Here is a 72,089-nt window from a genome sequence, read left to right on the forward strand (position 1 = left end):
GGACCGAGTTTGACCTAACTCGTTACCCAATTCGTTCAAACTTTAATGTGTTGAGTTCGTCGTCCAACCCACAATTTCATTGTCAAAACCTATCAGTTCATTAACGGGTTGGGTTGTGTTGGATTCGCGGGTTGTGTTTCAAATAAAAAAAATATTTTTCATGATTCTATTTATTGGCTTAAAAAAAATGTAACACAACTCAATACAATCATACTCATTTATAAGACTCAAATTCAATGAAACACATCATATAATACATAGTAAAATTCATCAACATGACATAATACTTTATAATAGTATAAAATTCAACATGACACATTATTTCTATATAATACATAAGTTGAAAATGATATAAAGGAAAATAAGAAACAACATTTAATCTTAAAATTGCGTAAACTTATTGGTCTAATAGTATTATTGATAAAGAATAAATTTTAAAACTCAAACCCCATACCCAAACCAAAACTATACGGGTTGTTATGGTTGGGTTGAATATACCCATAAATGAATGAGTTTGGATAATTTATGAATTATATTAATTTGGGTCAGCGGATTCATGGGTCGACCCGCACCCATGAATACCCTTCACTCATAATCATGTTCCTCTACCTTCTCTTTTTACTGTTTTAAGTCAATTTTTTAATTATTTTAAAAACCTTATCATCATTATTTTGATAGAACAAGAAATTATTCAAGAAAATCCAAATCTCTAAATAATTTTGATAATATATTCTCAGACTCTCTCAGTTTTATAAAATTTCAAAAATAAATATTTTTTTAATATATTAATATAATATTTATTATTATTTTATTATTATATTTTTATTATTAATTTTTACTCTATTTAACTATTGAACTAACTATAATTAATAAAAACATTTTAATAAATAATATTAATTTTATTATTAAAATTAATACATTTAATATTTTTTTAAAATATGTATATAAGTAAAATAAGACCTTTATTATGATTGAAAGGAGTATATTTTAAAGAGTTATTTTGATAAAAACTAAATTTACTTTCACAATTTTATTTTATTCTTTACAATTTGAAATACTAAATTTTAAACTCTTAGAAGTTTCAATTTTGATAAATAAAATAGTTGTGTTTACTCACTTGAGAAAGATTAAATAATATATCTATAAAACATTCCAATTGATAATTTTACCAGTATTTTATGAGTCCAAAATCGAATTTGAGATTTTTCACTTCTATACAACTTTGATTTGAAAGAATTAATATAGAGACAATTAAGGAAGAGAGCAGAAGAAGAGAGACGCAACGCTTCTCTTGATTTATATATTTCAACTTCGAGAAATAAAACACTAGTTTATTCAATTAAAGAAGATTAAAGAATTTTTTTCGTTAGCACGTGTCAATAAATAGGTACATTAGCACTTGATATTCTCTACTTATCCACATGCAATAGAGGGGCTTGTAGTGTGTTAGTTTTGTAAGTTATGGTGTCCAAGAAAATGGACCCCTAGTTGGGACTTGGGAGGGAGGAAAACGACTTGTCTTGATTGCATTACAATTGAATTGAAATAAAGTAAGAATTTTATTCAAAATTCTGTCCATTAGATTGATTACCATGATTGAAAATGCAACACTCATTGAGTGGCCAGAACCAAATTGGTCCCAAAGCTTGTACTCCTCCATTCAAAGGGCTGATTTCGTGGACCCTAAATCTGCCATAGGTCCAGGCCCTTTGTTCTCTAGGAATGCAGTTGTCTTATCACTTTCATCATAATTCTTGAGAGTGAAAGATTGGAAAGAATGGATTAAAGTGACAATAAAAGCATGAAATGCTTCATTTGATCATACCCAAAGCTTGATCTCAATGGGCCAACACCACCACAACTTGCTTACACCTTCCCAATATTTTTGTTGGATAATTAATTGTTCAAACTTTATACAATGTTATTTCTTTTTATCTCTTCTTTATCTTACTGCATTTTGTGTGTGTTTTCTGTGTAAATTTTTATTGATAAAACATATTATGAGATATTTCATTGACACACTTGATGGATTTATGGTACTTCAAATGGAAGATTTTGTATTAATGGAGTATTTTGACTCTGATTTTTCTAAGTGAAAATTAGATCGAAAAAGTATTAGTGGCATGTATCACTTACTTGATAACTCACACTATTGGTAGATATTGCGCGCAAATTATTTAGATCTAAATAATTACTATGTCTAAAAATAGAACCATTCTATAATAGTTAATCTAAAAATACTAATGTTTTTGTAATGGTTAAGGGTGTAAATAGAACATTGACCTATCTATTAATTAAAAATAAATTTAATTATAATTATTTTGAGTTTTGATCAATCTTGATTTTTATATGTATTGAGTTTTTATCATAATATTTCTTTTAATTATTGAGTTTTTTAATAATATTTTATTTATTTTTATTAATATTTATGAAAAAAAGTTGAAAATTTTAAAATTTGGGGCCCTCTAATATTTGGGGCCCTGTGCTGCAGCACATGCTGCACTTGCACAGGGTCGGCCCTGCCAATGATACAAATTTTGCAACATACTCAGGGATGGTCATGTTACCTTGATATAACTTAAGAATGAAGTCTCTTTCTCTGCGCTAGCACTCTTAGAAAAGTATTTGTCTAGGAACTTCTTTCTGAAAGACACCCAGGTCGGTTCCTCGTTATTGTTTTCCATTGTTCCCTTAACACCCTTCCACCAATACTCGGCCTCTTCAAGAAAGTGGAATACTCCACCTTAGTCTCACCACTGCAGTGAAAAAATTCAAATATCTTCTCAATTTCTTGTAGCCAAAAGTCCGCCTTATCAGGGTCGTGATCTCCCTCAAATATTGTGTCAGATCGGGATCCAAATTTTACTTCCCACTTCTTGGGAGCACTGCACGAAGCTCAGGGTACTAAGTTAAGATTGAGTTCTCCTTATCATCCACAAACTGAAGGAAAAACAGAGAGGACAATTCAAACTCTAGAAGATTTATTGAGGGCTTGTGTTTTGGATGACCGTAGAAGTTGGGATAACCTGTTGTCACTCATTGAATTCATATATAATAACACCTACCATGTAAGTATCATAATGGCACCATATGAGGCGTTGTATGAGAGGAAATGTCAGACCCCATTATGTTGGTATCAAGATGGAGAAAGTGCGATTGTGGGACCAAAATTAGTTCAACAAACTACAGAAAAGGTCATATTAATCCAAGAAAGAATGAGAACATCCCAAAATAGACAAAAGAGTTATGTAGATCAACGGAGGGGGCCATTGGAGTTTCACGAAGGTGACCATGTTTTCTTGCGAGTAACACCTATTACTGGTGTGGGGAGGATTGAAATCCAAGAAGCTTACCCCTGAGTTTATTAGACCATGCCAAATTCTTCGGCGTGAGTCCTATAGCCTACCAGATTGTACTACCACCAAATTTGACCAACTTGCATAGTGTCTTCCATGTGTCCCAATTGAGGAAATATATGGTCGATCGTTTGCATATTATAGCACCTGATGATGTTCAGCATAAAGAAAACCTGTCCTTTGAAGTTTATCCAACAAGCATCGAGGATAAGAGTGTAAAGTATTTGAGAGGAAATGAGATCTCACTAGTTAAGATAAATTGGAACAAGACGAATGGAGATACAACATGGTGGCGAAAGGATCGGATGGGAAAGATTTATCCTAACTTGTTTTTAACTTACTAATTTTGAGGATGAAACTATTTTAAGTGGATAGGATTGTAACACCTTATATTTTCTAATGTGATAAAATGCCAATTTATATTGTTAATTTGTCAAATACGTTTGCCTCACTTTTTGCATGTAACATTAGAAAAATTATTATATTCTATAAGAGATTAATTACTATGCACTGTCAGTGTAAAAAGTTTTACACTGTCAATTCATCACCATCATCCGTCTGCATTACTTTATGGATTTTTAAAATAAAAATTAAATTTATTTTAATACCCAACGGTTATGATTAACTGACGGTGTACAATCCCTTTACACTGTCAATGTATTTCAATTAAATCCATTCTATAATAGTTAATCTAAAAATATAATGTTTTTGTAATGGCTAAGGGTGTAAATAGAACATTGACCTATGTTGACCTACAATTAATTTTGATAGATTAAAATAGTAAGAGAAAGTAAAAAAAATTGAACACTTTGTTAAGTCTCATGCAATTCTTAATAAAATTAGTATAATGGCTTAGATGATAAATTATTATTATTTTGAGTTCATGAGATCAACCCCCACTATTAGCATTTTTAACACGAAAATATGATTTAACTTCTTATTAAAAATTCAAAATCGTGACTCTCTATCCATGAATCGTGATTTCCTCTCCCCATATCCATCCTTCATAATAAATTCAATAATTTTAAAAATAAATGGATAGGACAATCAGAATAAATTCCATAATTTCAAAATAAGTTGTAGGCTAACACAATTAAATATACAGGCCAACATAATTATTTTGTTTAAATTTTTATAATTAATTTTGATTTTATCCCATTACATTCAAATAAAATTATTTATATTTTAATATTGACCATTATTTTGATTTATTAATTGATAGAACACGGCTTTCTATTTTGATACTTTAATAATAAAAAAAAAAAAATTTTAATTCCTGATCTTTTATTTTGATTTTTTTAAATAATAAACGTGATACTTAAAACAATTTTGTTCGTGATTTGATTATGGAAATAATGAATATTGATATGCTTTAATAATAAAAATATTGTTATAATTCGTAAGTTTCTATTTCATTGTTATTATTTATTTAATAATACTAATAATAGTCATGAATTGAAAACTATTTTGAAAATTAATGATATTATTATGCAAATAAGGAAACTACATATATATATATATATATATATATATATATATATATATATATATATATATATATTATATATATATATATATATATATATATATATATATATATATATATATATATATATATATATTGATGAATTTTCAAAATATATATATTTGATGAAGTTAATTGTATTGAAAGTTGTATGATTTTTGAGATAATGGAGGTATAATTGTATGTAATGTGTGATTGCCTAAGTGGTGGGTTTGTGGGTTTGTATTATTTTGTTCATCATAACATATTTATGTGTGGTGTATCAGTGGTGGAATATTTTCTCCATTGATATAAGATGGATTCTGGTTGACCAAAATATGTTGATCATATAATATTAGAGCATGTATGTAGTGTTTACACTTTTGAAATGTGATGTACCAATTTGTAAAAATAAAAATGGTTGTTCTTGGTTGGTGAGAATATATGAGGGAAAGAAGAGAAAATGGTTGTGTGTTTCCACTGTGCACTCCTGTTTTTCTTTTTTTCTTTCTTTCTTCTTTTACTTTTTCTTTTCACTCAGAGAGAACATGGATCCAAGTGCACCGTTGATGTATCCTCTATTGTTCCATCAGCCAAGTTAATATATACGGTGGTAATAGGATTTTGAATCAATTTTGAAAGTCCCAAAATACCCTTAATATGGATTATTAGTGTAGAAATGAATTTTATAAAAAACTAAATCAAATAAAATTAAACTAATTTAAATAATCGAAACTGAATCAAAATGAAAATATAAAAAATTCTATTTATTTATTTTGAATATTTTGACAAAAGAATAAAAATAAGATGTCTCAAAATGAATAAAAATTAGGCACAAAAGTGTTCGAAAAATTAAAGTGAATGTGCTAAAATGATCAACGTGAAATAAACTTCTCGAAAACATACATGTTTTTTTCAAATTTTGAAATGAAAAACGTCCGGTTAAAACGCTCAGGCGGATCAAAAAGTCACCAAAAAATTAGGCAAAAAATAAATCCAGCATTACCAGATTAGACTACGCGAAACATAGATTAATAAAACCGATGTCTGCAAGCTTGATTTTAAAAATTTGTGTCCGCTGATTTGACGCATATTTGATAATCGATTCAACCAGATTGCCTGTAGATAAGCTTTATGTAATATGAAACGCATGCTATAATGTGTAGATGCTGCAAAAGTCAACATGATTGTATTGATTAATTGAATGAGGGGGAAAATTGGGGTATGACAGGATTCAAACCCTTTCACTCCAGGTACATTTCACTATTATTGTAAATTATGACTGTAGTGAAATGTCTTTTAGTAAATATAAAAAAAACACCGAAAAAAGAGTTATTACCATGGTTAACAGGAAGACAATTGTAATATAGTGTTACAAAATGTCTATTTTGTAGTAGTGCACCCATAATGCCTTCTTGCATTTGATAGATAGTGAAGAGTATCAGAAACCTAATCCTAAGAGGTATACTCCTTAGAAGATATCAACTTGTCCAACACCAACACTAGTCTTTTGGCCAAAACTTTGGTGACCAACTTATCTAAGGATCCAACCAGAGATATAGGTCGAAAGTCTCCCAAGGAACATGGGTTCTTAAAATTAGGAATAAGGGTCACAAAAAAGAAGCAAAGCTATGAGGTAAAGATGCAAAACAATGAAACTCATCAAACATGATCCTCACATCATCCCTCAGCACGCTTCATAACCTTTTGAAAAAAGAAAAGTTAAATCCATCAAAATGTGAGTTATTATTCATGTCACACTAGGACACCATCTCATTCAACTCCTCAAGAAGGAAGGGAGACGTCAATGCCAAATTATCCTCCATAGATAAGGTCCGAAAAGTCACCATGTTAAGCCTAGGCCTACCATCAATCATTTCTTTAAACCGACCAGAGAAATAACTGACCACCTCTCGTCGATTCTTGGCCATTCCCTTAATCCGGACATCCCCAACCTTATGGGCTAAAATCAAATTTCTTATGCTCCTACATTTAATCAAAGCATGAAAAAAAACCTGAACTAGAATCTCCTTCATTTGAGCCACTTAGTCTTAGCTCTTTGGCAAAGTTGAGAGTCCTTCGTCCTAAATAAAGTCCAGATATCAATAATAAAACTTTAGATCTAGTGCCCACTTCCTCAACATAATCCATTACCTATAAATTTTATTTTATGGAGGCAATTACTATTTATGTTAATATTATAGTGTATTAAAATGTATAAATATAGATGAATTATTATAAAACTGACGTGATATGAGTGATAAGTCGCACAGTCACAAATTTGAGGTTGATCAAAATACTAAGTATATGCTAATGTGGTTACAAAGTATTTTCAGATTTTAATGTGAGATCATATCACAATTTTATCCCTTAAAAGAAGTGTCTCATTTAATTGAGAAGTGTGAGTATTATGTGCACAAATAGTCAAATAATAATAAATTCGGTAGGTATAATGTTTTGACTAATGAGATTAATGTTTTTCTATAAATAATTTTAAAAAAAATCAACTATTTACTTATATTCATTGTAGTAATTAATTTTTTTATAGAATCATATTTAATTTTCAATTTATTCGTTTGAGAAAAAAATCAAAGTTAAATAGTCTAGTGACTTTCACTTTTTTAAAGATGAACAAGCGATATGTCGCGAGTTCGAACTCACGCCTTTATATTTGATGTCTCTGCATAGCTATCAATTGAACAACTTAAAGAGACTATATCGATTAATTTTAATTTCAACGAGAATATTAATCCAAACATGCAAAATAGGAGTCTTTAATTTCCTCTGAAGCACCGGTACAAATATTTTGAAGAAGTACCAGTATCAGGTACTTGGTCGGTATTGGTACATGTATTGTACATGTATTGTACGTACCGTACCAGTACCCTGCTTTTTTATTTAAGATTTTGGTACTCCAATGGTACGACCGCATTACTGTAGCGGTACTTAAACATTATTCTATTTTTTAATTGGGCCTAATCCGATCTACAATATAGGTAATTTTAGGATTTTAATTTTTTTTAATATAAATATAAACCTATAGTTGTGACAATATAAAAAATTATCAATGACTGTGACAATATAAATATAAATACAAATGGTTGGACAGATGCCCAAAGAAGACCATTGATTAACTTTATGGCAATTTCGAGTTCTGGACCAATAAGGCTATTGATGGGACAAGAGAGTACAAAGATAAACATTATATTGCTACTCTAATTTCGCATGCAATTGAAAAGGTTGGAGCAGAAAATATTGTTTAAATCATTACTGATAATGCCCCTGTTTGCAAGGCTGCTGGTTCAATTGTCGAAGGAACATATCCTCATATATTTTGGACACCATGTGTAGTGCACACGTTGAATCTAGCTCTAAAAAGTATATGTGCACCAAAAAATACATTAAGTAACAAAGTTGTTTATCTTTAGTGTAAATGGATGTCTGCTATTGCTGAAGATGGTTTTTATATTAAATTTTTTATTATGAATCATTCCATGAGATTTGCTATGTTCAAATAATTTGTGCATTTGATGTTTCTTTCTATTTCTGAAATAAGATTTGCTTCAGTTATTGTTATGCTTAAGAGGTTGAAAACCATTAAGAAGGGTCTCTTAACTTTGGTAATTAGTGAGCAATGATCTGAATATAGAGAAGATGATGTTCAAAAGGCAGTCTTTCTGAAAGAAATAATTTTAAATGATCAATGGTGGGATAAAGTTGATTATATTCTAAGATTTGCAGAGCCTATTTATGACATGCTTCGTTCTTGTGATACCGACGAGTCAAACCTTCATTTGGTTTATGAGAAGTGAGATTCTATGATTGAGAAAGTCAAATTAGCAATATATAATCAAGAGGTAAAGGAGTTGAGTCAGAATTCCTCCTTTTATGATGTGGTGTATAATACCCTAATTGCTAGATGGACTAAAAGTCACACACCTCTTCATTGCTTGACTCATTACCTTAATCCAAGATAAATTTCAAATATTTTCTTTCATTTTTCTTTTAAACTTCAGTTTCCTTACCTCACACTTATAATTTTTTTATGTAATAGATACTATTGCAGACAATGGCTTGATCAATCTCCAAATCGAGTTATTCCACATAGAGACAATGAGATTTGCACAAGAAGAAAAAATGCATAAGGAGTTATTTTGTAGATGAATATGAAAGGCTAGAGGCAACTACTGAATTTGTTAAGTTCTCAAGTGGTGAAGATGAACTCAGTCAATTTGATTCATTACAAGATAGGTGGAACTTGACACCAAAGAAATGGTGGATCACTTATGGATCAACAGTCCCTAAACTTCAATCCATCGCATTGAAACTCCTTTCACAACCATGTTATTCTTCTTGTGTTGAGAAAAATTGGAGCACATATTCATGCAGACTACTATTCTATCAAATAAATTTGAGCCTTTATCCAATTCTTTGCACTCTTATTTGTTTATATTCAACAAATATTTGGCATGTTTTAATTGATAAATATCATTGTTTTAAATAAATAAAATTTTCATAAATTATTTTTAAACAAAGTGAACATTCACAATGACAAAAAGGATACTTGGGATGTCTTCAGTGCTCTCCCAAGGATGGTATGATCTCCAAAAGGGTAAGACAGTTGTTCATATTCCCAGCATACTTGTATCCTCTTCATTTCTTTCAAGTTATCTCCTCCGCGAGTGCATAAGAAGTTTATGCATCACCAAATCCCTGGGGAGTTTGGGAGTCTGGTCCTAATCTTTTAGCTCCCCAGTAGGGCTGGATTTAGCATTTGTGTTATCAATTATATGGTTATCATCCCTTGCGTGGATTGACCTAAAATTCCTTATAGGTTGATAAATTTAATATGCTTAATCTTTTTGAAGAAGTTGGTATTACCTCACTTCAAGTTAGAAATCTCTCCTCTAGAGTAAGCAGAGAATCTCCAACATAAGCGGAGTTACCATCAAGTTTGGTTTGTAGCTTCTCCCCTGTGGACTTGTCTACTTTGATCTCCAGCAGATTTGATCCTTGACCATCCTCAGCAGGGTTGATCCTACTTTTACTCCTCAGTTTGGTCACCAGCAGGTAGTCCTTGGTTCAGTCATCAACAGTGTTTCCCTAGTGGAATTGTCTGAGCAAAGCCCGTTTGTTGTTTCCTCCTGAACAGAGTGGTTGATGAAGACATTTATCTTTCCATCCCCAGCGGAGTAGTGTTCCCTTCTCCTCGACAGATATGATTTCTCCGGCAGTGCAAGGAATTTGTAGGTTTTGGAACTTTTGATTGGTGGTTATTCCCCACAGAGCTTCATTTATCTCTTTGATAACTTCCCTAGTAGAGTTGATTCTACAGCGGATCTTACCCATGAGTAGGTTCCCCAGCCAAGACTTTGCCTAATTTCAGAGTGGCGTGGGAACTTCTGAGGAAGACGTGTTGATTCCTTCCCAGTGGAGTGATTGGTCTCCTTTCCCTGCAGAGATTTTTGTTTCCTGGCAAGCATGACAATGGTTCCCAAAGCTCCCATTCATCAAATATGCCTCCCAAGTATCTCAAATCATCATTTTGATCAAAGCAAACCAAAGGACTTGAGGATTGTTTCCCAAGGAAACCCTAATCTATATATTCATCAACTATGCCTTGCTCATGAAGCAACCTCAACCCATGATCAAATACAATCAATGGAAGTTATTAAATTCATTATTTCATGCATATTTGAACTTATGTGAGTGTCCTCAATCATCAATTCATCAAGATATGAGGTTTGGACTTGAGAAGTTGATCAGTCAATTTATCTAACTATTTTGAAGTACACTGAGACCTAACTTTTGATGTGTTTGTCAAATGGAGATGACCCCAAGAGAAAAAATGTTCTTAAAAACCATATGAACAACTTTCATGTTAATCAAAAATTTATTTTAAGCTTGGAAGGTCATCATCCATTTCAAGACATTATAGGTCATTTTGACTGAAACCCTAATTTTGGGTCAACTTCTCAAGAACATAACTCATTCATTTTTCATGATTTTGAGGTGGGATAAAATGAATTGGAAAGTTTAAGATGTCTACTTCAATTGTTATGTTGAACAAAGTTTCAAAATCCTAAAAGAAATACATGTGATAATGAAAAACATTATAGGTCACTTTGGACCAAAAGCATTGAAATATGAAAAAGTCCAACTTCAAGTGCCCATAACTCCTTCATAAAAAATCCAAATGATGTAAAAGTTAAGTCCAAATTGATTGTCTTGAAACGATCTACAACTTTGATGTTGAAGGTTTTGTCATTTGGAGCTTGCATCATTGAAACAGAAGGGCTTGAAGTTTGTCCATTTTTGAAATTTTCACATATACATGTTTTGCACCCTACACTTCATGATCAATTTTCACCAATTTCCAAATTTCAAATGAAGATTTGGTCAACATAACAATTGATCCTCATGCCAAAATCTTTCCAACCATTACCCATAAGGCTATCTTTCATTTTTGGAAATGCCATTTTCGAAGGGATCAACATATTGGTAAAATTTTGGAAACTCATTAAAAATGCATTGCATGAGCTCAGCACACATAATCTGCACGTCCATCTTGATTTCATTTAGCATCAACTTGCAATTCCAAGTGGAATTGGGCCCTCCATGCGCCTGTACAGGCCCATTCATGGAGGCCCTTTCCATCCATGCACATGCTTTTGATCATGCACTCAGCCATCTCTTGCTATAAATAAGTGCTTCAGGCTTCTCATTTACACAACCTAAGGGCGCCTTACATGCTGCACGAATCATTCCTCAACCATACTCAAAGGAACTCACCTTTTCTTTTAAATTTTTCAGATCTAAATTTCAATTTCCTTGATTGATTTTTAGATCTACAGTTCCTAAGCCTTGTTCACCTTGATCCATAGAACACACTGCAAGCTTAAGCATCAAGAGATCATGCTCTCAAGTTCTTCATTTCAGAGGTTTACTTCAGAATTTGTTTTCTTCGAATCTCTTTGTATATAGCATATTTCTTGTTGTTGTTGGGTTGTCTGAAGTCCTCTCCATAGAGGCAATCATTTTGTGCTTTTAATTATTGAAATCCAACAAGTTTCAGTTGAACACCACAAAATTCAAGCTCTAATTCCTCTTTCTATGGAAGCCTAGAGTAGAATTGGTTGGCACTGGGGTGATGTACATCACCCCAACTTTCATTTGATACCAGGATTGTGGCATTTGGTGGAGTTTTATTCTCTACAATTTTTGACCGGCGCCGGAAGTTGGCCGGAGAAGACGGTGGTGCACACCACCATCTGGTCTCCAGATTAAATCATGGCCGTGCATTTTATTTTCCAGATTAGATCTGAGCCACTCAATGTTATAAACTAATTAATGGCAAGGTGTGATTGCATTGACTCCAGTGTTTGGTAGGCGCGCATGTGTGATCCGTGTGATTCGCCAGCTCATTTAATGAGCTTCATCCAACGCTCCACGTTTATTTTCCAGATTAGATCTGAGCCACTCAATGTTATAAACTAATTAATGGCAAGGTGTGATTGCATTGACTCCAGTGTTTGGTAGGCGCGCATGTGTGATCCGTGTGATTCGCCAGCTCATTTAATGAGCTTCATCCAACGCTCCACGTTTTTTGCCATTTTTATTTTCTGATTTCATTTTCTTTTATTTCTTTAATTCCATTTCATTTTCAAAAAATCATATTTCCTTCATTATTGGTCCAAAAAATATGAGACCAATTGCATTTTTCTCCTCTTAAATTCTAGTTTCTAAAAATGATTTTTAATATTTTTTATTGTATCATTTGATATTTTTTGTGAATTTTCTCTATTCTGGTTATTTTTAATTCATTTTAAATAGTTTTTGATATTCAAAAAATACAAAAATATTTTTCCAACCTATTTGAATTATGATAGATCTATGAAAAATATTCTCATCAATTTATTAATTGATTTGAGATTTATTTGAGATTTTAATTCAATTAGGTTATTTTTATACATTTTAATTGATTAAAAATAGTTTCTGACTTCTAAAAATGCTGAAATTTTTTGTCAAACTTAGTTTGACCTTGTTGAACTTAGGATAAGTCACTTGGACTTTTCAAAGTTGATTTGAAGTGAATTTGAAGTTTGACCTTTCTTTATTATTTTAATTCAAGTATTATTTTACTTTTGAAAAATACCAAAAATATTTTATTTGTTTCTTGACTTTTAATCTTCATCTTGCTTCTGTTTACTCTTGTTTGACCTTGATCTCATATATCTTTGGTCAATGCTTGTGGATTACTTCATTTCATTTCCATTAATGCACTTTATTCATCATCATCATCATCATCATCTTCTTCTTCTTCTTCTTCTTTTTTGATCAATGAGTTAAAGATTGGTGGTTAGCCTTGATGTATGGGAGGTTTAACCTTCCTTGATTCAAATCTAATTCATCTTGATCATGTATCAAGTGAATGGCTTTGCATTAAGGATAGGTTGCTTCCTAATCAAGCAAAAAACCTAAATCAATACAAGATCATTTCTCATCTTCTTTTGGCATGGCAAGTTGTAGGAGTTTGATACACTAATCAAGATCTTTAAATTGTGTTGTTGCCTACATTATTATTGACCGACCTCAGATAGTTGTGACTTCTACATAAGTCCAATTACGATTGCTTAACATAGCTCTAAATTGCCTTATGGCACACTAATACTAACCATTAACCATTAACCATTAACATTTAATTCTTGCACTTTACATTTATGCAATTTACTATTCTTGCACTATTATTCATTTGCTTTTACCCTTTGCTCATTTGAGCACATGTTTATGTTAATGCAATTTGCCTTTTGCTCACTTGAGCACATAATTGTGTATATATTATTGTGCTTGTGCTTTTGTTATGATTGTTGTGGACCAAATGCAAAATGGACAAAAAAGACTTAGATTCTAGGATATTCCCTATGCAAAAATGGAGTAAAAAGGCCTTAATGTTGAAGATGAATTAGAAGGACCAAATCTCTAAACTCACTCTTGTCCATTCTTGATTTGCTTCATGGAACCTTTTGATGTGTGTTCTTTTGTGCTAGGGGATTCCTATTTGAGCCAAATTGAAGAACCTTTGTCATGTGCTTCTAAAGTGAAAGATACAAGAGCCATTGGAAGATTCCTAAGAGCTTTGTTTGCTTGATTGATTGCTTGAGTATACACTTATTTGCTTGCTTATTCCAAAGGACGTGAGCTACTTGGATCATCAATATGATCTCAAGAGAGGAACTCCATTTGTGGTTCTACTTCTTCTCCTTCATCTCTTGTATGATTAGGACTTTAGCCATTCTTCTTCTTCCCTCCACTCTAACCCAAGCCAAAACTTTTATGCAAACATTAACACTTATTTTCCAACATTAGAAACCTAAGCATTATGCTTTTGATTTTCAAATTTTCTTTTCATAACACTTATTTTGAATTGAATCCTTAAGTCAACTTTGACCATATTTTGTAAATACTTTTCATTGGTAAATATAACTCATTCAAATGTTTTTGTGGTTTCAATAGCCACTTTCTTATCAAAACTTTTCATAACCTTTAACTATTAGGTTTGAGTTATCCTTGAGGTAGATGTAATACTCACCTATATCCTTAGTGATGGACAACGAGTCTTCCATGCTTATTATAGGGTTAACCCCTCACTAGCATGTTGAAGCTATCCTCACATGGTGGATTTGTGGTTTTAGGTTGAGTTTTCTCCCTTGGATTACAAAAGACCTTAAGGATTTTGGACCAATCAATTCACCAACTTGTTTTGAGATTTTTACCCCGAACTACGAGGTTTTGATCCTAATCTTTTTTAGGATGGTACATAGGCAGTGGGTTTATCCATTCAAACACAAAATTGTAAATAACTTGTATATTCTCTTCTCATCTCCCCAATCATGTTTGCATAAATAAATTTTCACAAAAATACCAACCTTGCAACAAATGTGAAAAGGGCTCCCTAGGAGTACCTAGGATGTTTTGGGTGCTTAAAACCTTCCCATTGCATAACCAACCCCCTTACCCAGATCTCTGACTTTTATATTAGTTTTTGATTCGATAAAACTTCTCGGTTTTTGTTCGCTTTCTAACCTTTCCTTTGGATAAATAGAAGTGCGGTTGCGACTCGACTTGTATGGTTTACTTTTGATTTAGTCAATAAATCTAAAGGTAACGAATACCCCGCTACACGGGCGCCATGGACTTGTGGCGGGCGCCACAAGAGGAAAAGTTTTCCCTCCCAATTTCAAACTGAAGGGCATCCTTATCATTTCCATTATTTTACTTTCCTATAAATACAAACTTGTTTTCATTTGTTTAAGCATCCAAATTTAGAGTAGATGCAAACTTAGAGCAAACTTAGTTTCACTTAGGCATATATTCAGTATTTTAAAGTGGTAATCGCTTCGCATTGGGGTGTTACCACAATTGTGTAATCAAGCATGTGATTGAGTCTGTAATCGAGTTTAGAGCACTTTGAAAGGAAGTTAATCCTGCCACCATTTTCATTTCCGCTTCGCATTTTATTCAACCCTCCGATTGGAGCAGGTTTTTATTGCCTTACCTTTATCTATTTATTTCCCGCACTGTCTTTACTTTATTTATTTGCCGCATTGTCTTTACTTTATTTATTTCCCGCACTGTCTTTACTTTATTTATTTCTCGCACTGTCTTTACTTTATTTATTTCTCGCACTCGCTTTACTTTATTTATTTCTCGCACTCACTTTACTTTATTTATTTCTCGCACTCGCTTTACTTTATTTATTTATTGCACTCGCTTTACTTTCATTTATTTTCCGCACTCGGACTACTTTTATTTACTTTCCGCACTCGCACTACTTTCATTTATTTTCCGTACTCGCACTACTTTTATTTAAATTAAAATTCACCTTTACTTTACCATGTATAACTAAACCTATAAGGTTAGAATGTAAGGATCGTAATTGAACCGATAATCCGTACAATTGTTCGTAGAAACACTTAAGGGCTATTTTAACTTTCAACTTAAGTTTTCCCGCACTTAATTTCCGTTGGGTAAGATCGAAAGCTGTCCAACGTCTATTTAAACTTAGTTGTTTTTAACTATTTCAAATACAGCGAAAGCGCTTTGTTTAGTTCATTAGGAGTTTTTAACTTAAAAAGAAAAGTGATTTTAAAACTATTTTCGGACGCGTTTATAAGTTTAGAGTCTGGTTCGTGAGAACCTCTTTTGGTTTAGAAATCCAGGTTAAAATACTTTTCAACTTAGTCAAGATACTATATTTCTTAAAAATAGGTTTACTACTCTAATGCAATGCGCGCCTTTTTATAAGTGACAATAAGAGGGTTTGATTAGGGACTACAACTCGGTTATGAATACGCGAAAGCGACAGTTCCTGTTAAATTGGTTCTTTTCAAAGTAGGAAACACTACCCATAAGTAGTTCTATTAGCAAGTACTTGGATTATTAATTGATTATGTGAATTACATTCGAGCATGTCTTTAGTAATTGAAATTTATTTAATACTTTACTTTTCATTGCACACTCTAAAAACCCCTATTTTGATTGCCTTAGATAAACACCATAAAAATAGATAATGATAGATTGACACTTGGTCTCTGTGGATTCGACAATCTTTTATATTACTCTGACGCGTTCGTATACTTGCGGAAACCACGCACCAAGTTTTTGGCGCCGTTGCCTGGGACCAATTTCGTCAAATTTCATACCATGTTGTTATATCGTTTAGACTTAGGTTATTACCCACCGGTCAATGCGAAGAACTCACAGCACCAGAAGCTTAGTATACCCTCTGGCGGAACCTGAACGTTACACTCACGCACGTTTATTTTTCCATAGAATTAGGAAAGCTATGGCCGAAGATCAAAACTAAATACCTCTTAAGGACTTCGCCCAACCATCCAACGAAGAACCTAGTTCTAGTATAGTAAACCCAACCATTCCAGCTAATAATTTCGAACTTAAACCCTCCCTGTTGCAACTAGTGCAACAGAGACAATTCGCAGGTCTCGCTACTGAGAACCCAAACCAACATTTAAAAATCTTTCTCCAATTAGCAGACACTTTTAAAACCAATGGAGCTTCTCCTGAGGCAATCCGTTTAAGATTATTCCCTTTTTCCCTTAGAGATAAAGCCCTATCATGGTTAGATTCCCTTCCACCCAATTCCATTACGACTTGGGATAACCTTAGAAGAGTTTTTCTTGCTAGATACTTTCCCCCAAGTAAGACCGCCGTTCTTCGAAACCATATAACTAGATTTACCCAGAACCAAGGAGAATCGATGTTCGAAGCTTGGGAGAGATATAAAGAGTTGTTAAGAGCATGCCCACATCATGGTTTAGAAAATTGGTTAATCATTCAAACTTTCTATAATAGACTTCACAATAACACTAAGATGACCATCGACGCTGCCGCAGGCGGTGCACTGATGAACAAACCTTATCCTAAAGCTAGTGCCCTCATCAAAGATATGGCTCAAAACCATCAATCATGGGGAGTCAAACGAGCGACAGTTGAGAAGAAGGAAGAAGCCCAAGGAGGAGTGCATGAACTAAGATCTATAGACATGATGCAAGCTAAAATGGACGCATTAGCCCTCAAAGTCGAGCATATGTGCATAAACCCGAATACTGCAGCCGCAGTTTCGTCGGATTGTGAGATATGTGGAACCAGAGGACACCAATCTGCAGAATGCAGTCTATTAAATGAAACCCACTCTGAGCAAGTGAACTACACCCAAGGGAACCCATATTCGAATACATATAACCCTGGATGGAGGAATCATCCAAACTTCTCCTATAAAAACAATAACCCTATCCAAAATAATGCACCTCCGAGACAACCTGGTTATCAAGCCCGAAGACCAAATCAACCTATGCAACCCGTGCCACGAAAGCCGAGCCTTGAGAAAATTATGGAAAATTTTATCACTACTCAAACCCAACAAAACAAAGAGTTCATGAACCAAAACATTCACGTTAACGAACTGATTACCCAGTTAGGAACCAAGGTTGACCAAATAGTTACTCACACCAAGATGCTTGAAACCCAGATCTCTCAGGTAGCTTTAAACCAAGCCCCTCAGACTACACCTGGAGGACAGTTCCCTGGACAACCTCAACAGAATCCGAGAGGACAAGCCAATGCCATTACCCTACGAAGTGGGAACGCTTATGATGAACCACCAAACCCAAGATTGAGTGAACCTGAAACTTCTAAGGAATATATCAAACCCACAGACGAAGTAAAGGAACCAGAGGAATCTGAAAAATAGGAAGGTCAAGAAGGAGAAGAACCTAAAGATAAATCTTACGTACCAACCCCGCCATATAAACCGCCTATACCATATCCGCAAAGACTCAAACAAACCCAGATCAATAAACAATATCAAAAATTTATTAAAGTTATAGAAAAACTTCACGTAGAAATCCCTTTCACATAAGCCATCACCCAAATACCTTCTTATGCAAAGTTTCTCAAAGACATCCTTACCAACAAACGTATACTTGACGATCCGAAACCCTTGGAATGTAATTCTATTTCCGAGAATAAGTTAGCCAAAAAAGATAAAGATCCTGGAAATTTCTCCATTCCTTGTCTTTTGGGAAGTCATGTCATCGAAAAAGCTTTTCTAGACTTAGGAGCTAGTGTGAGCTTAATGCCTTTAGCGGTTTGTGAGAGGTTAAACTTAGGAGAATTACAACCTACTAAGACGTCACTTCAGTTAGCTGATAGATCTGTTAAGTATCCGATAGGCATTTTAGAAGATGTCCCTGTTAGGATAGGTAAGTTATTTATCCCTACTGATTTTATTGTCATGGGCATCAAAGAGGACAATGATATACCAATCCTTCTAGGTAGACCATTCTTGTCAACTGCAGGAGCCATAATAGATGTCAAGAGAGGAAAGTTGACCTTTGAGGTAGGTGACGAGAAAATAGAATTTATACTTTCGAAATTTATTATGGCACCTGTGATGGGAGACGCATGTTATGCCTTAGATATCATTGATGAATGAGTTAGGGAATTAGAACAAGAAGAAATCATAAAAACAATTAAGTTACCATAAACTCTCATAATGGAAGATGATGACTTTAAGAAACCCTACATCGATGATAACCTTTACCAATGTTTATCCCTTACCCCAGATCCTATGCCATGCCCTAAGAAACCAACCTTAGAACTTAAGGAACTGCCTAAGAGTTTGAGATATGAGGTCCTCGATGAAGAGATGAACCGTCCAGTTATAGTCAGTGCTACCTTGAGCCAAGAGGAAACGAACCAACTTTTAGAAGTTTTACGAAGATATCCCTCAGCCTTAGGATATAATATCTCTGACCTAAAAGGTATAAGCCCATCCGTATGCATGCATCGGATTTCGCTCGAAGAAAATTCAAAACCCTCCAGAGAACATCATGGAAGAATAAACCTTATAATGAGTGATGTTGTTAAGAAGGAAGTTCTTAAGTTACTTGAGGCAGGTATAATCTATCAGATCTCGGATAGTAAGTGGGTGAGCCTTGTGCATGTAGTACCTAAAAAGGGAGGCATCACAGTCGTGCAAAACGATAAAGGCAAACATGTAGCAAAACGGTTAGAAGGAGGATGGCAGATGTGTATAGATTATAGAAAATTAAATAAAGCAACCAGGAAGGATCATTTCCATTTACCATTTATAGACCAGATGTTGGAGCATCTAGCCAGACACTTTTACTTCTGCTATCTAGATGGATACTCTGGATTCTTCCAAATACCTATCCACCCTGATGATCAAGAAAAAACTACCTTTACAAGCCCTTATGGAACTTTTTCCTACAGACGAATGCCATTCGGCCTCTATGAATATTCAATTTGAATTATTTAGTCTTATTCTATTTAGAATAATTATTCTTTCGATATTCGGATAGATAGAGTATTTTATAGAATTCTTTTTTTTCTTTCCCTTGAAATTTTCGTGAAAAGGGAAAGAAAAAAAGAAAAGCATCCATTGTCATGCCCCAACTACTTTCCAACGCTGCATGATGTCAATCTTTGCAGATTACCTAGATGGTATCAAGGAAGTGTTTATGGATGATTTCTCGATTTGCAGATTTGATTTCCATAATTGTCTTGCTAACCTTGAGAAAATCCTGGAGAGATGCGTGGAGGTAAACCTCGTGCTAAATTGGGAAAAGTGTCATTTCATGGTAACCGAAGGAATTGTTTTAGGACATATAGTTTTCGAAAAAGGTATAGAGGTAAATAAAGCTAAGATAGAAGTTATAGAAAACCTAAAACCACCCAAAACTATCAGAGAAGTCCGATGTTTTCTTGGACACGCTGGATTCTACCGGCGTTTTATCAAGGACTTCTCCAAAATAACTAAACCCTTAACTAGCCTTTTAATGAAAGATGCTAAATTCATTTTCAATGAAAAATGTAATGACGCATTTAATCTTTTAAAGCAAGCATTAGTATCAGCACCTATTATGAAACCCCCTGATTGGTCAGAACCTTTTGAGATAATGTGCGATGCTAGTGATTATGCGGTTGGAGTCGTTCTAGGACAAAGGAAAGATAAAAAAAATTACATGCAATTTATTATGCTAGTAGAACCCTAGACGCTGCCCAACTTAACTACGCAACAACTGAAAAAGAATTACTCGCTGTAGTCTTCGCTATAGACAAATTTAGATCTTATCTAGTAGGAGCAAAAATTATAGTTTACACCGATCATGCTGCCATTCGTTACCTATTAAGTAAAAAAGATGCCAAGCCCAGGTTACTCCGATGGATTTTGTTACTACAAGAGTTCGATTTAGATATAAGAGATAAAAAAGGCACTGAAAATGTAGTAGCCGATCACCTTTCTAGGCTAGAACATCTAAAACCAGACTTAGTACCCATAAATGATGATTTCGCCTATGATAGACTGATAGCTAGACTAGAAACCATTGAAGACGATAGCCTAGGCCCTCATGAGCGCTTCCAAAATTCCTTAGCAGTAAGTAACGTACCATGGTTTGCAGACTTTGTTAATTACCTAGCTGCTGATATCGTACCCCATGATATTGACTACCACCGCAAGAAGAAGTTCTTCAACGATGTGAGAAACTTCTATTGGGACGAACCACTCCTTTTCAAAAGGGGTAAAGATGGCATTTTTCGCCGTTACGTTCCAGAAGAGGAGGTAAAGAGTATAATTGAGCATTGTCACTCTGCACTCTATGGTGGACATGCGAGCACCTCTAAGACATACGCCAAAATTCTTCAAGCTGGCCTATTCTGGTCTACCATGTGGCGTGATGTCTATGCTTGCATTGTCAAATGTGATAGATTGCAACGCACTGGAAACATTTCAAGGCGTGACGAAATGCCTCTAAGAAACATTCAAGAAGTAGAACTCTTCGACGTATGGGGTATAGATTTCATGGGACCTTTCCCACCATCCTTAGGAAACATGTATATCTTAATAGCTGTAGACTACGTGTCTAAGTGAATTGAAGTTATAACTGCACCCATGAATGACACTAGGGTGGTGATTAAGCTATTTAAAAACTACATATTCCCTAGATTTGGAACACCACGTTTAGTCATAAGCGATGGAGGATCACACTTCATATCGAGGATATTTTATAAACTTTTAAGAAAATATGGAGTTCGGCATAGAGTATCAACACCATACCATCCACAGACTAATGGCCAAGTAGAAGTATCCAATAGGGACATAAAACAAATCCTAGAAAAAACTGTTTCTATCTCTACGAGAGACTGGTCTCAGAAGCTTCAAGAAGCATTATGGGCCTACCGAACCGCTTTCAAAACCCCTATAGGAACTACTCCCTACCAACTAGTTTATGGAAAATCCTGTCACTTACCTTTCGAATTAGAGCATAAGGCCTATTGGGCCATTAAAACCTTGAATTTAAACTACCTGACCGCAGGTGAAAAGCGTATCCTTGACATTTGATGCGTTTGTAAATCTTGATGTTCGCAAGTGTACGAACGCGTCAGAGTAATATAAAAGATTATCGAACCACAGAGACCAAGTGTCAATCTATCGTTATCTATTGTTATGATGTTTATCAAAGGCAATTAAAATAGGTGTTTTTGTGGTGTGCAATTGAAAAGTAAAGTTTTAAAATAAATTTAATTAATAAAGACAGGGTCGAATGTAATTCACATAATTAAATGATAATTCAAGTACTTGCTAATAGAACTACTTATGGGCAATGTTTCCTACTTTGAAAAGAACTAATTTAACAGGAACTGTCGCTTTCGCGTATTCAGAACCGAGTTGTACTCCCTAATCGGACCCTCTTATTGTCACTTATAAAAAGGCGCGCATTGCGTTAGAGTAGTAAACCTATTTTTAAGAAATATAGTATCTTGACTAAGTTGAAAAATATTATAACCTGGATTTCTTAACCAAAAGAGGTTCTCACGAACCAGACTCTAAACTTATAAACGCGTCCGAAAATAGTTTCAAAATCTCTTTTCTTCTTGATGTTAAAAACTCCTAATGAACTAGACAAAGCGCTTTCGCTGTTTTTGAAATAGTTAAAAACAATTAAGTTTAAAAAGACGTTGGACGGATTTCGATCTTACCCAACAGAATTGAAGTGCGGGAAAACTTAATTTGAAAGTTAAAATAGCCCTTAAGTGTTTCTACAAACATTTGTACGGATTACTAGTTTAATTACGATCCTTACATTCTAGCCTTATAAATTTAGCTAGACATGGTAAAGTAAAAGTGCATTAAAATAAATAAAAGTAGTGCGAGTGCGGAAAGTAAATAATTTAAAGTGAGTGCGGAAAATAAATAATTTAAAGCGAGTGCGAGGAAATAAATAATTTAAAGCGAGTGCGGGAAATAAATAATTTAAAGGCGAGTGCGGGAAATAAATAAAGTAAAGCGAGTGCGGGAAATAAATAAAGTAAAGCGAGTGCGAGAAATAAATAAAGTAAAGCGAGTGCGGGAAATAAATAAAGTAAAAGCGAGTGCGGGAAATAAATAAAGTAAAAGCGAGTAATAAAAACCTGCTCCAATCGGAGGGTTGAGTAAATTGCAATGCGGAAAAGAAAATGGCGGCAGGATTAACTTCCTTCCAAAGTGCTCCAAACTCGAGTACAGACTCTATCACAGACTCAATTACACAATTGTGGTAACACTCCAATGTGAAGCGATTACCACTTTATAAAACTGAATATATGCCTAAGTGAAACAAAGTTGCTTCTGATTTCGCCTTGTTCCAACGTTCGGATCTTCGTCTGCTCTAAGTTTGGGTAATTGTAAAACTGAATTCGCGTTTCTATTTATAGGCAAATAAAAAAGGTTGAATTTACTTGGATGCCCTTCAACTTGAAAATAGAGGAAACCGTTTTCCTCTTGTGGCGCCCGCCACAAGGCCATGGCGCCCGCCATAAGCACAAAGTGGGGCGCCTTAGTGGAAGTGGTGGGAAAACGTGGGAGTTGATGGAAGTTTGAATTGGACACGTCATGGCTTGGACTGTGGCGCCCGCCATGGGGTAGGCCATAAGAGCAAAATGCTGATTTTTAGGGTTTTTGGCTCTTTTTCGCTCCTTTTCTCGATCGGGGCTCCTATTAAGGTAAAAACCTGAAAACAAAGGAAAACACAGTAATAACACAATAAAGCGATAATAAAATAACTAGAATGCATGCGAAATCGGAGTCGAAAATACGTAAATTTTAGTGTGATCAAACTCTCCCACACTTAAACCTTTGCTTGTCCTCAAGCAAAACATTGAAAAGCTTATAAAAGAAAATTTGTGAAAACGAGTGCTTCAGGTGAAAATTCTAAGTTCAAGTCGGGATGCAGTGATAGGTACTAACTGAGTGAACTAAGGGTATCATGATGACACTAATCCGAAAATACGGACATAAACTTGATTTCTATATTAACCAACCCATATCATCCCACAATACCTAGGCCTGCCTCTTCATCTTTTTTTATATCCTTTTCATTCAGGCGCAATCACATTAAGCTCGTTATTCGTACATACTTCATAGTAGAGTGGCCTGTTAGTGATTATGATCAGAGGATGGGATTTCTGGCACATAAATATGTGTAAATCCTTTTATTGGACCCAACTGTAGTTGTGGGGGATCAGATCGTAGTCCGTCCTACCGAGTTCAGTGCCAGATACCTCTGAACCAACTAACAGTGAGTACTGTTTTTTTTTTCTTTTTGTAGCAATTTTTTTACAATTCTTTGGTTTAAATGACTTTGTGAGGGTCACCTATACCGGAGTTGCCTTTTTGCTTTCTTTTTTTGTTTTTTGTTTTTCTGGATCATTCACCTATTTGCATCGGTCCCCTACGTAGAGGATGCGTAGGCCGGAGCTGACTGCTGAGATAAACTACTAAGGACTTATACGGAAATGATGATTAAGGCCATGGTATATGGGGTTTCGGGAATGATTCCTATATTTACAAAGTCTATGGTGCTAAAACAGATACTGATGTTTCGCAAAGTTCTCTCAAGTCACCGCATCCTTACTCAAAACATGTCCTTAAAACCTGAAAACTTTCGAAATAACACTATTTTCTTTTGCAAAATTTTTTGGTGAGGCTAAAGGTATGGGGAGGTAGGATTGTACTAAAGATCTACTGTATTTGGTGACTCGTCAGACTCATGCATTATACTAAAAAGCAAAATAAACAACTAAAAGGAAATAACAATAAATAAACTATCTAAAAAAAACAGCAAATAAAAACGATAAAGGAAAAGCGAGAGAACAATAAAGAAAAGACGATAGAGTCTCCTCCCACACTTAAATCGAACATTGTCCCCAATGTTTCGAAATAAGATAAGGAAGATTTACCTGGCAACCTATTGCTGACCACTAGTGCCCTCGCCATCCTGAGGTGGACGACGAGATCGGGTACGACGACGATCTCTCTGATCCATCCTCGCCATCAGGGCATCCTGAGCGGTCCTCACATCTCGAAGGTTACCTATAATGGAACCTTGAGTGGCTTCAATTACTGCCATGTGTCTCTGGTGGTATTGTTGCTGACGGGCTTGCGTATTTGTAATCACTTGCAGAGACTGTAGAATAGTGTCATAAGACCTGTCTGACCTCCGCTGCGATTCTTGCATGAAGTTCATATTATCCGTCATTCAAACTTTAGTCTCAATGCAAAATAAGAGAAAATAAAATAAAAAATAAAAATAAATGTAAATAAATGCAAAAAAATAAAAGAAAGTAAAATGAAAAGAAAAACCATGGGTTGCCTCCCACACAGCGCTTGTTTAACGTCATTAGCTTGACGGTTAGAATTTATACACCTGTAGTAGTGGTAATTGGTGGATCAATCAGGGTATGGCTTGAGTAGTATGTTGGAATGTCTCCTCCTTCGTAGAGCTTCAGTCTTTGTCCATTTACAAGGAATGGACTACAGGTATCGTTCTTGATTTCTACGGCTCCGGATCTTAGAATCTTGGATACTTCGAAAGGACCAGTCCATCTTGAACGTAGCTTTCCGGGGAAAAGTCGTAACCTAGTGTTGAAAAGGAGAACAAAATCGCCTACATTGAAGTTTTTCTTTACTATTCTTTTGTCATGATAGGCTTTTGTCCTCTCTTTATATATTTTTGCATTTTCGTAGGCAGATTGCCTAAGCTCTTCTAATTTATGAATGTCCAGGATACGCTTTTCTCCAGCGGCTAAGTAGTCTAAATTCAAAGTTTTAATGGCCCAATAGGCCTTATGCACTAATTCGAATGGTAAGTGACAAGATTTTCCATAAACTAGTTGGTAAGGAGTAGTTCCTATAGGGGTTTTGGAAGCGGTTCTATAGGCCCATAATGCTTCTTGAAGCTTCTGAGACCAGTCTCTCCTAGAAATAGAAACAGTTTTCTCTAGGATTTGTTTTATCTCCCTATTAGATACTTCTACTTGGCCACTAGTTTGTGGATGGTATGGTGTTGCTACTCTATGCTTAACTCCATATTTTCTTAAAAGTTTGTCAAATATTCTCGATATAAAGTGTGATCCTCCATCGCTTATGACTAAACGTGGTGTTCCAAATCTAGGGAATAGATAGTTTTTAAATAATTTGATTACTACCCTAGTGTCGTTTGTGGGCGCAGCTATAGCTTCAATCCACTTAGACACATAGTCTACAGCTACTAAGATATACCTGTTTCCTAAGGATGGTGGAAAAGGTCCCATGAAATCTATACCCCATACGTCAAAGAGTTCTACTTCCTGAATGTTTCTTAAGGGAATTTCATCTCTTCTTGAAATGTTTCCAGTGCGTTGGCATCTGTCGCATTTGACAATGTAAGCATAGACATCGCGCCACATGGTAGGCCAGAATAGGCCAGCTTGAAGAATCTTGGCGTATGTCTTAGAGGTTCTCGCATGTCCACCATAAGGTGCAGAATAACAATGCTCGATAATATTATTTACTTCTTCTTCTAGGACGCAACGGCGAAAGATGCCATCTTTACCCCTTTTGAAAAGGAGCGGTTCGTCCCAATAGAAGTTTCTCACATCGTGGAAGAATTTCTTCTTGCGGTGGTAGTCAAGATCAGGGGGTACTATATCAGCAGCTAAGTAATTAACGAAATCTGCATACCAGGGTACGTTATTTATTGCTAAGGAATTTTGGGAATGCTCATAAGGATCTAGGTTATTGTCTTCAATGGTTTCTACTCTAGCTATCAGTCTATCATAGGCGAAATCATCATTTATGGGTATTAGTTCAGGTTTTAGATGTTCTAGCCTAGAAAGGTGATCGGCTACTACATTTTCAGTGCCTTTTTTATCTCTTATATCTAAATCAAACTCTTGTAGTAATAGAATCCATCGGAGTAACCTGGGCTTGGCATCTTTTTTACTTAATAGGTAACGAATGACAGCATGATCGGTGTAAACAATAATTTTTGCTCCTACTAGATAAGATCTAAATTTGTCTATAGCGAAAACTACAGCGAGTAATTCTTTTTCAGTTGTTGCATAATTAAGTTAGGCAGCATCTAGGGTTCTACTGGCATAATAAATGGAATGTAACTTTTTATCTTTTCTTTGCCCTAGAACGGCTCCAACTGCATAACCACTAGCATCACACATTATCGGGCGGTTTCATAATGGGTGCTGAGATTAATGCTTGCTTTAAAAGATTAAATGCGTCATTACATTTTTCATCGAAAATGAATTCAGCATCTTTCATTAAAAGTCCGGTTAACGGTTTAGTTATTTTGGAGAAGTCCTTAATAAAACGCCGGTAGAATCCAGCGTGTCCAAGAAAGCTTCGGACTTCTCTGATTGTTTTTGGTGGTTTTAGGTTTTCTATAACTTCTATTTTAGCTTTATCTACCTCTATACCTTTTTCGGAAACTATATGTCCTAAAACTATTCCTTCGGTTACCATGAAATGACATTTTTCCCAATTTAGCACGAGGTTCACCTCCACGCACCTCTCCAGGATTTTCTCAAGGTTAGCAAGACAATTGTGAAAATCGAATCCGCAAACCGAGAAATCATCCATAAACACTTCCATGATACCATCTAGGTAATATGCAAAGATTGACATCATGCAGCGTTGGAAAGTAGCTGGGGCATTACAGAGGCCGAAAGGCATTCGTCTGTAGGCAAAAGTTCCATAAGGGCATGTAAAGGTAGTTTTTTCTTGATCTTCGGGGTGAATAGGTATTTGGAAGAATCCAAAGTATCCATCTAGATAGCAGAAGTAAGAGTGTCTGGCTAGACGCTCCAACATCTGGTCTATAAATGGTAAAGGGAAATGATCCTTCCTAGTTGCTTTATTTAATTTTCTATAATCTATACACATCCGCCATCCTCCTTCTAAACGTTTTGCTACATGTTCGCCTTTATCGTTTTGCACGACTGTGATGCCTCCCTTTTTAGGTACTACATGCACAGGGCTCACCCACTTACTATCCGAGATCTGGTAGATGATACCTGCCTCAAGTAACTTAAGAACTTCCTTCTTAACAATATCACTCATTATAGGGTTTATTCTTCTCTGATGCTCCCTAGAGGGTTTTGAATCTTCTTCAAGCAAACTCCGATGCATGCATACGGATGGGCTTATACTTTTCAGGTCAGAGATATTATATCCTAAGGCTGAGGGATGTCTTCGTAAAACGTCTAAAAGTTGGTTCGTTTCCTTTTGACTCAAGGTAGCACTGACTATAACTGGGCGGTTCATCTTTTCATCGAGGAACTCATATCTCAGGTTCTTAGGCAGTTCCTTAAGTTCTAAGGTTGGTTTCTTAGGGCATGGCATATGATCTGGAGTAAGGGATAAACATTCGTAAAGGTTATCATCGATGTATGGTTTCTTAAAGTCATCATCTTCCTTTATGGGGGTTGATGGTAACTTAATTGTTTTTATAATTTCTTTTTGTTCTAATTCTCTAACACATTCATCAATGATATCTAAGGCATAACACGAGTCTCCCATCACAGGTGCCATAAGAAATTTCGAAAGTATAAATTCTATTTTCTCGTTGCCTACCTCAAATGTCAACTTTCCTTTCTTGACATCTATTATGGCTCCTGCAGTCGATAAGAATGGTCTACCTAGAAGAATTGGTATATCATTATCCTCTTTGATGTCCATGATAACAAAATCAGTAGGGATAAACAGCTGACCTATCCTAACAGGAACATCTTCTAAAATGCCTATCGGATATTTGATAGATCTATCGGCTAACTGAAGTGACATCTTAGTGGGTTGTAATTCTCCTAAGTTTAAGCTCTCAGAAACTGCTAGAGGCATTAAGCTCACACTAGCTCCTAAGTCTAGAAAAGCCTTTTCGATGACATGATTACCCAAAAGGCAAGGAATGGAGAAATTTCCAGGATCTTTATCTTTCTTTGCTAATTTGTCCTCGGAAATAGCATTACATTCCAAAGGCCTCGGATCGTCAAGTCTACGTTTGTTGGTAAGGATGTCTTTCAGAAACTTTGCATAAGAAGGTATTTGGGTGATGGCTTCTGTGAAAGGGATTTCTACATGAAGTTTTTCTATAACTTTAATAAATTTTTGATACTGTTTATTGATCTGGGTTTGTTTGAGTCTTTGGGGATATGGTATAGGTGGTTTATATTGCGGGGGCGGTACGTAAATTTTATCTTTAGGTTCTTCTCCTTTATCTCGACCTTCCTGGTTTTCAGATTCCTCTAGTTCCTTTACTTCGTCTGGGGGTTTGGTACATTCCTTAGAAGTTTCAGGTTCACTTAATCTTGGGTTTGGTGGCTCATCATAAGCGTTCCCACTTCGTAGGGTAATGGCATTGGCTTGTCCTCTCGGATTTTGTTGAGGTTGTCCAGGGAATTGTCCTCCAGGTGTAGTCTGAGGGGCTTGGTTTAAAGCTACCTGAGAGATCTGGGTTTCAAGCATCTTGGTATGAGTAACTATTTGGTCAACCTTGGTTCCTAACTGAGTAATCAATTTGTTAACATGAATGTTTTGGTTCATGAACTCCTTGTTTTGTTGGGTTTGAGCGGTGATAAAATTTTCCATAATTTTCTCAAGGCTCGGCTTTGGTGGTACAGGTTGCATAGGTTGATTTGATCTAGGGGCTTGATAACTAGGTCTCGGAGGTGCATTATTTTGAATAGGGTTATTGTTTTTATAGGAGAAGTTAGGGTGATTCCTCCATCCAGGGTTATAGGTATTCGAATATGGGTTCCCTTGGGTGTAGTTCACTTGCTCGGGGTGGGTTTCGTTTAATAGACTGCATTCTGCGGATTGGTGTCTTTGGGTTCCACATATCTCACTATCCGACGAAACTACGGCTACAGTATTCGGGTTCGTGCACATATGCTCGACTTTAAGGGCTAATGCGTCCATTTTAGCTTGCATCATGTCTATAGAGCTTAGTTCATGCACTCCTCCTTGGGCTTCCTTCTTCTCAACTGTCGCTCGTTCGACTCCCCATGATTGATGGTTTTGAGCCATGTCTTCGATGAGGGCACTAGCTTCAGGATAAGGTTTGTTCATCAGAGCACCGCCTGCGGCAGTGTCGATGGTCATCTTTGTGTTGTAATGAAGTCCATTATAGAAGGTTTGAATGATTAACCAATTTTCTAAACCATGATGTGGGCATGCTCGTAACAACTCTTTATATCTCTCCCAAGCTTCGAACAACGAGTCTCCATGGTTTTGGGTAAATCTAGTTATATGGTTTCGAAGAACGGCGGTCTTACTCGGGGGAAAATATCTAGCAAGAAAAACTCTTCTAAGGTTATCCCAAGTCGTAATGGAATTGGGTGGAAGGGAATCTAACCATGATAGAGCTTTATCTCTGAGGGAAAAAGGAAATAATCTTAAACGTATTGCCTCAGGAGAAGCTCCATTGGTTTTAAAAGTATCTGCTAATTGAAGAAATATTTTTAAATGTTGGTTTGGGTTCTCGGTAGCGAGACCCGCGAATTGTCTCTGTTGCACTAGTTGCAATAAGGACGGTTTAAGTTCAAAATTATTGGCTGGGATGATTCGGTTTACTATACTAGAACTAGATTCTTCGTTAGATGGTTGAGCGAAGTCCTTAAGAGGTCTTTGGTTTTGATCTTCGGCCATAGCTCTCTTAATTCTATGAAAGAATAAATGTGCGCGAGCGTAACGTTCAGGTTCCGCCAGAGGGTATACTAAGCTTAAACTTCCGGTGCTGCGAGTTCTTCGCATCGACCGGCGGGAAATAGCCTAAGTCTAAACGATATAACAACAGGAAAATGAAATTTGACGAAATTGGTCCACGACAACGGCGCCAAAAACTTGATGCGTTTGTAAATCTTGATGTTCGCAAGTGTACGAACGCGTCAGAGTAATATAAAAGATTATCGAACCACAGAGACCAAGTGTCAATCTATCGTTATCTATTGTTATGGTGTTTATCAAAGGCAATTAAAATAGGTGTTTTTGTGGAGTGAAATTGAAAAGTAAAGTTTTAAAATAAATTTAATTAATAAAGACAGGGTCGAATGTAATTCACATAATTAAATGATAATCCAAGTACTTGCTAATAGAACTACTTATGGGCAATGTTTCCTACTTTGAAAAGAACTAATTTAACAGGAACTGTTGCTTTCGCGTATTCAGAACCGAGTTGTACTCCCTAATCGAACCCTCTTATTGTCACTTATAAAAAGGCGCGCATTGCGTTAGAGTAGTAAACCTATTTTTAAGAAATATAGTATCTTGACTAAGTTGAAAAGTATTATAACCTGGATTTCTTAACCAAAAGAGGTTCTCACGAACCAGACTCTAAACTTATAAACGCGTCCGAAAATAGTTTCAAAATCTCTTTTCTTCTTGATGTTAAAAACTCCTAATGAATTAGACAAAGCGCTTTCGCTGTTTTTGAAATAGTTAAAAAGAATTAAGTTTAAAAAGACATTGGACGGCTTTCGATCTTACCCAACGGAATTGAAGTGCGAGAAAACTTAATTTGAAAGTTAAAATAGCCCTTAAGTGTTTCTACAAACATTTGTACGGATTACTGGTTTAATTACGATCCTTACATTCTAGCCTTATAAATTTAGCTAGACATGGTAAAGTAAAAGTGCATTAAAATAAATAAAAGTAGTGCGAGTGCAGAAAATAAATAATTTAAAGCGAGTGCGAGGAAATAAATAATTTAAAGCGAGTGCGGGAAATAAATAATTTAAAGGCGAGTGCGGGAAATAAATAAAGTAAAGCGAGTGCGGGAAATAAATAAAGTAAAGCGAGTGCGGGAAATAAATAAAGTAAAGCGAGTGCGGAAAATAAATAAAGTAAAAGCGAGTGCGGGAAATAAATAAAGTAAAGGCGAGTAATAAAAACCCGGTCCAATCGTAGGGCTGAGTAAATTGCAATACGGAAAAGAAAATGGCGGCAGGATTAACTTCCTTCCAAAGTGCTCCAAACTCGAGTACAGACTCTATCACAGACTCAATTACACAATTGTGGTAACACTCCAATGCGAAGCGATTGCCACTTTATAAAATTGAATATATGCCTAAGTGAAACAAAGTTGCTGCTGATTTCGCCTTGTTCCAACGTTCGGATCTTCGTCTGCTCTAAGTTTGGGTAATTGTAAAACTGAATTCGCGTTTCTATTTATAGGCAAATAAAAAAGGTGGAATTTACTTGGATGCCCTTCAACTTGAAAATAGAGGAAACCGTTTTCCTCTTGTGGCGCCCGCCACAAGGCCATGGCGCCCGCCATAAGCACAAAGTGGGGCGCCTTAGTGGAAGTGGTGGGAAAACGTGGGAGTTGATGGAAGTTTGAATTGGACACGTCATGGCTTGGACTGTGGCGCCCGCCATGGGGTAGGCCATAAGAGCAAAATGCTGATTTTTAGGGTTTTTGGCTCTTTTTCGCTCCTTTTCTCGATCGGGGCTCCTATTAAGGTAAAAACCTGAAAACAAAGGAAAACACAGTAATAACACAATAAAACGATAATAAAATAACTAGAATGCATGTGAAATCGGAGTCGAAAATACGTAAATTTTAGTGTGATTAACATTCATAAACTAGAAGAACTCAGGCAATCTGCCTACGAGAATGCCAAGATATACAAAGAGAGAACAAAAGCCTGGCACGACAAAAGAATAGTAAAGAAAAACTTCAATATAGGCGACCCTGTTCTCCTCTTCAACTCTAGGTTACGACTCTTCCCAGGGAAGCTGCGCTCAAGATGGACTGGCCCTTTCGAAGTATCCAAGATTCTGAGATCCGGAGCCGTAGAAATGAAGAACGAAACCTGTAGTCCATTCATTGTAAATGGACAAAGACTGAAGCTCTACAAAGGAGGAGACATTCCAATAGTCTACTCAAGCCACACTCTGATTGATCCTCCGATTCCTACTACTACAGGTGTATAAATTCTGATCGTCAAGCTAATGACGTTAAATAAGCGCTGCTTGGGAGGCAACCCATGGTTTTTTATTACTTTTTTGCATTTATTTATTTTATTTTTAATTTTTATTTTTATCATATTTTCATCGAGACTAAATATATGAATGGTTTGTATTTTCAGGATCCCTTTTCCTAACTTTTACAGGATGCAGGACTTCGACGATATGCACGTAGCCTATAGAGATGATGCTCAGAGAGAGCACTACATAGCTCTTTACCAGCGCCCTATGGAGCCCACACGCTATCCAGATCAGCATTGCATGGAAGCCCTGGGTATCGAGCCGAGTATCCGATTTCTGAGCCACCAGCTCCATTGGGACGAGTTCGCTGATGACCTGAGTAACACCTACAGGAACTTGACATTGGAGTTCCTCAGTTCATTTGATTATGACCCGTACTCTAGACCAGATGGGTATGCTGCTTTCAGGCTCTTTAGAGTTGAGTACTCTTTCAGCCAGAAAGAGTTCGGTGACCTATTGGGTTTCCAGACCACTCCTGACGCTATCCCTGAGACACCTATGGGATATTTTCTGGGTAAGGAGGTGGAAAAGTTCGGGAGTGATATATTAGGTGGAGGGAGTCAGGATCCTTCTACGCAGTTGTCTCAAGCTATACATAACCCTGCTTTCAGATACTTCCAGATGATACTGGCACACTCCTTTCTAGGAAGACCGGATACTGATACGTTACTAAGTGAGGAGGAGATCTTCCTACTTTTTTGTGCATCCCAGTCTCGCCTAGTAGCATGTGGGAACTTTCTGTTATGTGGCCTCAACGGTGTTTCCAGATCGACCGAAGGAGTCATTCATGTAGGAGGGATCATCACACAGATTGCCATCACTTTAGGTCTATCTCGCAAGCTGTTACATCTCCGGACCTACTGTGGATACACTACCATGGATATCGACTTTTGCTTGACCAGAGGGTTGATGAGGAGATCCTCCTTCTACCCAAGTCAGTTCAGATTGTTGGTCGATAGTGAGGCGATTCATTATTTTACACTGCCTGATCCTATGTTGGCTAGTGTGCATGATCCAGCTAACTGGAGTTATGCCTTGGAGGGTCAGGGAGAGACTATCGAGGAGCCGAGATCCCCACCTATTGCTGAGTATACCCCTACACCGCCTTTGCCCAGGATCAATGTATTCTCTAACAATTTATCATTGCAGACTCCAGACATCCGCACCCAGATCGTAGAGTGTCGTCGAGAGATTGCCGGGCTTAGACAGGAGGTGGCTGACCTCACCTTACAGATGGGAGTATCTGATCTCACACACGCTACCGAGGCTGACTGTCTATACCAGGAGATCGCCGAGCTTCGCTAGGAGATAGCCATGCTCCGTGGATCTACTCAGGAAGACGAACCCCCTACTATATGATCTTACCATCTCATTTTATTTTGTCTCATTTATGCTTATATTTTTCACATTTACATAACTTATTTTATATCATTGCATCTGGGATATTTTCTTAACTATGTTAGCACATTGATATTTACACATTTATATATATATGTTTTATGTTTGTTTATTATATTTATATTTTTTATTATAGTTTAGTTATATTAATTGTTTATTTATTTTTTAGTCTAATGTTTAAATTTTATTTTTATAAAATTATGCAAGCCTTATGTCACTAGGAAAATACAATGCAAATGCTATCCGGACCCCCCAACCAAAAAGAGAACGAGAAGCTCAAGCCAAATGACCAAAATCCGGCCCAGCCGAATTTTGCCTTGTGGCGCCCGCCATAGATGCTGTGGCGCCTGCCACAACGTCTGTATAAGCTCGGGGCAGACTCCTATTTTCCACCATTTTCATAACTTCAAACCTCAAAAACCCATTTTTCCACCTTGCAAAAACGCCCTTGAACCCCACAAAAGCTCCCACATTTCTCATCTTCACACCACACAAATCATTTTCCCAACTTCCATTTTCATTTTCATCCGTCGAATTTCATAAAAATAGCACCTTTTTACAAACCCATTTCATCTTCTTCTTCACATTACAAGAGCTACATAATGGAGTTCAATGGATTCATCCTTCGAGGAGGGAAACCGGGAGATAGGCAAAGGAAGATTATCGAACGGTTGCAAAATCGGGAGATCTTCCCGACAAGGTATGTTGATGAAAATTGTCTTTACACTTTGGGTATCTACCATAGCATTTTTAATTTATTAGATAATTTAGGTTTGCATAGTATCTTTTCAAACAAAGAACCTACCTTTGAGAGATTGACAATCGAATTTTTAAGTTCTTTAATCTATATTGTCAATCCTAACACTACTAGCACAGTTGGTACTGTCAGATTTAGAATGCTTGCTGTTGAATATGAATTAAGTACTGACGAACTAGCAAGCCTGTTAGGTATTCCTCATGGGGACGATGCTATTTGTGAGGCCCCCCTGGATTCAGATTGGTCGGTCGAGGTGTTTTCCTTCTGGCAGAGATTGTCAAACACTTCCATAAATTCTTTTGAAGGAATTCTTGCCTCGACCATCCATAACTCGGCCATCAGAGGTTTTAGATATCTGTTGGCATGTACTATTTTTGGTCGGGAGAATCCAAATAAGGTCAATGCTCGAGAGCTTCTATTTTTGCAAGGAAGCCTCACAAATAGAAGAGTTAATTCGTTCCCGTTTATGCTCGCGCGTATGGATTTAACTTTAAATAAAGTGGGACCGATTGTTTTCGGAGGACTCATTACGTCTATTCCTCGGGCTTAACCTGGACAATGAGATAGCTACCCTAGATCCCTTACCTCCTCGCACAATGAACCTAAAATTTCTTAGAGATATGAAATTATGCCGATTGAGGAGAGAAGGAGGCTATGTACTTAATGTTCATGGTGTAGCTATCCCATCTGTTGTCTTACCATGCACTAGACGTACTGATGTATGTGATGAAAGGAATTGGACCTACGTTTTAGATGCTCCACCTGTTTTGGGTCCTCTTCCTCCTAATGTTCCTGATGAGGAGGGACACGACACTGATGAAGAATATGATCGGCGAGAGCGATCTCCCGTACCTCATGTGTCCCCCCATCACCCTTCACCACCATACACCGCACCATCTTCTTCTTTTGCAGGTTCTGCTCATGGCTTTTATATTACAGAAGAGATGTGGCGTGACCACATGGCTAGAGAGCAAAGGCGTGATGACCTACTCTCTACCATCCAACAATAACGGGTGGATAACATGAGCTTCATGCAAGAATCATAGCGGAGGACAAATAGATCCTATGAGACTGTTGTATAGTCCCTGCTTACGATCACAAATACGCAAGCCTGTCAGCAGCAATACCACCGTCAACATACTGCACTCATAGAAGCCACTCATGGTTCCATTTTGGGTAACCTTTGAGAGGTGAGGACTGCTCAGGATGCCTTATAGGCCAGGATGGATCAGAGAGACCGTCGTCGTACCCGATCCCGTCGTCCACCTCAGGATGGCGAAGGCACCAGTGGTCAGTAATAGGATGTTAGGTGACTCTCCCCTTATCTTATATCGAAACATTGGGGACAATGTTCGATTTAAGTGTGGGAGGAGACTTTATCGCTTTTCTTTATCGCTTTTCTTTGCTGTTTTCAGTTAGTTTGTTTATTTTCTATGCTGTTTTTAGATAGTTTGTTTATTTTTATTGCTTTTTAGTTGCTTATTTTGCTTTTAGTGTAAGTGTTTCTAGATAATGCATGAGTCTGACGAGTCACCAGTATAGTGTATTTTTAGTACAGTCTAATCTCCCCATACCTTTAGCCCTACCAAAATTTTTTTGCAAAAGAAAACAGTGTTATTATGAAAGTTTTTAGGTTTTAAAGAAGGGTTTGAGTAAGGATGCGATGACTTGGGAGAACTTTTTGAAACATCAGTATTGTTTTAGCACCATAGACTTCGTAAATATAGGAATCCTTCCCGAAACCCCATATACCATGGCCTTAATCATCATTTCAGTATAAGTCCTTAGTAGTTTATTCTAGCAATCAGCTCCGGCCTACACATCCTCTACGTAGGGGATCGACGAACATAAGTGAATGATCTAGTGAAATAAATAAAAGAAAGCAAAAAGGCAAATCCGGTATAGGTGACCCTCACAAAGTCATTTAAACCAAAAGAGTTGTAAAAATTTGCTACAAAAAGAAAAAGAAAAACTCACCCGCTGTTAGTTGGTTCAGAGGTATCTGACACTGAACTCGGTAGGGCGGATCACGATCTGATCCCCCACACCTGCAGTTGGGTCAAATAAAAGGGTTTACACATATTTATGTGCCAGGAACCCCATGTTTGGATCATAATCACTAACAGGCCACTCTGCTATGAAGCATGTATGGATAACGGGCTTAATGTGATTGCGCCTGAATGAAAAGGACACAAAAAGAGATGAAGAGGCAGACCTAGGTATTGTGGGATAATATGGGTTGGTTAATATAGGAATGGAGTTTATGTCCGTGTTTGCGGATAAGTGTCATCATGATACCCTTAGTTCACTCAGTTAGTACCTATCACTGCATCCCGACTTGAACTTAGAAATCTTTCTAGCCCGAATCACTCGTTGACACATGTTCTTCTTCTATGAGCTTTTTAGTGTTTTGCTTGAGGACACTGAATTTCACCGTATTTTCGACTCCGATTTCGCATGCATTTTAATGGTTTTATTGTTATTTTGTTGTGTTATTACTATGTTTCTCTTTGTTTTCCGGTTTTTACTTTAATCGAAGCCTCGATCGAGAAAAGGAGTGAAAATGAGCTAAAAAGACTAAAATTCAGCATTTTGTACTTGTGGCTCCCACTGTGGCTGGCGCCATAGGACTAGCTATGGCGTGTCACAACTCAACTTCCCTCAACTGCCACGTTCCCCACTACTTCCACTAAGGCGCCACAATTTGGCCTTATGGAGGGCGCCATGGACTTGTGGCGGGCGCCACAAGAGGAAAAGTTTTCCCTCCCAATTTCAAACTGAAGGGCATCCTTGTCATTTCCATTATTTTACTTGCCTATAAATACAAACTCGTTTTCATTTATTTAAGCATCCAAACTTAGAGCAGAGGCAAACTTAGAGCAAACTTAGTTTCACTTAGGCATATATTCAGTATTTTAAAGTGGTAATCGCTTCGCATTGGGATGTTACCACAATTGTGTAATCAAGTGTGTGATCGAGTCTGTAATCGAGTTTGGAGCACTTTGGAAGGAAGTTAATCCTGGCGCCATTTTCATTTCCGCTTTGCATTTTATTCAACCCTCCGATTGGAGCAGGTTTTTATTGCCTTACCTTTATCTATTTATTTCCCGCACTGTCTTTACTTTATTTATTTCCCGCACTGTCTTTACTTTATTTATTTCCCGCACTGTCTTTACTTTATTTATTTCTCGCACTGTCTTTACTTTATTTATTTCTCGCACTCGCTTTAATTTATTTATTTCTCGCACTCGCTTTACTTTATTTATTTCTCGCACTCGCTTTACTTTATTTATTTATCGCACTCGCTTTACTTTCATTTATTTTCCGCACTCGCACTACTTTTATTTACTTTCCGCACTCGCACTACTTTCATTTATTTTCCGCACTCGCACTACTTTTATTTAAATTAAAATTCACCTTTACTTTACCATGTCTAACTAAACCTATAAGGTTAGAATGTAAGGATCGTAATTGAACCGATAATCTGTACAATTGTTCGTAGAAACACTTAAGGGCTATTTTAACTTTCAACTTAAGTTTTCCCGCACTTAATTTCTGTTGTGTAAGATCGAAAGTTGTCCAACGTCTATTTAAACTTAGTTGTTTTTAACTATTTCAAATACAGCGAAAGCGCTTTGTTTAGTTCATTAGGAGTTTTTAACTTAAAAAGAAAAGTGATTTTATAACTATTTTCGGACGCGTTTATAAGTTTAGAGTCTGGTTCGTGAGAACCTCTTTTGGTTAAGAAATCCAGGTTAAAATACTTTTCAACTTAGTCAACATACTATATTTCTTAAAAAAATAGGTTTACTACTCTAACGCAATGCGCACCTTTTTATAAGTGACAATAAGAGAGATTGATTAGGGAGTACAACTCGGTTCTGAATACGCGAAAGCGACAATTCCTGTTAAATTGGTTATTTTCAAAGTAGGAAACACTGCCCATAAGTAGTTCTATTAGCAAGTACTTGGATTATTAATTGATTATGTGAATTACATTCGAGCCTGTCTTTATTAATTGAAATTTATTTAATACTTTACTTTTCATTGCACACTCTAAAAACCCCTATTTTGATTGCCTTAGATAAACACCATAACAATAGATAACGATAGATTGACACTTGGTCTCTGTGGATTCGACAATCTTTTATATTACTCTGACGCTTTCGTATACTTGCGAAAACCACGCATCAATGACTAGTAAGCCAAGCTCCATAAACTTTCCATGCCAAGCAAGAGGGGAATGGCCTTGTATTGACTTTCGGTTATTTTCTTGACCAAGAAGTAACCTATCTTTGACATAAAATAACTCACTTGATCATGGATCAAGTTGAGTTTGGTTTGGATCAAAGAAGATTAAAATTCTATTTGTCAAGACCAACCTCAAGACTTTAACTCATTGGCCATTGAGGGAAAGAAAAGGATGAAGATGAAAGGGAGGGGGGGGGGGTAAGAAGACAACAACCAATCCCAATTGATCAAGGGATAACTCATCCTTGATCAAATTCATTCATCTCTCTAGGTGATGATCCTTAAGGATTCTCTAACCACAAGATCCAATGAATTTGATCAAAGTTGAATCAATTCAACCTTGATCAACATCAAACAGAAGAGGAATGAATATAACAAGTCAAGAAGTCAATAATATTTTTTTGGTAATTTTTGAATTAAAAGAAAATACAAATAAAAAACAAACAAACAAAGTTGAACCTCAAATTCAATTCAAAACAACTTCAATAAGTCCAATTAAATTTTCATAGGTTCAACATAGTCTAACAAACTTTGACTAATTTTCTAACAAATTTTTAAAGCCAGAAAGTAATTAAAATCAATTAAACACAACCAAAAATAGCATAATATAAATTAAAATCTCAAATAATCTCAAAACAAACAATAAATTGTTGAGACTATTTTTCATTGACTTATCATGATCCATAGATGCTATGAAAATATTTTTGTATTTTTCTAAAGTCAGAAAGCATTTTAAAATGAATTATAATCATTAAAAACCAAATAATTCATGAAAAATATCAAATGAGGTCACAAAAATGATTAAAAAACATAAGATGAAACTAGATTTTTCAAGAAATTTTTTTAAGTTGGTCTCATATTTTTCTGACCTCATATGATTTTTTTATGAATTATTGAAAATAGAATGAGTTAAAAGAAAATAAAGAGAAAATGAAATAAAGCGAAAAAAGCTGAGCCACCGGATCCGTCTCATTAAATGACGTGGCGTGTTACACGGCCTGGATCTGAGGGTGCATGATGTACTCAAGTCAGCAGCGAAACACAATGAATTAAAAAAAGTAATTAGAATGGATGCACGAGATTAGATCGTGAGGGAGAGATCCAATGGCTGTGATCAATACACGTGGTGGTGGTGGTGGTGGAAACCACCGTCTTCTCCGATCAACCAAGCAGAATCCGACAAGAAATTGCAGGAAAATGAATCTTATCAAAAATGAAAAACAAGGGCATGGAAATGAATCTTATGTGATCTAGATCATCACTGTACCATTAGATTCCTCTCATTCTTCCTATATTGAGAGGAAAATGAAGGAGAAAATCATGGTGTCCACACAGATTGATCTCGAAATGGAAAATTAAATGCACCAAAAGTTGGCCTAAAGTATGAGGACTTCAGAGAACCACAAAAACACAAGAATACTACATTGAATCGTGAGTTTCAGATCCAAACAGTTTGAGCTTATACCTTTAAAAATGGTGAGTTTCTAGCCACGAATCCTTCAAGCTTTTTGCTCCTTTTTGATCTCTGAATATAGGGAAGATGATTGGCTAAGGAATCTAGCTTTGAAACTCAACTAATGTTGCTGAATTTCAAGCTCGAAAATATTAAAAAATGGTGAGTGATTCCTTTGGTGAGGGTTGTGGTTTCAATTCATCAGCATGTGGGATCTCCAAAGGGTTTCTGAATGAAGGAGAGGAAGCCCTTATTTATAGGTAAATGCATCTGATCATCACACTTTGCTCATGTGCATGGGAATTGTAATTTTGAATGCATGGGCCTTTGTGGACGTGTGAGAGGCCCATGAATGGTTGAAGCGACTTGCTGAGCTCATATGGAAAGCATGTGGTCGTGCACATGGAATGGAAAAGGCTTGCATCTCAAGTTTTAACATAAAATGTCAAAAATGCACATAAATGAAGACAAATTCGAATCTCTAAAATGGTAGATCCAAATGACTATTGTGAGTAATGGTTGGGAAGATCTTGAAATAAGTAATAAAAGTCATGTTGGGAAAAAAACATTTGACATGTGCAAATTGATCAAAATTGGCTTGGAAAGTTCAAGTGTAAAACATGTTCAAATCACTTTGAAAAAGTCCACCAAAAGTAAGCTTGATCAAACCCCTATGACCTCATGATACAAGCTTCAAATTAAAAACTCTCCAACATCAAAGTTGTAAATAGTTTCAAGATAGTAAATGTAGACTCAAATTTTGCATCATTTGGAGTTTTTATGACAATGTTATGGGCATTTGAAGTTGGGTACTTTTTCAAATTCTATGAATTAGGTCAAAGATGACCTATAATGTTTTGCAATGGCACATGTATTTACTTTAGGATTATGAGATTTTGTACATCATAACATTTGAAGTAGACATATCAAGCTTTTTAATTCCTCTGGTACCACCTCAAAATCATAAAAATTGAGAAAGTTATGCCCTTGGCAAGTTGACCCAAAATTAGGGTTTCAGCCAAAATGACCTATAATGTTTTGAAATTAACGATGACCTTCCAAGCTTCAAATGGATTTTTGATGAACATGAAAGTTATTCATATGGTTCTTAGTAACATTTGTTCATTTGGGGTTATCTTCATTTGACAATCACATCAAAAGTTATAGCTCATTGAACCTTAGCTTAGTCAGATGACTTGACTGGTCAACTTTTCAAATTCAAACTTCCAATCTTGATGAATAAATGATTTAGGGGCCTCAAATAGGCTCATATATGCATAAAATGATAAATTAAAGAACTTCCCTTGATTAAATTTGATCAGAGGTTGAGATTGCTTCATGGGCAAGGCACAATCAAAGCACAATGAAATTAGGGTCTCCTTGGGAAACAATCTTCAAGCCCTTTGGGTTATCTTGATCAAATTGGAAAATTGAGATACTTGGGAGACATATATGATGATTAGGAACTTTGTGGACCATTGTCATGCTTTTTCTCATCTTCATCTAGCCATTGCATTGGGCATAGGAACCTTGTAGATGTTTGATTGGCTGCATTTTATGGTAAAACACTAGCTATACTCTGATGTCTTGACTGATGTCATGACATGCTTTGTAGATGTTTGATTGGCTGCATTTTATGTTAAAACATCTAACTGTATACTGATGTCTTGACTGATGTCATGACATACTTGAGTAGTATGCTGCAGGTTTAGCTAATACAGGATTTACTGAATGTCAAACTAGATGTTATGACATTCATCCCTGACAGTAGATACTGAGGTAAAGAATAGTTGGTTGTTTGTTATAACTCGGTATTTAATTCAGTCTGTTTATCAAGGGAATAACAGACCTGGCATAAGGCCTACTGTCTGAATGTAAAATTGGATGTTATGACATTCATCAGTGACAGCATATACTGAATAATAGGCAGGTTGGTTTTTTATGCTTCAGTTCAGTATTTATTTTAGTCTGTTCTTCAGGAGGATAACAGACCTGGCATAAGGCTCATTGTCAAAATGTCAAACTGGATGTTATGACATTTATTTCTGTCAGCTGATACTGAATTATAGACTGGTTGGTCTTTTACAGTACAACATTTAGTACAGTCTGTTTTAAGGAAAATAATAGACCTAGCATATGGCCTATGTTCTGGACGTCAAACTGAATGTTGTACATTCATTCCTGACAGCATATGCTCAAGTGTAGGATGGTTAGTTTTTCTGTTTCAGTATTTTTCTCAGGCTATTTTTCAGGAATCCAACAGCTGAGCTAAAATCCAGGAAACTAACAACTGAGCTACAATTAATGAACCTAACAAATAGCCTATTTGTTAGCACCCTAATATGTGGAAATTAGGTTAACTTGCTTAACCTTAATTTTAAGAAATACAAGTACAAGGCCCAAGTGCTGCAATATAAAAGGATGGCAATCCTTCTTTCAGATTTTAGGGGTTTTAGGCGTGAAGAATTTATTGTTCCATATACTTCACTGTTGTATTTTATGTGTGTCTTGTATTAGGTGTATCTTGTGAGCCAAGCAATTATCACCTAGATGATTGCATTGGACTAGGGTGTTCATTGAGTTGTAAGTGTTGTGTCACTCTAAGCTTTTAAGTGTGTGTGCTGTGTATCTTAATTAAAGCTGTTAAGCACCATCAAGAGTTGTCTGAAGTATAACTTCGCCATTTAACTTTAAACTAGTTAAAGGTTGTAATCACTGTGGTGATTGAGGGGGAGTGAGTAGGAACTCTGGTCTTAGTTTAAGATTGAAATTGCATTGGGTAGGTATTAAGTGATAGGATTGAATAGTTGGTTTAAGGCCTGAATTAATACTGCTAATAATGGATTTCCTCCCTGGCTTGGAAGCCCCCAGACGTAGGTGTGTTTGTCACCGAACTGGGTAAACAATTCCTTGTGTTATTTACTGCACTTACATTTACCTGCTGTTTACATTCCTGTCTGCGTAGAATCGGATGTCATAACATCCTGTGTGACATCGATAGTCTGTTAACTAGAATTTCAGTTGGCATCAGAGCGGGCACCCTGCCCATTAATTTCTGGGTGAGTTCTAGGGACGTTACTTTCTAGTACCATGGACAAGGATGTAGGATACTCAAATAGACCACCCATGCTGGATGGTTCTAACTATGATGACTGGAAACCTCGTATGATAGCCTTCTTGAGGTCGCTAGATAGCAAGGTCTGGAGAGCTGTCAACAAAGGATGGGAACATCCAACGAAGACAGGTAAAGATGGAATCATTTTGCAAATTCCTGAAGAAGAGTGGGACAAGGAGCAAGAGGCACTAGCCCTTGGAAACTCTAAGGCCTTGAATACACTGTTCAATGGAATAAATAAGAACATTTTCAGACTGGTGCATCATTGTGAACTGGCCAAATAAGTTTGGGATACTCTCAAAACAACTCATGAAGGTACCTCCAAGGCGAGGATGTCTAAACTTTAGATGCTGACCACCAAGTTTTAAAATCTGAGGATGAAAGAGGATGAGACTATTCATGATTTCCACATGAATATTCTTGAAATTGCCAACACTTCTGGTGGCTTAGGAGAGAAAATGGCTAAAGAAAAACTTGTAAGAAAGATTCTCAGATCATTGCCAAAGAGATTTGCCATGAAGGTCACCGCTATAGAAGAGGCTCAAGATATCTGCAATATGAAGGTTGATGAGCTTATTGGTTCTCTCCAAAATTTTGAAATGGGCTCGGGTGAGAATGTTGAAAAGAAGAACAAAAGCATAACTTTTGTATCAAATACTGAAGAGGATTCAGAAGAAGGAAGTACTGGAGGTGATGAAAGCATATCAGAAGCCATAGCCATGCTTGGAAGACAGTTCAACCAAGGCAAGGGAATCCAGTGTCATGGATGTGAAGGTTTTGGACACATTATAGATGAATGTCCTACCTTCCTCAAGATGCAAAAGAAGGGACTATCTGTCACCTGGTCTGATAGAGACTCTGAGAGTGAATCAGAAGGAGAATCTGCAAAACATGTCAATGCACTAACTAGTGTCTGTGCCTCTGATGATGACTCAAGTGGAGATGAACTTACATTTGATGAACTTGCTGCTTCATATAAAGAGTTATGTGTCAAAAGTGCAGAAGTGTGTATCTAAGGAGAAAAGCAGAAGAAACTCATCAAGGAGCTGGAAGCTGAGAAGAAGAAGCATCTGACAGTCATAGATGGTCTAAATGGTGAGATAACCTTGCAGACCTCTAAGCTAGATCAAATGACAAAATCCATCAGGATGCTGAATAAAGGAACTGACACTTTGGAAGAGATTCTAAAGGTGGGACAGAAATCAGGAACTATGTCTGGTTTAGGCTTTGCCAAGGAATCCTCAACTGAACTCAAAAGCTCAAAGGCTGAAGTTCAGAAAATCAAGCAGAAGTCACAACCAAATGTCACAACATCAGGGAAACAGGAGGATTAACCATCAAAAGAAGAGATTTCAAAGATGGAGATGTCACTACTATGGTAGATTTGGTCACATAAAACCCTTATGTTACAGGTTGCATAGTTATCCTAACCAGACCCCTCAAGTCAGACCTAAGCAGAAGGCATCTAAGCATAATGCCCTCATCAAGAAACAACAATGGGTTGCTAGATTAGCTCACACATCTCTAAGGGCATCTACCAGAGAAGACTGGTATTTTGATAGTGGTTGCTCAAGACATATGACTGGGATGGAAAACTTATTGGTAGATAGACAACCTCATACTACCAGTGATGTGACGTTTGGTGATGGAGCTAAAGGAAGAATCAAAGGTGTTGGTAAGCTGAACAGTCCTGGAGTTCCAGAACTGAATAATGTGTTGTTAGTAAAAGGACTAACTGCTAATCTCATCAGCATAAGTCAGCTATGTGATCAAGGCTTCAATGTACAGTTCACTAAGGAAGAATGTGTTGTGAAGAATGGAGAAAATAAGGAAGTTATGAGAGGATCCAGATCCAAAGATAATTGCTATCTATGGGAACCTAAAGTCTCAAACTACTCCTCAATGTGCGTCTTAGCCAAAGAAGAAAAGGAAGTGAAGTTGTGGCATAGAACACTTGGACATCTTCATTTAAGAGGAATGAAGAAGATCGTATCCAAGGAAGCAGTTAGAGGAACCCCAAAGCTACTTATGGATGAAGGAAAAGTCTGTGGAGAATGTCAGGTTGGCAAGCTAACCAAGATGTCACATCCTAAGCTTGGACATCCTACAACTTCCAAAACTATGGAACTGTTGCACATGGACTTAATGGGACCTATGCAGATTGAAAGTCATGAGTTGTCCTCACCTATTATTCCTCAACAAAATGGTGTAGTTGAAAGGAAGAAACAAAACTGTGTATCATTACCCACTGCAGAAGCTGAGTACATAGCCTCTGGTAGCAGTTGTTCCCAATTGGTATGGATGAATCAGATGCAGACTGAGTACAATGTCACTCAGAATGTCATGACTTTGGATGCTACTCAGTTTGAAAATTTAATGGGCAAATTGGGAATATGCCTTTCTGAGGATTTATAGCAACCAATGATGTTAGGAATGTATTGTTTAATATCTCTAACTATTAAACAATTGAAAGTGTGCTCTGATTGGTCTAAGGAATTCAGGAAAGTGTATGTGAGAGGCAAGTGTGTAAATTTCTCTCCTTTAGTGATCAACAAGTATTTGGGAAGGCCTTATGAAGCTCAGCCTGAGCTTGAGGTGAATGACAATAAAATCTGTCAAGTCATCACTGCTAATCAGGCAAGGAAGTGGCCTCTCAAAGGAAAATTGGTGGCAAGTAAACTGAGTGTCAATTATGCAATGCTGCACGAGGTTGGATGCTGGCAGTCCTCATTGATGCCTGTTTGTAATTTTTTTTGGGCTCTTAATGAGTTCCTTGGAGTTGTTCATTATCTCAGCTATCACAACTGTGTATGATGATGGTTTGCACTGCTTAACTATTATGTTTTAACATGTTTAATGTTATAACATTTGTCCTAACATTCTCTGATAGACTAATTGACATTTATTTTGTCTAATTTGTCACCTATGGTCAATTTTGACTAAAGGGGGGGGGGGGGGGGAGAAGGGTTGATAAGTGTTGATGTGGAATGTGGAAGCAGTTGTGTATGTAGCTGAACTGAAGGACAACTATTGTTGAAGGAAGTGCACAGGTGTTAATGTTGAAGCAGATGTCAGAATGACATTCTGGCTGGTACAGGTGCTGGAGTTACTAGTATCTGATGTATGCACAAATTTAGGAGAAGGAGGAGTACCCTTGTGCATTTGTGTGTCTTACTAGTTGCATCCTTAACTAGTAATTCTGTTTTTGTTGCACAGATTTAGGGGGAGGAGAAGTACCCTTGTGCATATGTGTATTCCTAGTAACTATAAAGCTAGTAATTGTGTTGCTTCAGCTGCTGTTTAAACTACTGTTATGTTGTTTAACTGCTGATAGGTTACCTTGTGAAAAAAAAGGAAAGATATATGTTTTAGCCAGAATTTGCCAAAGGGGGAGCAATTTTGGTAAAACAAAGAGTGTTCACAAGATGTTATGTGTGATGTCTTAACATAAGATATCCTATGTACTTGCTGGAGTTCAAAAACATGTTCATGCAGTATTTGTTTCAGAATGTCATACACAAGGTCATGGCATCTGATATGATATGTACCTGCTGGAGTTCAAGAACATGGTCATGCAGAAGTATTTCAAGAAGTCATACACAAAGTCATGGCATATGATATGATTGTACCTGCTGGAAGTTATAAAAGGAATTATGGAATTGTGCAGGAATTTTCCAGGATGTCAGACCCGATGTCATGACACCATGTATACAGAACATTCAGTGTGAATGTAAAATCAAGTGTGTGTTTCTGAAATTTGCTTGTAATTTTATTTTTATTGGTCTGTACTATTAAGTGTTGCTTTGGCAACATTTTTGACAAAAAGGGGGAGTAACAAATGTACCCCAGGACAACAGATTTCATTGAAGGTCCTCTAAACAAGAGGTTATGGTGCTGTGTGCATTCTACTTGTGCTGCTGCTATTTGAAGGCCCTCTAAACAAGAGGTTATGGTGTTGTGTGCATTCTACTTGTGTTGCTGCTGTTTGAAGTTTAACTTCTATGAGTGCTGAGTGTATTAGCCAATTTAATTCTCTGCTTGGATGTGTGTTTTTCGCTGCTGTGAACTCTGTTGTGATGCCAAGTTGTTTTAGCCAAAAATTTGCCAAAGGGGGAGTTTGTAGATGTTTGATTGGCTGCATTTTGTGGTAAAACACTAGCTATACTCTGATGTCTTGACTGATGTCATGACATGCTTTGTAGATGTTTGATTGGCTGCATTTTATGTTAAAACATCTAACTGTACTCTGATGTCTTGACTGATGTCATGACATACTTGAGTAGTATGCTGCAGGTTTAGCTAATACAGGATTTACTGAATGTCAAACTAGATGTTATGACATTCATCCCTGACAGCAGATACTGAGGTAAAGAATAGTTGGTTGTCTGTTATAACTCAGTATTTAATTCAGTCTGTTTATCAAGGGAATAACAGACCTGGCATAAGGCCTACTGTCTGAATGTCAAATTGGATGTTATAACATTCATCAGTGACAGCATATACTGAATAATAGGCAGGTTGGTTTTTTCTGCTTCAGTTCAGTATTTATTTCAGTCTGTTCTTCAGGAGGATAACAGACCTGGCATAAGGCTCATTATCAAAAGGTCAAACTGGATGTTATGACATTTATTTCTGTCAGTTGATACTGAATTATAGACTGGTTGGTCTTTTACAGTACAACATTTAATACAGTATGTTTTCAGGAAAATAACAGACCTAGCATATGGCCTATGTTCTGGACGTCAAACTGAATGTTGTGACATTCATTCCTGACAGCATATGCTAAAGTGTAGGATGGTTAGTTTTTCTGTTTCAGTATTTTTCTCAGGCTATTTTTCAGGAATCCAACAGCTGAGCTAAAATCCAGGAAACTAACAACTGAGCTACAATTAATGAACCTAACAAATAGCCTATTTGTTAGCACCCTAATATGTGGAAATTAGGTTAACTTGCTTAACCTTAATTTTAGGAAATACAAGTACAAGGCCCAAGTGCTGCAATATAAAAGGATGGCAATCCTTCTTTCAGATTTTAGGGGTTTTAGGCGTGAAAAATTTATTGTTCCATATACTTCACTGCTGTATTTTATGTGTGTCTTGTATTAGGTGTATCTTGTGAGCCAAGCAATTATCACCTAGATGATTGCATTGGACTAGGGTGTTCATTGAGTTGTAAGTGTTGTGTCACTCTAAGCTTTTAAGCGTGAGTGCTGTGTATCTTGATTAAAGCTGTTAAGCACAATCAAGAGTTGTCTGAAGTATAACTTCGCCATTTAACTTTAAACTAATTAAAGGTTGTAATCATTGTGGAGATTGAGGGGGAGTGAGTAGGAACTCTGGTCTTAGTTTAAGATTGAAATTGCATTGGGTAGGTATTAAGTGATAGGGTTAAACAGTTGGTTTAAGGACTGAATTAATACTGCTAATAGTGGATTTCCTCCCTGGCTTGGTAGCCCCCAGACGTAGGTGTGTTTGTCACCGAACTGGGTAAACAATTCCTTGTGTTATTTACTGCACTTACATTTACCTGCTGTTTACATTCCTGTCTGTGCAGAATCGGATGTCATAACATCCTGTGTGACATCGATAGTCTGTTAACTAGAATTTCAAACCTCCTAGGAGCATTGTGGAGCACATGATCACTTGAGATTCAAAACAAAAAGGGTTAGTGACATATTTTTGTGCTTTTGGTTAGTAATTAAATAAGAAAAGCAATAACATACAATACAAGCATGCTTGGTGATCTCAAATCACTCAAACAAGTCCCAACCCTAGGGTTAAAGAGCCAAACATGCTATGATCCTTGAGGCAATGCACTTGTGCAATAAAATGATGCGATGAGGGATCTTAGGGTCAAAATTAGGGTCTTACAGATGCCCCTATTTAAGTTCATTCTAGCCGGATATATGAAGGTTAAAATCTTTGTCTCGACGAGATAGAATGAGCTTAAATAATAGCAAAGAGACGAATTTTGGTCCCTAATAGACCTCATGATGCAAATGTATGCATGCAAAAATAAAATCTTCATGGTGAATAATTGCAAAAAAGGAAAAGAAATCGGGAGGAACTCAAGATCCATAGGAGTAACACATTCACTAGGGAGATAGAGATTCTGGGGGAAATAAGGTAAAAATGCATGAGTAGGTCACGACTTGAAAACTCGCTGGGAGACACGAAGGGATTCCACGAAAATAAATCGATGGAAAGACTCGAGATGACGCACAGATGCATGTATTGGGGAATATGCCAATACAGCAAAACTATCCACAAAGGATACATTAGATAAAAAAATCCGAACTCAGACAGGGATGTCCACAAAGGACTCAGCTGAGGAAGAAACAACGAGATATTACCAGTTACTAGGTAATAAACTCAAAGAGAGACATGTTATCAAAACACCGGTTACTGGGTGAGAGGACAACACGCTCAGGGATAAAGAATATCTAAGACCGGTATAAGGGTGAAAGATATCAATCGTCCGAAACATCTGAGGAGGACCCAAAAGGCACATCTCCACTCAGGAAAATCTGACTCCACAGAGGACAAAAAGTCATAATAGGGAGCAGAAGGAAGGAACACCAGTGATACCGGTTACTGGGTATATAATAGGTGACCAACCAGGCGTGAATTGGGAACATATCTAAAACACTCATCATCCGAAAGGACTGCTGAAAAAGCAAACTCGACTTACAGGATGGACATTCGATTCCACAAAGAAATACGAATCTTACTCGACTGGGGAAGAAAAAGACTTCGAATGAAGAGCGCATGAGATATATTATCTACTACCGTTATATGGGTAAAAGCGTAGATAACATACTCGCATGGAAGATTATCCGCAACCGGTTACTGGGTTAATAAAGGATAAATCGACCGAAAAGAAAGGACATCGGGATACCGGTTACTGGGTATAAAATGATGACCAATCAAAAGGAGAAACAATCATCACCAAACAAGGGTAAATGAAAGATGACTCGCTAGGGATAAATTGCCTGACAAAAGCAATTATCCAAGAGATATATCACCGGTTACTGGGTGGTATACTAAAAAACGAAGGAATACTAATACCGATTACTGGGTAAAGATAACCAACAAAGAGAGGATTACATCTACCGGTTAATGGGTAGAAAACCACAGAAATAAGACTTATAACTACCGGTTACTGGGTAGAATTCCACAAGGTCTGCTGGGGAAAGGATGAACAACTACTGGTTACTGAGCCATTGGACAACCACACCACAGGGAACTGCAGGGGATAACAAGAAAGGAAACTCAATCCAGGAACAAACTAGAAAGACACAATCAAACAAGACTCAACCCGATGAGGATATAACTCAGGGGAGTAATTCCATCCCGATACACAACTGGGGAGGAAACTAAAACAACAATCATCCACGAGGACATAACTCAGTGGGGAAGAAAGAAGGAAAGATAGACACTTTCTGCCGATGGGGCTGACTCTATATCGAGAGATCAGACATAAACATCTGCTTTGAAAAGAGTTTAACAAGTGGCCATTAGAACCACAAAACAACTTGAAATGGGTTATATTTACAAATTGAATTTATTTACAAAATGAGGTCAAAGTTGGATTAAAGTTTATTTACAATGATTATTTATGAAAATGGTTTTGAAAAGTCAAAGGCCTAAGGCCTAGGTTTCTAATTTGAAATAAAGTCAAAGTTTTAAAAATGATTTTTGGCTCGGTTAGAGGGGAGAGAGGAGAGAAGGGTTATTCCTAAAGCATACAAAGATAAGAGGGGAGAGATAACCCTTGGAGTTCCTTTTCTTGGAGTCATAGAGATGACTCAAGATGCTCATTTCCTTTGGATTTAGCACACAAAGCAAGCAATCAATAATTTGAATTTAAACTCCTAGGATCTCCATTTGGCTTGGCTCTTAACTTGGCTACTCATGGTAATGGTCCTCTTTTCCCAATCTTAAGATGAGATTCCTATCACACAAAAGCACACATTAAAAAGCTCATAACATAATAAAGGGAATGGACAAAGAATAAGTTTGAGGAGAAGTCCTTTGAGGTCAACTTTGAATTTTAGCATTCTAAAGGCATGAGGCCTAGTTGCTCTTCAACATATTTTGCATTCTAAAGGCATGAGGCCTAGTTGCTCTTGAACTCCTTTAAGCATGGGTGAATCCTAATTCTAAGTCCTTTCTCCTTTTGTATTTTGGTTCACATCAAAACAAACATAAAACAACACAAAATAACAATATATTTATATACAATAATGGGCTCAAATGAGCAAAAGAAAAATGACATAAACATAAAATATGTGCTCAAGTGAGCAAAATGAAAATCAAGATGAATAATGAGCAAGAAATAAATGACATTAAAAGTAAATGACAAGAATTTAAAAGCTCAAATTAAACTTAGTAGTTAGTAGAGTTATGTTAGCTTGTCATAAGACAATGTAGCGCTATGTTAAGCAATCGTAAGTGGACTAATGTATTAGCCACACCTATCTGAGGCTGGTCAATAAGAATATAGGCAAAGAACACAAGTTAGAGGTCATGACTAGTAAGCCAAGCTCCATAAACTTTCCATGCCAAACAAGATGGGAAGGGCCTTGTATTGACTTTTGGTTATTTTCTTGACCAAGAAGTAACCTATCTTTGACACAAAATAACTCACTTGATCATGGATCAAGTTGATTTTGGTTTGGATCAAAGAAGATTAAACTTCTATTTGTCAAGACCAACCTCAAGACTTTAACTCATTGGCCATTGAAGGAAAGAAAAGGATGAAGATTGAAATTTTGGTATCAGATATGAGATGTCGAAGGTAATGTCACGACACTAATATCTGAACAATACAAACAGGATAAAAGATAAAGAACAGTAATGCAAGAGACACAAGCAATTGTTAACCCAGTTCGGTGCAAACTCACCTACATCTGAGGGCTACCAAGAAAGGAAGGAAATCCACTAAACATAATTAGTTCAAAGACTCTCAGTAAACAACTTTAAGTTACAGTCTTTTCACCTAATCTCTACCCGTGTGACTTCTACCTAAGAACTCTTAGATATGAGATCCAACTCACTCCCCCTCAATCATAGCAGTGATATAAAACAAGAATTACAATGAAAAGAAGACACTCTTTAAAGACACATACTTGATCTTGCTTAAAAGCTTCAATCAAGTAAACACACACTCATGCTTCAAAGCTTAGAGTGGATAAATTATAACTAAAAAATCAGTCCAATTCAATCATCTATGGATGAATGAATGGCTTACAATACACACGACCACACAAGACTAAAACCCTTATTCTCTCTCAATATTTCGTTCGTTATTTCTTGTGTATAAAACCAGGTTTTCCATGTCCTTCATATAGAAGCATTTGGCTGGGCTTTGACAATTGATTATATCTCATTGGAAAATAAGTTAATCTAGTTGTAATTACTGATTGAGAGCACGTTCAATCATCTCTTCAATCATACATAGATTAGCATAAAAAATGCAATCATATAATACATAACATTCAAACTGAATGTTCTGTATACAGATGTCATGACATCGGGTCTGACATCTCAGTAAAAATCCTGCATATTCAAATTTTAAACATCCTGCAGGTACATGTTATCTTATGTCAAGACAACACTTGTGACAACTTGTGAACATTCTAGGTTTTACCAAAATTGCTGCCAACACATAGAACCAACAAACTCCCCCTTTGGAAAATTTTGGCTAAAACATACATCAGTCCATTTTTTCACAAGAGTACAATAAAAACACATCAGCAGATTAGCAGCAGAAGTAATAAACCACACATTTACTAGCTATCATAGCAACTAGTAAACACACATTAAACACACGTATGTGCTTCTTCTCCCCCTCAGTCTGTTCAACACAGACATCTCCTTCAACAACACCTATAACATCCATCACCCCATATGACATTTCCTTCAACATCACATGTACTCCGCAAAACATCCTTTTCAACATCATCTGTCATCTGTTTATAACACATATTAATGCTACTTCATAGCACATATTAACTGCAGCTCACTATAGCACATATTAACTGCAACTCTCCTTTAGCTACTTCTCCCCCTTTTTAGTCAAAATAGACCAAAGAGACAAAATAAATGTCTATTAGTCAGAGAGAATGTCACATAAAATGTTAAAACATATTGTCAGGGGTTATAGAACCACAAATATACACAGCTATATAAGCTGAGATAAAATGAATCCAGAGAAATCACACAGAACCCAAGAAATTACATCAAGGCATCAAAATAAGACTGCCAAAAAAATCATCAAACATCAAGGCATCCAGAACAGCACATCATCATAACAGGGGGACAATCTTCACCAACACTCTGTCAGAGGAGCTAGTATCTTCATCAGCTTCAGACCCAAAACTGCCACTTGATTTATCTTGAGATTCATACCTCTCACTAGAGGTGTGGGCTTCTGTTTCCTTGGCTTGACCAACATCTTATCTATCACCTTGCTCCAAGCTATTAATCAGAACCTCCAGAGCTTCTTTCCTAGCTTTAGCCACCCTTATCTTAGTCTCCAATTCCTTACAGGTCTCTTTCAATTCAGCAATCAAACCATCTTGAGAGGATGGCTTCTTCACAGCAGATGTCATGACAATGTCATTGACATGACTGCCTTCAAATAATTTGTAATGAACTGATAGGGGAGGTTTTCTTCTACGAGGAATATCACTTGTGCTCAGAATTCCAGGTTGCTGGCTCAGGATTATCCTACAAATCATTGAGGGAAAAGCTATGGGCAGCTTCACTGCATTTGTAGAAGCATGTTTGACAATTTGTTCAAACATGAATCTACCATAATCAAAATTAAGCTTGGTTCCAATAGAAAATATGAGCCTTCCAAGAGCATTTGAGATTGTAGAGATGTGATTTGTTGGTACCCAGTTTGCTGACCCTATCTTGTGCAAGATAGCATATTTCACAGTTAGTTTTCCAGCAGGGAGATGCTTCTTGCTAGGCCACTCCTTGACCTGTCTAGCAGTTATTTCCCTACAGACCTCATTGTCTGTGGCCTCTAGTTCACAAGCACCTTCTGTTCCTCTTCCTAGGAACTTATTAATCACAGTTGGAGAAAACTTGACACACTTCCCTCTAACAAACACCTTACAAAACTCTTTGTTGTTTTTATCAGCAATATCCTCAGGGATGTTCACCACAAATTCTTTAACCAAACCTTCAAAACACTGAGATAACCCACTAACAGTTTTCATTAATCCAGCAGATTTAATCAGGTCCATGACCTCTTTAACCTCCACGACATCCTTTATCAGTTCTCTTTCCACAACCACTCTCCTTTGGATTACAAATTTCCATTTTGTTGCTCCATCTTCAAGATGGAAGGAAATATTATCCAAGTGTACAACAACAACTTTAGCAGGGGATTTTCTAACAGTTGACCTTTTGACAGGAGAGATGTCAGGGACATCGTCTTCAACATCTTCATCTGAATCAGAACTTTCTCTTACTTTTCCCTTCTTTACCTCCATTTTACTCCAAGACTTTAAGGGGCCTACAACAATACCCTTCTTAGCAATTTTGGCTGTCATCATCTCAGCCACAAACCTACCCTTTCTGGTCTTCATCCTCTTAGCAACACTTGGCTTCAAGTGATGAAGCAAGCTATCATCTTCATCATCTGAGCTCTCATCTTCCAAGTCAATCACCTTCTTAGCAGAGTCATGCTTCTTAGACTGAGAAGCATCTACAAATTTCTTACAAGGCAAGGTTTGCCCTAAAGAGCATAATCCTTCAGCATCTATATCTTTTTCAGACCTAAATGACTCATCAGCTTTCTCATTGTGAGGTCCAACCTCGGGAGAGGGGTCCCTTCTCGATAGAGGAGTATAAACTCCCTTTACTGAGTGTCCTTCATTAAGGATCCTCGTGACAAGAGTTCTAATGACACGATCAGTATGATGCATGTCATCCTTAGAGCTAGGGTTATTAGAACTGTTACCTTGAGTATGTCCTGTAGTGGAGGATGAACCAGGAGCGTCGCCTGGGATGACTGACAGGGGAATCACTTCCAAAATGTCTTCATTAAGAAAGTCCATAGAGGGTGCTCTAGCTTTTGGCGCAGGTATGGTGTTTTTAGAACCAGAAAGTGAAGGATGTTGTGACATCTTGTTGATCTTGTGGAACGGTTTCTGTTGCCCTAGCAGAAAAGGTTGATGAAGTTGAAGGAAGGTGGAAGTGTTTGAGCAGAGGTTGCGTGTGAAAATGCTATAGATGGAAGTTCCAATACTAGGTGATGATTTACCATAAATGGGGCACTTTCTTTTAAGTGGGCATACAATAATTTTATTACCTTTTCCACTCCAAATTAATTGCTATAAATTCTCATAGATACAAATCCCTAATTTCCCTCTTAGATATTCAAATTGATTAGCATCCAAAGCCTTTGTAAATATATCAGCTAATTGCATTTCAGTAGTAACATGCTCCAGGGCTATGATTTTCTCTTCCACTAGTTCTCTAATAAAATGATGACGAATATCAATGTGTTTTGTCCTGCTATGTTGAATAGGATTCTTAGAAATATTTATAGCACTCAAGTTGTCATAGTACAATGTTGTAATACCCCAAAATTTGCCCTACAATTTTTCCTGGAAGCATGGGGTTATGTTTCACACTTCATTGACATCATACTAGGTCATACTCATTGCATACTGCATTAGTGACTTGGAAATCAGGTTTTGATTAATCACTCCTGAACAGAAGGAGCCCACACAAAGCAAGATTGAGAATTGGACTTCATTTTCTAAGTATACAAGTCTCAAGGGTCTCAGGGGGCTCCAGGTATCTTATTATGGTCCTCAGTTCATCAGTGAAGGATTCAGAGTGTTCATCTGGATTTAATCAGGAAATTAGGGTTTCATGGCTACCTGCAACATGCAATATTTGGTTGGAAGTAGAGGAGCTCATCCATGTCATGATTAGAGAGGCATCTTGGCCTAGGAAGACTCGCAATTATCTCAGAGAGATCCATTGGCAAGCAGTGCAATCAGTTCCCGATCAATTTTGCCCTAAAATTAGGGTTTGGTATAAAATCAGTTTATTTCTGATTCTTTGGGTGAAACTCTTTTCCATGGCCCTCCATATGTCCATAAGGGTCTACACACAAAAAATTAGTTTTTAATTGGAGCCAGAAGTGCTTCAATTGATCACTAGAATAAAGAATCAAACAGTTTGGGAAAAGTCAACTGTGGGGCCAGAAAAGTCAACTCCTGACTTTTTGAGAGTGGAATCTCAAAATTCATGCCTAGGGGAGCCTACATGTGAAATTTGATTAAGGTTGGATCATGGATTCATCATTTAATCAGGAATTGGAAAAGTTACTTATGTGGAAATGGTTGACTTTCCATTTTGGGCAAGTTTTTATGATTTTTGCACTCACTTTAAGCCCATTTTCCATCAAGATAAAAGCTCCATTTGAAAATTTCTCCAACATGAAAGTTGTTCCTCTTGTTTCAAGCTTTCTAGAAATATAAAGTTTGCTCCATTTGAATCAAAATTGAGAAAGTCATGCTTGGTCAAAGTAGGGCATATTTTTAGGACACTTAGAAAAATTTCTAAGTCTAAAAAATCTTTAAATTTTGTCAAAACATTTTGGCCAGTTTTCTTGCACTTCAAGGCAGCAATTGAAAATATTTTCTTCACCATAATTTTACCTTGTCATGTCCTCTTTCACCTCCCTTTGGAGTCATCTCATTTGGATCCATGGTTTGAGAGACACACTCACTTAAAGTTGGTACCATGACTTGAAATTTCTAGGCAGATCTCAAGTTACCTTGGCCAGCCTTGCATTTTTTCAGTTTTGCTCAACTTTAGGCCTATTTTTAGGTTACTTCTACTCACCATTTCTTTTAACTTTGAACATCAAAGATACCCTCCAATATGCCATCTTTCACATGCCTTTGGAATGAGACTCATAGGATGTTTCATTTGCAAGATATTAACCTTTAAAGTCATCACTTAGACCTGATTTTTGTGCCCAAAATTTATGCCTAACTTGCCCAACCAATCTTGCGATGGTGTGACATGAACTTGAGGCCCCTTTTTCATCTTCTTCCATTCATTATTTCCACCCATGCTCAACATGAAACATGCCATACTCCATATCACCTCTCTACTGTTTGCATTATCTCCTCAATTGGTGATTTGCTCATCAAGTTATGTCGCCACAAAGTCACCACCTTGAATTGATTCCTTACTTGCTGCCAGACCAAGCCATGCTGTACAAATGCACCTTCACAACCAATATTTTGTTTTCCTTATTTGGCCATATGTCATTTTTTCCATTCACTTAGAAGCCTTGCCAAAATAAGAAACATTGGCCTTGTCATACAAAAACCTGACCTCACGTGCCCTCTTTCCCATTTCTAATACACCTCACCAAATGCATCACTTGCCCACCCCATGGATAAACAGATTGTTTTAGAGCCCATTAAGGAGTTTGACCCACAATACTTAAAGCTAGAAACCCTAAGCATGAAAGGAGGCCAGTGGATTTTTGAGCAAGAAAGAGAAAGGTTCATCAGAGGTCAGCTCTTATTTCTCAGCAAGGTCTTGAGGTGAAGCTCTTGAAGCACCAAGGAAGCATCATTTTCTTCTAATCTCTCCACAGTCAAGAAGCAGTGGACTAGACTTCCACTAGGTAACTCTCTTGCTCCATTTCCATAGCCATTTTATTGATACATCTATGCTCATTATCATGCTTGTTTCATCACTGTTTACAATGCTAATCATGCTCTTATGCTTACTTCTGAAGCCCTCAGTACGAGGCATTGTTCATGGTATTGATTTGTGTTGTTGATTTTTTGCTCATGTCCGTGTTCATATTGACACCTTGCTGCTAACTTTTCTCCATGAATAAGCCACCATTTCACCTAAACAAGGTTACCACGTTAATCATCGCATTTTGTACTTGAGATCTGGGCTTTGTTTCATATTTTTTGATGCACTATAGTGTTCGTATTTTTGTGTTGAAGTTGAGAGGAGCATGTTGTTTTTCTACGTTTTCTTTGCATGATTATGGCTAGGGTTTGGCTCAAGGAAGAAGACGACCACGTGTTGTCTTGAGAGCCCTTGGATCCATCGCCTCTGTTTTAATCTTGTCCGTCTGTTTGTTTTTTGTCTTTTAGTGACTTAAATAAAAGTTCCCGATTGATAAATGTTCACATGGTTATTTTAATTAAAACGTTATTTTAATATGTCACGCCCAGATTTAATGGTGGTTTGGATCGTGGGTCTTCGCTGGTTGCTTTTAGCGCCCCCCGTTTATGGCCCATCAGCGCATGTAACCTATTTCCAGTTCAGTCATAAAATGCTAATACACCTCCCTTTTCATTTTCTTTTTTAATTCCCAATTTATTTCTATTTTGATTTTAATTAATTTAAAATGTTTTCTTTATTCATAAAAATATTCAAAAATATTTTCCATATTGCTTAATGCCTTATTTAATTTTATTTAATTTTTATTTTCGCATTTATTTAATATTAATATTTTATTTATTCATTCCAAGTGGTCCATTTTAGCATACATTTGATTCTTGATTTTATTTTTATAACTTAAAATTATTTTCAGCTTCTGATTTTTGGGATGAAGGTTGACCACTGCCCCATGGTCAACCTGACTTTTTCTTAGATTTTTATTTCACATTTTCAATTTATTCTTGATTTATTTTTAACCTAGTTTTGTTGATTGACTTTTGGTTTGACTTCTGTTTTATTTCAATTAATTCATGTACTAATTTTCATTATTTTTAAAATCTTTTTGGGGGATGATGATGTCCTGACCCCACCTTACTTAGTTTAATTTTTCATAATTCTCCTGATCAATTTGCTATTTATTTGATATTTATTAAGTTGGCTCGAATTTTCAGTTGATTTTTTTATGATCAATGTTTGATTTAGGGATTGCTTATGACAATTGAAGAGATCTTTTGATCCTCCCTTATTTATATCATAGGCCATGTATTAGAGGCCTTTTATCTTGATTTTATTTGATCCTTACCTCATTTCTTGATTTAATTATTTCAGTGGACCCTTTTTGTGCATGTTTTCATCTGTCTGATTCATCTGTTATCTGTTATACTTGTTTCTTTCATCCATGCTTACTATTGCTTGATTGTTTAACATGTTCATACTTCCTATGCCTTGTTTAATGCTCTGTTATTTCATTCTTTGATTCTTTGATTTGATTATATACCTGTTTACTTATCTGATTTGATTGATAACTGTTGCCTACTTGTATGATGATTGAGGCATATATTCTTATTGTTTGATTGCCATGAACCATCCCCATTCGTAACAAATGTACCCCTATCCCATAAAGTGTATAATATTTATTCTTTCATTTTTTATTCATCTGTTAATACAAGAATTAAAACGAACATCCGATAATCATTTCAAAACAAGATCAAAAGCCCGATCCAACGTCGAGTAATCATTTTCAAAACTTAACAGAACCAACACGCATTTATCCATCCTCTTGTAAGTCGATTGCCTCAGGCATCGCCATCTACCCCTATCCGTGGCTCCTCTCCATGCTCCGTCCGTTGACTCTTGTTCCGTTTAGGTAGCACCCATTAGGTAGAACCCTTTGTATGATAACATAGGTAGAATTCCCTTATTCTTTGCATGCTAACATTAGGTAGATGTTCCCCTCTGTAAATCCTAACACATAGGTCCACATTGCATGACAACTCTAGGGCAGAGCTTCCCCACTTTTAGACCTTCCGTGCATCTCCGATCTTGTGTCATGTCAGTCCGTTCTATTGCAAAGAGGTAACTGCCTAAGACTCGATTCAGCGAGCTGCGACACCTACTGCTAGGACGTTGAGCACATTGCCCACTTTCCTTTAACACAGCTGGTGTCCTCTTTTGTAAGTCCATGTTCAGATGGAAATCCTTAACCCCTAGTTAGCCGAACTACGACAACTCTGATTCTCATGTTCAGATGAGATACGTAGACATGAGACGCGATGTCTTGTCAAGTTTGACTGACGACTAACAACTAATCCTTGCTTGCTTTCGCCCTTACTGCGATTCTTTTCTCTCGCCCTCGTTGCGATCGAGACCTTCCCTTTCTCTTGCCCTAGTTGCAATCGAGACCCTTGTTCCCGTAGTTAGCTAAACTACGTTTTGCTCTGATTCTCATTCCAGATGAGATACGTAGGCATAAGATGCGATGTCTTATCGAGCACACTTCTCTTTCGCCCATAGGTAGCCGAACTACGAAGACTCTGATTCTCATACTCAGGTGAGATATGTAGGCAGTGGATGCGACATTGTAGCACCTCCCATTTTGTACATTCATTTCATATTAGGTCATTAACATAACATTGTCCACTGCATAGCATTGCATTGTCCATTTGCCCAAGTGCAATTCATCAGACGAGATTAGGTCAAGATGATCAGGAGGATCAGTCAAACAAGCAAGCATGGGCATTTCTCAAGGAAGCAAAGCCCTATGGTTGGTTCATCAAGTTCATATGACCTAGGGATCATTTTGAAGTGGTTTGACCAAAGATTGGATGTTCAGAAGTCATCAGTCAAGCTGAATTGCATCTGAAACCCTAGGAAGTCAACTGTGGTCAACTGTGCCAGAATTCATGGATTTGAAGGTAGGAGTTGGTTTGAAAGGCTTCATTCATGTCCATACAAGTCTCATTTGACATTTCAAAGATCAAGATTGAAGAATTTGAGGTCAGATGAAAAGTTTCCAAAAATAGTAAGTGACCTGTAATTTCAAACTGCCAAAAATGGAAAGGTCTTCTCCTCAAATTTACATCATCATACAAGCTTCAAATGGAATTTTGTCCAACATGAAAGTTGAAGATCTTGCTCTCACCTTTCCAAAAAGTCCAAGAACACTCATTTCTCATTTGTGGTTAGCAAGTTATGGTCAAATCATTTTCAGGGAAAGTTGAACTTCAAGGAGGCATAACTCTTGAACCATTTGGCCAATTTGAGTGATTATTTTTTGAGCAAGTCACAGTTGACATGTACTTTCATAATCAATCATCACATTTCATCAAAAATCATTACATAAAAAGTCCATTTTTCAAGTGATCAATTTGCATTTTGGTGGGAAAAATAGTGAATTTGAAAACTAAATGCAATTTTCACTCCAAACCACTTCCAACAGCTCCTAAACAGAAATTTGGATTTGCCTCAAATGCATTTTTACTGTTCCATTGGTTCTATTTGAAAAAGGGCATTTTTGCCAAATTGCATAGCATGTTCATTTGCACTAATCTCATTCACTTTGCCTAATCATGATTAACAGTTGGATTAACACATCATATAAGTTCTTAATTGTAACAAAAATCACATTAACAATTCATTCTCTCAGATCCAAATAAAAAATCTCTCAAATTCTCTCAAATTTTTTCAAACTTTTTTTCACTTTTCCATCGAATTTCACCATTGCCTTTGCTTTGTTCGTGCTTGATTCATCATCTGCAGGTATCATTGAAGTTCTGTTGAGGCAAAGAGTGAAGAATCTTGGATAAATCGCAACTGTTGCTTCAAGGTTCATCCATGGCAGCTTGAATTTGGAGCAAGATTGAGCACGATTGAGCTGAAGTATTTCATTCATTCATCTCCTAAAGCATCATCAAGCATCTGTTTCAAGCTTACACATCCAAAAAACTCCAAATCGAGATCTGCACTTCACACAAGGTTGGAATTCAAAACTCTCAATTCATGAAATTAGCATATGGCTTTGGTAGATCTTAACATGTAGAGTATTATGCAACTTGAATCGTGCGTTTTCATTGATTATTAAGGAAGAAATCTGGATTTAAAGTTTGGTTGCTAAAACTTCTTTGATTTGATTCTCTTGCCATGCGTAACATTAGAATAAATCGTTGCTGGATTGTTAATCTATGATGAAAGACGGTTCGTTTGATATGAATTTCGTGCATTTTCATGAACATTTGTTCTTGAGTGATTTCTGGATGATGAACTGGTTGAAGGCGCTCAAGAACACGTTTCCAGATCGTGTTTGATTCACCTTGCCTGACTTTTGCATGTTTTAGCTGTTAGCGCGCCATGCACCAATCACGTTCCGCCACGCAATAAAATGAAACGCAGCGTTTCATCCTTGCTGCTCCATAATCACGCTTTTGCCATTTTCGTTCATTTAATTCATTTATTTCATTTTGATTTCAATTTTTATTTCATTTTGTATGCTGATCTTAGAAAAATCATAAGTCATTCAATACTTGTCCAAATAATGTGGGATTTTTTGTGAAATGTTCCTCATGATCTCTAGTTGTTTATGGTTATTTTTCCAGAATTTATGCACGTGTGGATTTCTGTTTTGCCTAGGGTTTGTTCATGTGTATCCAATTTGTACCTTCCATGCCATTTTGCTTGTGAAATATTGATGCTTAATTGGATGAGGCTGAAATTCTTTGTGCTTATTCTAGACACCTTTAGGAGCATTTTGATATGTGGTTTGTGATTTTTGCGTTTCTGGATTGTAAGATATGATTTTTTGAATAGAGGTGTGACAATTTGTGTCACACCATGTCTTGTGCAACTTCTTGATTTTTGTTACCATGCCATATGAACTTGATTTGAGCTGGATTTTTGCATGAGGATACTTATGAATGTTGAGAATACTTGTGAATTTTTCTGGAATTTTTGAGTGCATTTCCAATTTGATTGATAATTTCTCCCCTGTTTGACCAAATGTGGACTTTTTGTGAGACATGATTTTATTTGATTTGTGAAATACTTGTGGTTTATTGGATGGACTTGAAATTTGGCATGTGTATTATAGACATCTTGAAGTTTTCCATGGATTTGATTTCATTCATTTATCATGCTTGGTCTCTGTTTTATGATTGCTTGGAGTGGATGCATGTTTTGATGCCTTGTATGAGCTTGTTTGAATTTGGCTTGACTTCATGAATTTAATTGACTTGCTTCCCTTGGTCCAAATGAGCTGAAATTTGGTATGATTGTCATGTTATGAATGCTGTTTGACCATGAATTGTTTGGGGATTTATTGAAATGTTTGTGAATTGATTTGAGTTGAATCTTTCTGTTTGGTTCTTTGAGGTTCTAAATTGCATGTTTTGCACTCTTTGCTTCATGAAATGATAATGGTTGATGATATGAATGTGAAACCACTTGGATTTGTTTCTTATTTGATTGATCTTGGTTTTTGATAAGTTTCATATTCTGTTTTGACTTTTTTGTTCTCATTTTGACCCTAGTCTTGTACTAGTGGTTTGTGTTCTCACATTTGAGCTTTGTTTCAGGTTAAAAGCACAATTTGCTTATGCTTGATGATGTGCACTCAATTGGAGTTGGCTTGTTGCTTGTTTATGACTAACTTTGAATTTGTTTTGTAGGTTTTGAAACTTGAGTTTGTGCCATGTGGCTTGCACCTTTGTGCATTGACTGTTGTTTGACTGTGTAGTTAACTGTTGACCATTGTCTGTTTATTTTTGTTTTAGCTGAGTACTGATTATATTGGATTGATTTCAGGTACCTTAGTCGCTATAGTTCCCTTGTGAACTTGTGTTTGCTTTGCTTGCTAGCTTGAGCACTGAGGTATAATGATCTCTTCTCCATGTAGTCTGGAAGACCTGGCCTGTTACTTGGCCAGGCACCTGTCTGAAGTCCTCCTTAAGAGGCAATGTTTGTGCTTGTTTATTTTTGTCCCCAAGCAGGAAAAGACCTTTGTTAAGGCAATTGGCAGACACAAGAGGTGTGTAGTCCACCTCCTGCTATTCTGTTGAGTCGTCCCTTGGCTCACATCACATGTTGATGCCTTATAGACATTAACCCAAGATCAGTTGAGTCAGTGTCACAAGTGTAAAAGGGTTCCCACTTTCTGGACCCACACTTCATTGTCTGAAGCTCTCCCTGACCAGGGATAAGAGCTGTGAAGTCTCATCTTCACTCACCTTTCATCTGGCTTCACCTTGACTCTCAATGTCAAGGTTAAGAGCTAACATTACCCTTCCAGTCTGGCTTGCTCTTGCAGCCTCACCTTTGTTTGAGCCCCACTTGGTGTGTATATAGTGTGTGCTATCTGTAATTTTTTGCTTTGCTTTTGCCTGTGCTTTAGGTTTAGCTTGCTTCCTGTGCAAGTTAGATAGCAACCTTGACTTAGGGATGATTGTGCATGATAACATCTAGGCTTGAGTTAGTCTCCCTAGTTGTGTCTCCCTCTGTCATCTGGTTAGGCTAGTCCTTTGTCCCTTCGTAGGGGAACTACGTCGCCCTGATCCTCATACCAGATGAGGTACGTAGGCAGGAGATGAGCTGATCTCTCCGGGCGCCCGTTTTTGTTTTGTCTTATGTGTGTCAGGAGATGGATGTAAGCCCAACGATTGGCATTCCGTATCCTCTTGTTGTATGCTTGGAAGCTGATATAAATCCAGCGATTGGCATTCGGGTTCCAGTGTGGGTGTGTTTGGTTCAGAAGCTGATGTAAGTCCAGCGATTGGCATTCGGGTTCCATGTTTGCTCGTGTTTGTGTGGTTTTGTCTGGCGTGCGTGAGCCGAGCTACGAATGCTCTGATTCTTCTTATTCCAAGAAGATACGTATGCATAGGATGCGATATCCTAGCGAGCATGTGTTTTCCCCAGTCCGAACTACTTAGACTCTGATGTCTATGCCTGATAGACTAAGTAGGCCCAGGATGCGAGATCCTGCCGAGTCAGTCTTGTTTGTTTTCTTGTGTCTCTTTCAGCCGGTGTTTGTTTGATGTTTGAGCAGTGTTTTAGCAACCATTTTCCTTCCTATTGTGTGTGGATCCCGTCGAGTACGACGGATGCGTAGGGGTGCTAATACCTTCCCTTCGCATAACCGACTCCCGATCCCATTCTCTTTGGTCGCGAGACCATGCTTTTTCCAGGTTTACTCTGAGCGTTTCCTTTCCCTCCTTTGGGATAAATAACACACGGTGGCGGCTCTGTTGTTCTTGTTTCCCGCCGGTTTTTCGCGTAATGCGACAGACATCCTTGCGAGTCATTTCCTTTTGACCTTCTTTTAGCAGATAGTACCTTAGATATACCTACACCCTTTAGACTAGAACAACAAGAACGGATACCGTAGAGTACTACAGATGCGTAGGGGTGCTAATACCTTCCATTCGCATAATCGACTCCCGAACCCTAGATTTGGTTGCGAGACCTTGTCTTTTCCCCTCTTCAGGTTTTCTTCGATCGTTTCCTTTCCCTCCTTTGGGATAAATAACGAACGGTGGCGGCTCTTCTGTTTTCTTTTCCCACCGGTTGTTTTTTCGCGTTGCGACAGGTGGCGACACTGCTGGGGACCCGGTTTCCCTATGCGAGTCCCTCCTAGTTTTTGTGAGTTTCTTGTTTGTTGGGTGTTTATTCTTTTGTACAGTTATTTACTTTCAGCATTTATCTGCTTTATCTTATTGCATTATGTATATATGATTGTTGTATCTGCTGGATCTGTTGGGTTGGTTGTTTGTTGGGGTGGGTTGTTCTATGAGAGATAAGCCCACTACCCAGGCTTGAGCGTACACACAGGTTTTAGAGTGGATAGTCATGAGGCTTGCGTAGCATGTTTCTATGTTAAGTCGTTCATGATACCCACACCCATATGAGGTTTCTTTTGGATATATTCTGTCCTACGGGTGTTCCGTAACGACAAGATGTTCCTTTAGAAATCGTCGACTCTGGTGACCATTTCTCGGGGACTCGGTTGAGGCACTCCTCCGAGACGCGATTATGTTAGCTCTGGTGGGCGCATTATCGCTGCTCAATTCGAGGACCCAAGGCTGGGAACTTGCTTTTAGGATGTCCTGTTGAGGGGAGTCAGTGGAGGTCTTTTGTCTCGTAATAATACCAAACCTTCAGTGGTAAACGTATTATTCTCGACTAAAGGGCTAGAAGCTGACAAACTTCTGTTCTTAGAACCTACCAGTGAGGGGCGGGCTAAATTCAGGAAACCTTAACCTTCAACCAACCCGATTTTCTAGTATTCTTGTTGGAGCAGAACTTTGATCTCTTATATGTTCCTCGGTGGTTTTCTCTTCAGACAGTGCGACCTGACAGTTGTTCAAGCAGATACAGCAATCCTGATTCCCATGTCACTACATTGCATCACATCATTTTGCATTCACATCATTTAACACATGTTTATCTATTTCCAGGGGTTTATATCTTCTTCTTGATTCTAGTCGGGGTTTTCTGGTTCTCCTAAGATGGATATTGGCAGAAAAGACTTGTCGCCTACAAATTTCCTGTGGTTTGTTTGGATCCCATTCAACAGCTGATGAAGTTAATGGATCATAATTCTCTAGAAAATTCTGGAAGGATTACGGGTTGATTCTAAGTTTCGTTAAGGTTCTCTCCAAAGATCAACACGATGCTCTCTTTACATTGCTGCAGTTCTATGACCCTCCATTGAGGTGTTTTACATTCCCAGATTATATCTTAGTCCCTACTTTGGAGGAGGTTGTCGGTTTTCTCAGAGTTCCTATCAAGTCGCAGTTGCTATTCTACAGTTCTGAGTTTCTGCCCGATTTCAGCATGGTTACTTCAGCCACATATTTGGGGAAATCAGTCTTGGAGTCTAATATGTGTCAGAAAGGAGGAGTCAATGATTTTCATCTGAGTTTCTTAGTGGGAGAAGCTAAGAAGAAGCTTGAAGATGGTGATCGGAGGTGTTTCAATGTTGTGTTGGCTCTTTGTGTATACGGTATTGTCCTATTCCCTAATGTTGCAAAATTTGTGGACGTAGACGTAATACGCCTCTTCGTGTTGGGAAATCTAGTACCGACCTTGCTGGGAGATTTATTTCATTCAGTGCATCACATGAATGAGAATAGAAAAGGAGGATTGGTGAATTATTGTGGACCCTTGTTTCATAAGTGGTTCAGTTCTCACCTACCCAAGTCGGGAGCGTTCGTTGTTCAAGGACTCGTTGAGTTGGTCGAAGGGGTTGATGGGGATAAGAGCTAAAGATATTTCTTGGTGGTCTGACCGGAACTTGCTTCGGTCAGATATTATTCACAGTTGCGGGAACTTCCCGAATGTGCCGTTGGTAGGAAGAAGAGGAGGAATCAACTATAATCCTTCTCTAGCAGTCAGACAGTTTGGGTATGCTTTAAAAACTCCGCCTTTGGAAAAAGATATGGAAGAATCTCTGTTTTTTTATTCTTCATCCGATCTGACTGTATCCCATAAGGCGGCTGAGGCCTGGCTCAAGGTAATCAAGAGAGGAAGGATTATGCTTGGAAAGGGGGATTGCATGACTTATCCTCAATATGAAGATTGGCTTCGGGGAAGAGTCGAAGAGTTTAGTCTGCCCTTTCCTATTGAAGAACCTTTGTATCCACCTACTCCTGAGCAGTTAACAATGGTGAGCTGAGAGAAGTATGACAAATTGAAGGATACCATGGAGGAACTTCAAACTGAAAACTCGGAGTTGAGTGTGAAGTTGCAAGACTTTATGCATCTATACCATGAGGCAGAATATTAGAAGGGGGAGGCTGTCAGATTGCAAGAGGAAGCGGAAAAGAAATTGGCTGTGGAGGTGAAATTCTTCAGGAAAACTGACAAAGCCTTGGGGTCATCCGGTTCTGAGTTGAGGCGAGTTAAGCAGCAGTTAACAGATGCTCGTGGCAAGTTAGCTGGGTGGCAAGAACAATGGGATGCATTTTCAGCTTCTCGGAAGGCAAAAGAGGAGGGGATGGTGGCCCAATTGACTGGTCAGATGGAGAAGTTGAAGACCCTGCTGAAGGAGAAGAACAATGAGCTTCTGTGTGCCCATACAACCAATGGTTACATCACAGATCAACTCGACAAGGCTCAAGAACAGATTGAAGAACTCAAGGTGTTGGCGGGTTTGAAGAAATCTAGATTGGAAGAGGTATTCGGGGAGGATGATGGGGATTATTACATAGAGCACATCAAAGAATTGGATGAGATTATTCACAAGAGGAATTTGCTTATCCGGCGTTTGACAGACTCCAGATCGTCCTGACACGGTGGCACTGCTGGCTGAAGTTAGGAGCAGTCCTTATGGGTTGGATACAGGAGGCTGATTCCTGATTTTTGTTCCTCTTTTTTACTAGTTGTGTTTCTTTGTTGCTTTGTAGTAATGATCCACAGGCTTGTTGTGGAGATCCTCTTTTGATGTACTGTTGGCTAAGGCCCTTCTCTTTGAACTCATTTGTATGAAGGTTTTTCTTTATTGCATCTTGGTCTTAGAAGTTTATCCACGGCTCGATCTTCTTACACTGTTTATCTGATGTGAGACTGGAATCAAGGGGTAGAATACCCTTTGGAATTGATAAACATGTCATTGCATTTGCATATCCATTAGCATGTCTTACATAACAGGTACCGCCACGATGTTCTCATTTTGTTTGGTATTCCACTAGTAGGATAGCTGACTCAGGCACTCACCGATACGGTACCCGAAGGAATCAACACAGAGCAATGGAAGGCCTACAAGAAGAGCTCACTGAGATGAGGATTCGCATGAATCAGTTCATGGAAGTGGTCCAAGGAGTGGCTCAGGGACAACAGGAGCTTAGACTGTTGGTACAAAGGAATCCCCCTACTACTCAACCGGAGATTGTGATTGATCCTCCAGTTGGAGAGACTAATGGACCCAATGGACAGGGGCCTATCCCTATCCCACGTGTCAACCCTGATCAACAACCCATCCATGATGATCAGGAGGATCAGTTCACCCTGCTTCAGGAAGACTTTGGCATGGGCCATGGTGTGGACCCTATGTTTCGGAGATTGGAGGAGAGGTTGAAAGCGGTGGAAGGGCAGAATGCTCTTGGTGTGGATGTTGCTGACTTGGGGCTGGTCCCAGGTGTGAGAGTTCCACTAAAGTTCAGAGTTCCGGTTTTTGATAAGTACAATGGAAACTCTTGCCCGAAGACTCACGTGCAAGCTTACTTTCGCAAGATGATTGCGTATTCCGATGATGAGAAACTGCTCATGTACTTCTTCCAGGACAGCCTAGCTGGGGCATCCTTGGAGTGGTATATGAGGCTAGACAGAGCCCATATTCGCTGCTGGAGAGACTTGGCTGAGGCTTTTGTGAAGCAGTATCAGTACAATATGGATATGGCACCTGACAGGACTCAACTCCAGAATCTGTCTCTCAAGAGCAATGAGTGCTTCAGAGAGTATGCTCAACGCTAGAGAGAGATGGCTTCCCGTGTTCAGCCTCCGATGTTGGAAAAAGAGATGGCCAAAATGTTTATGAACACACTGCCCGGGTCTTATTTGGAGCGTCTGGTGGGTTGCAACGCCTCAAATTTTGCTGATGTGGTCTCTACCGGTGAGAGGGTGGAGAACTACTTGAAGACGTGTAAGATCCAAAGTGGGGTTGGATCATCCTTGCGGTCGAAGAAGCCATTCATAGGAGGACAGAAGAGGAGAGAAGGGGATGCAAATTCTGTGTCTTCTTATCAGAGCAGGGGTAACCGGAGGAACAATTTTCAGAATTACCATCAGCAACCCTATGTTGCAGTTGTGACCATCCCGACTGCAATGCCAGTGTTGGTGTAAGCCCTAGAGGCCAATACTTTTGGTACTTGTATCGAATTATTAAAGGCATTTTATTTATTATGGTTGATTAATAAAGTCCCTGGAATAGATAGTCCGTTTAATGTATTAAGTGTGACTTAATCATGAGAACACGTTAAACATAAGGACACTATTCTTAAAGTATCCGTAGTCGAGCTTTAGTGTGAAGTGGAATAACATTAAAGCATTAAGACTATTATGTTTGTAGACTGATGATCACATCTCATGGATCATGGATAAAGACTTATCAAGTCTTAAACATAGGTATGAATATTATGAGTAATATTTATACCGGATTGACCCGCTATGAGAATACTATATAGAAAGTTATGCAAAGTGTCATAAGTTATTCTCATGGTGATAATAGTGTATACCACTCTTCGACCTGAAACCACTATGGATCCTAGATGTAGAGTCGAGTGCTTTATTGCTGATCCAACGTTGTCCGTAACTGGATAACCATAAAGACAGTTGATGGGTACTCCACGAAGCATGCTGAGGGACATGAGTGTCCTAGATGGAATTTGCCAATCCTGCATAACAGGATAAATGTCTATGGGCCCAATATTGAACTGGACAAGAGTGACACAGTCTATACCTTGCGTTCAATATAGACAAAAGGGCAAAGGGGTAATTATACACATAATTATTATCACAGGAGGTTTTGTCATATCACATGACATTTTCGTGACTTGGGTAGCAGTGATGTGTTGCTAGATACCGCTCACTGTTTATTATGTTAAATGCGTGATTTAATATAATTGCCAACGTCGCGAAAACCTATAGGGTCACACACAAAGGACGGATTGATGAGAGATAGAATAATTAAGGAACATCGTAAGGTACGGTGTACTTAAGTAGAATACGAAATATGTTAATGTACCAAATACTTAAGTGATTTTGGCATATTATGAGATATGGGTCAAAATGCACTTAAGTGGGCTTTTTGGCTTGAAGCCCACACAAGTGGTTCTATAAATAGAACCCCTTGGGTAGAAGCATTGTAACTCACTGAGACAGAAAACACAACTGAAGAGTTGGAATTTCGTATCTCTCTCTCACTCAAAGCCTTCATTCATAACAGCTAGCACTGCGATTGAAGGAATCCGTTCGTGTGGACTGAGTAGAGACGTTGTCATCGTTCAACGTTCGTGATCGCCCCGTGGATCTGTATCAAAGGTTTTGATCATTATCAGAGATCTGCACCAAAGGTTTGAATCGCCACAAGAGGTAACAATTCTATCACTGATCATGCCCATTCGTAAGGATCACTAAATGGAGAAAATTTTAAATTCCGCTGCGCCTTGGATGGCAATTCTCCTTCAGCCAGTACAACAACAACAACAACCCTAGCGTCAACAAAATCAGTACCAACAATAACAGGGTAACAGACCTGCCTACCAACAGAGACAAAGGATGATGGATAGGCGTTTCGACACTCTTCTGATTTCGTACGCCCAGTTGCTTCCCAACCTTCAACAATTGCAACTTGTGCAGTTACGCACTTTGGCTCCTCCTATTGATAGGCTTCCAGTGGGTTATGACGCCAATGCTAGGTGTGAGTTCCACTATGGGGCACCGGGCCACACTATTGAGAACTGCAAAGCTTTTAAGCACGTAGTTCAGGACCTTATTGACTCAAAGGCCATTAACTTTGCGCCGGCTCCTAATGTTGTCAACAATCTTATGCCGCAGCATGGTGGAGAAAATGTTAACATGGTTGGAGGAGAAGTCAAATCAGTCAAGGATGTGTTGAAACTGAAGACTCCGCTGTT

General features: G+C 37.4%; 2 non-coding genes across 2 annotated transcripts; one reads left to right on the forward strand and one right to left on the reverse strand.

The window, feature by feature from the left end:
* Nucleotides 1-17,089: 17,089 nt before the first annotated feature.
* On the reverse strand, nucleotides 17,090-17,196 carry LOC127077724 (small nucleolar RNA R71). Its single transcript, XR_007787503.1, has one exon. It is a non-coding gene; the product is annotated as a small nucleolar RNA R71 (small nucleolar RNA).
* Nucleotides 17,197-29,927: 12,731 nt separating this feature from the next.
* LOC127077998 (small nucleolar RNA R71) lies at nucleotides 29,928-30,034 on the forward strand. The gene has a single exon (XR_007787751.1). It is a non-coding gene; the product is annotated as a small nucleolar RNA R71 (small nucleolar RNA).
* Nucleotides 30,035-72,089: the final 42,055 nt, after the last annotated feature.

The sequence above is a fragment of the Lathyrus oleraceus genome, chromosome 4 (assembly GCF_024323335.1).
Source record: "Lathyrus oleraceus cultivar Zhongwan6 chromosome 4, CAAS_Psat_ZW6_1.0, whole genome shotgun sequence".
Taxonomy (NCBI): Eukaryota; Viridiplantae; Streptophyta; class Magnoliopsida; order Fabales; family Fabaceae; genus Lathyrus; species Lathyrus oleraceus.